Source organism: Peromyscus eremicus, unplaced genomic scaffold (genome assembly GCF_949786415.1).
Source record: "Peromyscus eremicus unplaced genomic scaffold, PerEre_H2_v1 PerEre#2#unplaced_112, whole genome shotgun sequence".
Lineage (NCBI taxonomy): Eukaryota > Metazoa > Chordata > Mammalia > Rodentia > Cricetidae > Peromyscus > Peromyscus eremicus.
Window position 1 is genome coordinate 26662 of NW_026734351.1, and position 72089 is coordinate 98750.

The 72089-nt window shown below is 37.2% G+C and overlaps 1 pseudogene; it reads right to left on the reverse strand.

The window, feature by feature from the left end:
* Nucleotides 1-17665: 17665 nt before the first annotated feature.
* Nucleotides 17666-56053, reverse strand: LOC131901565 (sulfotransferase 2A1-like; annotated as a pseudogene).
* Nucleotides 56054-72089: the final 16036 nt, after the last annotated feature.

Sequence of the window (72089 nt, forward strand, 5' to 3'; positions counted from 1 at the left end):
ATAAATATCTAGTCTTCAACTCCCTCAGAGACCCAAGAAGGAAATAATATTAACTAAGTAAGCAGGAAATGCAAGCAGGCAGCTTCCAAAAAAATGTGAGAAATGACAGAAACTGATGGCTGCCTGGACATTCACTCAAGGTTTCTCAGTTGTGGTATCCATCTTTGGCCCACAGGCCTAGTATTTTGGACAGAGTCATCAATGAAGCAGGATTTTCTAAAGGGCCTTCTATCTTGCCTATGCAAGGTTCAGCAGTCCTGTCTTTTGTGTCCTCCTTGTCCATTCAGACAGTCTACTGTCAGCAGTTGAGGCAAGGGCCCTTTCTTACCAAGTGTCTAACATTTTGCAACAAAGGAAGTAAACTCCATAATGAGTTTCTTCAGTGCCCCTCATCTTCTCTGAAGTAGATTAATGCTGCTAGAAGCAGACATGTCTCATAGACACAAAAAAGATTATATGTTATTAAAACATCATTAATACCATATTCTACAGACCTCTGAGGTGTTTGAGATCACCTGCCTATCTAAAATATATTTTAGTTTGATTTTGAAAATGTACCTAATATAAATACAAGTTCAAGTATAATAAGTGACTAACCACTAACTTGCATTTCTTTATATGCTAATTAGATGGTAATAAATTTCAAGGACTAACACTTTGCATTACATTTTAAATGATTTATATAGGTACAAAGCCTTGAACAAGATTAGAATAGTTTCTACAATATAGTCTTGTAGACAAATTTCTAAATGGTCTTATTAAATAAAAACACGGAGCCAAATATAGGGGTAAAGCCTTAGAGAGATCAGGAAAACAGGAAAAGCTACCAGCCAACCTTACCTCACCAACTCTGTGGCTTCCAAATGAGAGCTACTTTCTGTCAACCCATGCCAATTTATGCCTTGCTTTTCTAATGTCTTAATGGCTCTTAGAGCAACTACCTCATTGCCTTGTCACTGTCTGTACAGACCTCCAGATCTCTATAGCTGGTAATGGGATTAAAGGCATATGTCAAAACACTTGAATCTCTTCCCTAGTATGTCCTTGAAAAAACAGAAACTCTGCCTGCTAAGTGATCAGATTAAGGCCATGTGCTAACTGAATTTGTTTACTTAAATGGCTGGTCTCTCACCCTCATTTCCAGGCAAACTTTGTTTCTAAAAGCACAAATAAAACATCAAAACATTTCAGCAGGAATAAAATGTCCTCACATTTCGCCTTTTTTCATCCAATAAAAATTTTAAAAAAGTAAAAATGTATAATTAATATAAGAAAAACTATATACAATAAGTACAATAACTATATTCAATATATACAAGCAATAAAAACATCAATAATGTCTAGTCCATTTGCATTTGACAGATTTAGAGAAAATATTCATTAATCTATTCTATTTTGGTAAGTCCAAAATGTATCTAATTCACTTTTTATCCTAATTTATATTACCAACAGAATACTATCTTATGATGTCTTTCAAACTTATACACTTAACATATCTTAGTGAGTTTCTTTTCTAAATTTCTTAAGTAGGAAATTTGTAACTACACCTATTTATTGTTTAACTCCCTCGGAGACCAAAGGAGGAAATAATATTACCTAGTAAAACAGGAAGTGCAAACAAGCGACTTCCAAAAAAATGAGAGTTCACAGAAACTGTCAGCTGCCTGGACGGTCATCTGAGGTTTCTCTGAATGTTGATGCATCATCTTCAGCCTATGAGCTTAGGGTATCTGACAGACTCATTTGTGAAGTAGGGTGTATGCAAGGCCTACAGCTTGACATCATATTTGGTGCAAGTGTTCCATGTGCCATATAAACTTGAGTTCTACCAGTGTCCTATCATGATTCAGGAGTTTATGTTTTTGGTTTTGAGCCTAGCCTTTAAGGATTGAGCCATCTCTCAAGCCCAATTTACAATTTTAAATTCTGGAAATTGTTGTTGATTTTGGAATTCGGTTGTTCATTCTTCTCAGCTTGTGGGTGGCTTCTTCTCAGAATCCCATCATTCTCAGCTTATGGGTGGCTTTACCTCCCTTATTAAATGCCAGTCTACCATTGAGGGGATGGATTCCATCACCCTAGTTCCATCACTCCTTCAAGAATAACTGTTTCAGTTACTATTCCACTGCACACCAGAAGCCATCAGGGCACTGTTCAGCTGCCTTCCAATAAAGGGGCACTGTACCTTTTATGGATTGCAAAGCCACTTTGGTAATTGTGCCATATTGTCTGGTCTCAGAGGACATCTGTTGGCAAAGCTGCAACCAAACTTGTCATGGCAAGAATTGGTCATCCTTTGTTTTGTGTACTATTTGTCCATTTTGGACAGCACACTGTCAGCAGTCAATGTGAGGTCACTTTGTTGCCCAGTGGCTAGCTTTCGCCACAAAAAAGTTCACTCCATATGCATTTCCTTCATTGCCCATATCTTCTCTTAAGTAGATTGTCTGTTCCTGGCAGCTAAGTGAAGCCTTTTTCTAGAATAAGTTAGTACTCTGTATGACCATTAACATCATGACAAAATTTAATAAATATGTTATTATATATTAATCTTATAAATTTTGATATAAAATTCATATCTTAAGAAAAGTATAAATAATGTAAACAGAACCAAAAATTGAGATCAGTGGCAATAGAACAGTTCCTTAATTTTTTGGTTTTCTCCTGCCTATTATCAGAAGATGGCTCTTTCTTCTGACATGATACAGAGAATTTGCATTTTTCTTTTAACAACATGCTTGGGTTTAGAGAAGGAGAGAACCATTTTCCAACTTTAAATCCAAGTTAATTTTTAATTGAAATGGGACTACTTAAAGATCATTTGTGTTAAGTGTCTGTAGAGAAGAGTAGAAAAAAATCAGTTAAGGAAGATTTATGAAATTTTATATCTCCTATCTGTCCTATTTCTTCAGATGTCTCTTTTATCCAGTATTCTTCAGATTCCTTAGCCTTCATTCTTCTGATAGACAAAAACAAAAACCTCTCCCCCAGTCTAATTTGGGGATGTTCCCATTTTGGCTAGTTGTATCTGATTAAATGAAAAACATTTGTTACTTGTGTAAGTTAGTTTTCAATTGGATGGTCATACTGGTTGATGAACTATCACCTCTTCTAATTAAGAGGTCTTTCCTGTTCAAATCAATCCTTTATCACTTTTAATGATATCTATAGCTTTTCATCTCCTGTAGAAACAAAAACAAAATATCATCCCCAATGTAAAACATGTCCTGGTTTCCATTCTGGTTTGCACATCTATAAAGTATATAGGCTAATTTAATACTGTATTTTTTCTATTATCTTATGTCTCTCCACAGCTGTTCCTCTATTCTTATTAGCACTGAGAAAATTCAGTGCTAATAGAGCACTATGTAATCTATTTCTGGGGGTTTTTGTTACCTTTTTTCCATTTTTTTAGCATATTCTTTAGAGTTGTATTTGATCTTTCTGTGACAACTTGGCCTGTAGGATTATGTGGTATACCTGTAATATGCTTTATCTTATAATAAGCAAAAAACAGTTTCATTTTAACAGAGACATATGATGGATCATTGTCAGTTTAATTTATTCAGGTATACCCACAATAGCCATCACTTCTAGCAAATGTGTGATTACAGAATTAGCCATTTCAGAACCAAAAGCAGTTGCCCATTGAAATCCTGATTAAGTATCAATGATGTGGTATACATATTCCAACTTTCCAAATTCTGCAGAGTAAAACATCCATTTGCTAGATTTCTTTCCTCTGAGTACACTTTGGGTTAAATCCTGCTGGTAGTGGAGTTTGATTACAAATAGAACAAGTAGAACGTTTTCTTATAATTTCCTTGGCTTGTTGACAGGTTATGGAAAAATCCCTTTTTAAAAACCTTTACTATTATATGATTTTTTTATGAAATTCTGAGGCCACCAGCAAATTTCCTATCAATAATTTGTCAATCTCATCATTACCTTGTGCTAGAGGGCCTGACAGACCTATATGGGATCAGATGTGAGTTACATATGAAGGATGCTTCCTATTCCTGATTATATCTTGTTACTGAATAAATAACAAAGTTAGTTCTGACTCATCAGGTATAAATTTTGCAGTCTCAATATGTAAGACTACCATTTCAGCATACTGAAAGTCAGGAACTATGTTGAGAGGTTCAGAAAAATCCATTAATACTAACAGAGTAGCATAAAATAATGGTTTTTGAACTGAATTATAAGGATTTGAATCACTTTACTTATTTTTTTTATTTTTACCCTGCCTTTCCTGGTATGTTTTCATCTGTATAAAATGTATGGGCTTCAGATATGGGTGTTTCCTGAACAATTTGAGGCAGAATCCAATCAGCTCTCTTTATAAGTTGAATACTATCATTTTTGGGATATTTGCTGTTAATCTCTCCCCAAAATTTACAGCAAGTTCTTTGCCAAGGTTCACTTTCTGCCCAGAATTTGTCATTTTTATCTTTAGTTAAAGGCACTACAATTTCTGTTGTGTCTATTCATGCTAATTGACAAAGTCTGAATTTTCCTTTTTAAATTTAGTAAGAGATCTTTTCTACATAATTTTTTAATTTTTTACTCATTTACTTGGTAGAAATATTCCTTCCAGTGTATTATCTTCCCTCTACACTAAAATTCCTGTAGGATAATGCTTACACTGCAAAATAACCAAGATGCAATCAAGCTTTGGATCCATATGATATACATGTCCTTCCTGTACTATCTATTCTACCAAGACCAATTCTCTCGGCTTTACCAGACAATTCTCTTGGACTATTTAAATTCGTATCACCTTTTAAGGTTTTGAAGAAATTACTCATTTCATCATTTTTTTACCCCAACAATAGTTTGTGGATGGGAAATGTTTCCAAATAAACTTTGAAATTAATTAAGAATCTCTAATAGATCTCTCCTAATTTGCAACTATTCGGGTCTAATTTTTGGAGACCTATGTTATATTCTAAATAGTTAATGTAATCTCCTCTTTGTATCTTTTCAGGAGCAATTTGCAATCCCCAACAAGGCAAAATTTTATTTACTTCTTCAAATATTTGTTCTAAATTATCTGCATTTGTATCAGTTAGTAAAATATTATCTATGTAATGATAAATTATAGATTTGAGAAACTGTGTCTGTATTGCTTCCAATGGCTGTTGTACAAAATACTGGCACAGGGTTTTGCTATTCAACATTCCTTGTGGGATAACCCTCCATTGATATCTCTTAACCAGCTGAAAATTGTTATAAATAGGCACCATGAAGACAAATCTTTCTCTGTCTTTTTTCTTGTAAGGCTATTGTAAAGAAATAGTCTTTTAAATCAATACCTATAATAGGCTATCTTTTAGTTAACAGAGTAAGCAAAGGAATTCCAGATTGTAGAGAGCCCATTGGCTGAATTACTTTGTTAATTGCACTTAGGTCTGTTACCATTCTCCATTTACCAGATTTCTTTTTAATAACAAATATAGGAGACTTCCAAAGGCTGGTTGATTCTTTGATATGCTGGTCATTTAACTGTTCTTGTACCAGCTCTTCTAAAGCCTGCAGTTTCTCTGTTGTTAAAGGCCATTACTAAACCCATACATCTTATCTGTTAACCATTTTAAAGGTAGAACTGTTGGAGTCTTTGAAAGATAAACAGTTGTTGTGTCCTGTACTTGTACAATCTGGATGGCCAGTGATCTCTCTTTGTTTCTTTCAGAAACATGTGTTAGTTTATGGTTTGCTTCTGAGGTTGGAGAAATGCTAATCTGAGTATTCCATTGTTGTAATAGATCATGGCCCCATACATTCATAGCTATATTAGCTACATATGGCTTTAATGTTTTTCTCTGTTCTTCTGGAACTATACATTTGAGCCATCTAGAACTCTGTTTCACTTGAGATAATGTTCCAAACCCTAACAGCTGAACATTATCTCCTGAAGAGGCAAATTTGGATGCCAAAATTCTGGTGCAATTATTGTAACATCCACATCTGTGTCTACCAAATATTCCAAGAGGATGTCATTTTCATATTTTTAATTTTTGTATTTGTTCATTTATAGAATTTTGCCAAAAAATTGCTTTATGGTTTCTCCTGAAATTTCTATTCTCTCTGCTATAGCTGTTTTATCACCCCGAGCAGCCTGGTTTATTCAAATAGGCATTTGGCTATTTAATTGTTCTGAGAAGGGGTTTCTTCTATGTTGACAGGAAAGGTCTCAAATTAATTTGCTGTGGGTACCTGCATGAGACCTCTCTGGGTATTTTCCAAGGGCAGAGGAAAAGGATTACCTTGTCTGTCCCTTGTTAATATACACTCCTTGGTCCAATGTTTACCCTTACCACACCTTCTGCATAATCCAGAGTGGAGGGGCCTTCTGTTGCTGTTGTTTCTTGAATTAACATTCTTTCTAGGAACACCCTGTTTACACTCCCTTTTCAAATGACTTTGTTTCTTAAAACTGAAACATCTGACATTGTTTTTCCTCAAAGCTGTAGAAAGCACCTCTCCTCTCCACATCTCATCATGGTCATGAGACTCAATATTAATTGTTTCCCTGATCCAATACTCCAAGGGTGCTGATCTGGCCTTTACTGGTCTGATTATTCTTTTCCATGCTGCATTCACATTCTCAAAAGCCAAATATTCCATTATTATCTGTCTAGCTTCTGAATTTGGTATTATTCTATTTACTGCTGAAGACAGCCTTTGTAACAAATCCATGAAGGATTCTCTGGGGCCCTGTATAACTTTTGTAAATGATTCATTTTTCTTTCTTGCTTCCTCAATTCTCTCCCATGCATTCATGCCTCCATGCAGCATAAAATTAAGGTTTGGTTATCATATAAATATTGTCTTTGGATATTAGTGTATTTGCCTTCTCCAAGAAGCTCATCCTGGGGAATTTCCACAACTCCAGGCCTATATTTTTGCGGTATTGTTTTGGCTTCCTCTTTGAACCATATTATCCATTGTAATTGAGTCCCAGCTTCTAGGACAGCTGTAACTAATTCTTTCCAGTCCTGAGGGACAATTCTATTACATGTTAACCACAAATTTAACATATGCTGTACAAATGGAGAATGCATACCATATGAGACTATAACTTCTTTACATCTCCTTGAGTCTAATATTTCCACTGGAGTCCTGTTAGCTTGTATATCCCTTGAAGAGGTAATTTCTATAAGGTTACCAGTAGATTAAGCTTGTTTGTTTGAAAACAGGCTGTATCTCTGAAACCATATAATTCAATACTGAAATAATTTCACCTTTATATTCTTCTGTCTGGGTCTAAATTTTTCTATAAGTCATTTAAACAGGTTTTTCTAAAGTCAATTGTAGATGAATTTCTAATCAGTCTTTTAAATAAGAAACATAGAGCTAAATACAGGAGTGAAAGTTTAAGAGATCAGAGAAATATGAATATTCACCAGCTAACCTTAGATCACAATGCTGCTGTAGCTTTCAAAGCCAATCAGCTTCTTCCTGTCTAACGTGTACCTTTATTGCCTTGCAGTTCTTCCTTCTCATTGGCTTTTAACACAGACAACTCACATCCTAATCACTGCCTGTCTGTGCAGACCTCCAAGTCTCTGTAATTGGCAATGGGATTAAAGACATGTTTTACCACTCTTGGCTGTGTCCTTGAACACACAGACTCTGCCTGTCATGTGATCTGATTAAGGGTGCGTGCTACCACTGCCTGACTTTTGTTTATGGCTGGCTATGTTTTCTGATCTCCAGGCAAACTTTATTTATTAACATACAAATAAAATATCACCACTGTCAGTCCTGAGAGTTTCACATTTAAATTCTTCTCTCTGGGTCACAATTTATATGATTCATTTTAACAAGTTTTTCTAAAACTCTTTCTTATATTGGCACTTAAGTTGACCAAATATTTTAATACTATAATAAAGATGATTAAACAAATAATACTCATAATTGATGTTATTATACATCCCATCAACATTAATTATCCTCTCATTTAATTGTTCCATGTTCAGAATGCCTAATGTGTTATCAAACTGAGACCAAATTCCTTCCCTTGTAAAAATGTTTTCCATTTTTAATGTGGGAAAAAATTCTCTTTTAACTAATTTTACCCTTTAAAATATCTTTATTGATTTACCAAATCTGTCTTCCGCATAGAACAGTAGAATTCTGAGGAAATTTCAAAGCAGTTACCAAGTGTTGTGGCAGTACAAGATGGAAATCCAGAGAGAGACAGAGGTGGTGGGAGTCCGCTACCCACAAGTAGAGAGAACACCAAAGAGATTCTGGCCACATGCTTGGGCCTGAGTCATGCAACTAGTACTGGAGCCAGGGGCTCTGTAAGCCCAGAAGTAGTCTGGCTGCATGTAGCTCTGGCCACTTGCAGCTTCAGTTGAGTGCAGTGCCCAGCTCTGGTGGAGCTGGGGCCATGCAAGGCCACAGGCAATTGGATTTTCGTGAATTTCTGCCCCACTGTTGGATGCCAACTATAGATGAGTTTCTAAATGGTCTTATTAAATAAAAAACATGGAACCAAATATAGGGGTGAAAGCCTTAAAGAGATCAGGGAAATAGGAAAAGCCACTAGCCAACCTTACCTCATCAAATCTACAGCTTCCAAATACGAGCTACTTCCTGTCTACCCACACCTTTATATACCTTGCTTTTCTGCCCTCTTATTGGCTCTTAGCTTCCTTGTCACTGTCTGTCTGTACAGATTCAAGGCCTCTATAGTTGGTACTTGGATTAAAGGCTTATGTCACCACACATGGCTCTGCTCTCTAGTATGGGCTTGAAAACTCAGAGATTCTGCCTGCTAAGTGATAAGATTAAGGGCATGTGCTGCCTGACTTGTTGACTTAAAATGGTTGGCCTTTTAACCCTGATCTCCAGAGAAGCTTTAACAAAGCACAAATAACTATCACCACATTTCAGCACAAAGAAAATATCACCATATGGTCTAGCAAAATTAATCTCTAATTTGTATTGATATACAAAATTTGTATACAACATACAAAAATTCAATCTGATGTAAAATATTTAAAACTACTAGTTGATGTTTAAGATATGATTCAGTAACCTATCCTTTTTTCCTATCATTTCTGTGACATTTTTAGAGAAGATTGAGTAATCTACCTCTTTTCTATATCCTCTTTTTTCCTTTCCTAGTAGATTCAACAATCTACTTTTTTATCTTATCATTTCTATATTTTTATAGTAGATTCAATAATCAAATTTCTTAACTTATCATTTCCATATAACACATTTCTCTATCATACCCCTTACTTCTTTTAGAAAGATATAGACTATGACCAGTAACAATTTTTAGCCAACCAATAAACATAAACAAACATCCATAATCTATTTTTGGGAATGTCCACACAGTTTTCCAGGCTACTTCCCTCTTATTGGTAGTGCTAGTAGTCTTAGGGGGAAAGAAATAATATTTAGAATATGGTCAAGTCCTGTTTAGAGTGGTCTGTGAGGCAGTATCATCTCAGCTAACCATCTTGATATTGTCTTGAGCAGTTTGTATTCCCAAGCCATCTTTGTGTGGTGTTATTCAGATTAATGGAATTATCATAGTCTACATGGATTCATCATTGTGTCCCATCATCTGTTTGGAGACTTCAAAGTTGCTGTTAGGTGTGGTCATGTTTAACTGCAGAAAACTGATAGAGCCTCAAACCTAAAATTATGTACAGGCTTGATGAAGCCTTTTTTGCTAGAATTGTCAGCACTCTATATGACCATTAGTATCATGCCAAAATTATTTATATATTTATATATATATATATATACATATATACATATATATATTATAAATTTTGTTATGAAATTTATACCTTAAGAAAACTTTTAAAGAGTCAAAATATAACCAAAGTATCATGAGATTCATAACAATAGAATACTCCCTTAATTTTGGTTTTTCTTCTGTCTCATATAAGATGGATCTTCTGAAATGATACAGCAACTTTGCATTTTCATCTTAACAAACATGCTTGGGTATAGAGAAGGAGAGAGCCATTTTCTAACTCAAAAGTCAGCTTTAATTTTTAATTTAACTATGAGTATATAAAGACCATTTGTGTTAAGTGTCTGTAGAGAATAGAAGAAACAAACATTTAGGAAGATTTATGAAATTTTATCCTGTTAGATATGTGATACACTAATAGGCCAACTTACTCTTTTTCTTGGAATATTTTCTCTGCATGATTTTTCCTTTTACTTTAGATGTCTTATTTGTCCCGTGTTCTTCAGATTCTTTAGCCTTCCTTCTCCTGAAAGAAAAATACAACCGCTTCCCCAATCCTAACTTTGGGGGCTTTCCCTTTTCTAATATTCATCAAATTTGATTTGTTTTCTCTTTAAATTTTTGTTTTGTTTTCTAAAGCTGTAATTTTTTTGTTCTCTTTTCTATAGCTGTTCTACCACTCAGAGCAGTATGTTCTTTTTTTTTTTAAATAGGCATTAGGTTCTTTATTTACTCTAGAAAGGAGTTTTCTCCGTGATTACAAGAAAGGATTTAACAGAATTTGACATGGGGGGCTGTAAAAGGCCCCTCAGGGAGTTTCCCAATGGCAAAGGCAAGGGATTACTTCATGTGTCCATTGTTGATCTACATTCGTTATTCCTGTATGTGCCTTTGCCACAACATAATCTGCATAATCAGCAGTTCTGTTGGGATTATTCCTAAATAAAAGGTTATTTATAGGAATGCCCTCTTTTCAGTCCCTTTCTTTGGTGACCTTGTTAAACTCAATTAAGACATATATAAAAATTTTTCTTTCAAACTTCCAAAAATCAGCTTTTCTTTCTAAGCATCGTCATGGCCATAAGATTCAATATTTATTGTAACTCAGATCCATTCATCAGAGGGTACTTGTCTTGCCTGTAACAGCCTAATTACCTTTTTGTATTGTGCATTAGAATTTTTAAAAGCCAGAGATTCAATTATTATCTGTCTAGCTTCTGAAATTGGTGTCATTGTATTTACTGCTGAAGGCAGTCTTTTCAAGAAATCATTGAGGGTTTCTTTTTGGCCCTGTATAACTTTAGTAAATGATTCATTCTTTTTCTATGTCTTCAGTTCCATCCCAAGCACTCAAGTATGCCATTCCGCATAAAGCCAGAGTGTGGTCTTTATATGAAGATTGTCTTTGTATATAAGCATAATCACCTTCTCCAAGAAGTTTGTCTTCCAAAATTTCTATACCTCTAGCTCTATTTTGTTGTTCAATGGTCTTAGTCTCATCTTTCCACCAGATTCTCCATAGTAATTGAATACCAGCCTCTAAACTGCTAGAACCAAATTTCTCCAGTCTTGGGGGATAATTCTATTACAAGTTGATTATGGGTTGAACATCAGCTTCATGAAAGATGAGTGGATGCCATATGAGATGGTTGCTTCTAAGAATCTCCTGAAATTTAACATTTGCTCATGAGTCAAATCAGTTCTTACAAAGTCTTGAGGATTTCATATCACTTGGTATTTCCTGTAAGGTTTCTGGATAGATTAACATTGGTTGTTTGAAAGACTTAGGCTGTTTCTCTGTTACTGTATAATACAATATTGAGATTGGTTCTTTTTTAAATTCTTCTGTCTGGGTCTGAATATCTCTATGATCTGTTTAAACAAGTTTTCTAAAACTTTTATCTCTGGACTGATATTAACCAACTTTTTAATGATAAAATAGAAATGTTTAAACAAGTAATATTTATCATTGATGTTATGTAAATCCCATCAGCATTAATTATCCTTTCATTTAATTGTTCCATTTTTAGAGCATCAATTGCATTATCAAACAGAGACCAAAATTCCTCCATTGTAAAACGTTTCCCATATTTCATGTAGGAAGAAATCCTTCTATTAACTAATTTCTCCTTAAGAAATCCCAACTGTATCATCAAATCTGCTAACAATGAGATTCAGATGATTGTGTGGCAGCAGCCAGAGGAGTTTACCAAGAGAAAGCCAAAACCCACAAGGAGAGGAAAGAAACAAAATATCCAACCATCTGCATGGGGAAAGGGTTTAGAAGTGGCTAACTCCTGTCATTTTTGGAGTCAAAAAATACCTACGGAATTTGCTGCAGAGAGTCTGCAACAAAAACTTAGCCAGAAAGTATAGAACCCAGCCCAAATGAGGTGAAGACTCTGGCTGTGTGCAGATCAGCCTGAGCAGGGGGGACTGCAAGGCCACACCCAAGTGGCTTTTATGTGAATTCATGTTTCACAAGTTGTATACCAGATGTTACTCAAATTCTACAAGGTCTTTTAATAAAAAATCTGGAGCCAGAAATTAGGGTAAATACAAAAAGTTCGAAGAGACCAAAGAACAAGCGATTTCTTACAGCTAGGACTCCTCAGCCTGAGAAGCTTTCCTCACCTCACAGATTTTAGATCCTCTCTTCTCAATCCCCATACACCTCTTTTGCTATGCCATATTACATCTTGGGGTTAAAGGCATGCTTGATTCCCAAGAAAAGGCATGAGATCTCAAGTCCTGTGGTTGAAAGTGTGTGCCACCACTGTCTGGCTCAATTTTTCTCTGAGACTGAGTCAATCTCATGTAGTCTAGCGTGGCCTTGAGCTTACAGAGGTGCAGACGCATCTCTGCCTCCTGAGAGCCATGTTTAAAGGTGTGTGCCACCAATGCCTGACCACTATGTCTAATCTAGTGGCTGGCTCTTTCATCTGATGTTCAGACAGGCTTTTTTTATGGTACACAATATATCACCACAAGCAGGAGTAGCAAAAGCAAATTTGTTTTTAATGACAAATATTAAGGAGCAATAAAAACAGAAAAACTAGATCATTCAAAAGAAATTGGTATTAATCTTATTATCCAGGAAAGAAAGTTCCCATGTAAGTAGCAACACCAACAACTGTTTAGTCTATTGTAAAACAGTTTACTTTTTCATTATAAAATTCAGTATTCCCCAGGAAGCTTCCTTACACAGGTGTATCTCTTGTTTAGTAGTGCAGTTTCTCAAAGTCCCCTGTGCAACCATTCAACACATTGTTTTCAGTTATTGCCATGGTTCTTTCCTTCCCAGGAAACAATAACTTACCTTGTGATAAAATATGTAATAAAACTTGTAGCTAGAGTTTTTCTGCCTGGCCCACAGTCAGAACAAATCTCTCTCACCTGCCAGTCCCACAGCCACTGAGACCCAACCAAGTAAACACAGAGACTTATATTGGTTACAAACAGCATGGCCATGGCAGGCTTCTTGCTAACTGTTCATATAGCTTAACTTAATCCATTTCCATTAATCTATACCTTGCCAAATGGCTTGTGGCTTACCGGCATCTTCAAATGCTGTTTCTCATCGTGGCGGCTGGCAGTGTCTCTCTGACTCAGCCTTCCACTTCCCAGCTTTATTCTCCTCCTTTTGCCGCCTACACTTCCTGCCTAGCCAATGGCCAACCAGTGTTTTATTTATTGACTAATTAGCAACACATTTGCCATACAGAACATCCCACAGCAAAAACTATTGAGCCAATAATACCTTGAGGACTCAGGACAGTGGCTAGAATTCAAATCAACTCAACAAGAGATAAACTACAGGCCTTAGAACAGGTGTTACAAGAGCAGTTAAATTCCCAGCATACTGAAGAATCAATCAGACCTTGTAATTCTCCTGTATCTGTTATTTTAAAGAAATCTGGTAAGTGGAGAATGGTAACAGATAAAAGAGCTTTTTAAAAGGTAATTCAGCCAGTGGGCTCTCTACAATCTGGGATTCCTTTGTCTTCTCTGTTACCTAAAGGATGACCTCTTATAGTTATTGATTTAAAAAAACTCTTTCTTTTCACTGGGAAAAAGAGACATCTTAAAGAAAAAGACAAACATCCAAGAAATGTTCCAAGAAAAAGAGTAAATTGACCTGTTGGTACATGGTATATCTCATAATTAACAAGATAAAATTTCATAAGTCTTCCTAAAAGTTTGTTTTTGATGATCTCTATGAGCATATAATGAAAATACTCTTTATGCAGTCCCAGTTCAATTAAAAATTACAGCTATTTTTGGAGGTGGAGCATGGCTCTCTCTTTTTCTAAACCCAAGCATGTTTGTTAAAAGAAAATTAAAAATCTCTGTATCAAGTCATAAGAGACTCTAGAAATGGGATAGGGAAAAAATAAGGGACTATTCTATTGCCACTATTTTCATAATTCCTTGCTTTTATTTTAACTCTTTAAAACTTTTCTTTATATATATATATACATATATATATATTATATATATAATATTCATGGTCATAGTGTATTAAATAATCCTAGAAAAAAGGCTTCATTTACCTGCCTGTATATGATTTGGGGTATGAGTCTCTATCAGTTTTCTGCAGAGTACCATGACCATACATAACAGTGATTTTGAAGTCTCCAAAAATGATGAAGGGACCACCCAACAAGGATTTCATCAGGAGGATGATAGTACCACTAAGAGGATAATCACCACCCAAAGATCAGCTTTGGACTACAAACTGCTCAGGACAATTTCAAGTTGCCCAGCTGAAATGATCCAGCCTTAGAGTCTACTTAAACAAGGACTTGAGAAATAATCTTTTATTATTTTAGACAAAAAGGGGAAATGTGGTTATACATTATACACCTGGATAAAACTTATCTGCGGATCAGAGGACAGAGCCAGGCACTAGATTAGAAATAGAGACCAGACAGTGATGGCACACAGCCTTAATCCTCTCACTCAGGAGACAGATCTGTCAGTGTGTCTGTGAGTTCAAGTCCACAATGGGAACAGAGCCAGATGTCAAGGAATACATCTTTAATCCCAACTCTTGAGATCTCATGTCTTTGCTTGGGAAGCATACAAGCCTTTAATCCCAGATGCCAGGGCAGAAAAAGGTTTATAAGGTGTAGATGTAACCAACCATCTATTAAATAAGAAACACAGAGCCGATTCAGAGAAGAAAGCCAAGAGGTCAGAGCTAAGAGCCTTACCCTTCCTGCTTCAGCCAAGAGAGCTCTCTAAAAAAGGGCCTACTTCCTGTCTGTTCATCTTTATATAGACTGTCTGTTCTGCCTTCTTATTGGTTGTAAACCCAAACACATGACTGCTTCATCACTGCCTGTATGTACGACCCTCCAGGTCCTCTATGGTATTGAGATTAAAAGCATGTGTCTTCAATGTTGGCTGTATCCTTGAACACACAGAGATCTACCTAGCTCTGTCTACCAAATGCTGGGATTAAAGGCATGTGCCACCACCGTCATGCACTTGCTATGGCTCTAATAGCTCTGACCCCCAAGCAACTTTATTTATTAGCATACAATTAAAATCACATTTCAGTACAAGTAAAATACCATCACAATAAGGCCTGAGCAAAGAAGAAGTTTCTCTCTTGTGGCTGAGGATTTTGTATAGGTAAGAACATTGTGAGTTTGCTCTGCTTCTCCAATCTTTTAGCTTTTACCTCAATATTTGGCTCTGGGTTTTACTTTTTTATTAATAAGACCATTTAGCAATTTGTGATACACACCTATTAACTGATTTTTCAACAGTGAAATTTTAAGTACAGATTATAAGCAGTAGCAATGATAATATATATAAAATTTTCATCTCGTGTATATTTAAGAAATTCATGTGAGCTTCAAGCATTTACATCTTGGATCCATCTGTCACAACTCATACTCTTGATAAGTACTCCCGTCAATCAACAGCTTAAGCTTCCCTACTTACCTACTGTCAATTCCTAGCATTGGGATCTATCTAACTATCTACCTATTTATCTGTGCATCTAGCTATCTAACTCTGATACTCTTAGGCTTCAGACTATTTGCACACCCTATTACCTATGGATCTGGAGGTTTCAAGCATATACCCAAGAAAAAGATTTTCCACTATGCTCATTAACTCTATCTTTTTTCTCCAGTCTATATCTGTCCCATCAGATTTCTCATTATTTAAAAAATATAAACTGCTCCAAATTAAAATCAGGTACCCTTACACTTGCTGTAAACCATATTAACTTGATGTTTCTGATGGAATTCCAAACTGGCCTGAGCCTCTGGCTTTAACTAGAATTTTCATACTGCTATAAAGCTCTTTGCCTGCCCCAGGTTGTCTCTGTAAACCTAGATAGCAATCAAAACAGATGTCTCCAACCTTAACTCAACTCCTTCCTTCCAATCTTTGATAAGCTCCAAACATCCAAGGTCTTGACAACACCATTGTAATTTCAGCCAAGAAGCAGTTTCAGAACAGATTACATAGGCCTTCATCACCAAAAAACAGTCTGGAATGTCAGGACCAAAAACATCCTTAGGACAAATGGCTAAATTGGTGCCTATTAGCGTACCAAATACATGCTGGCCTCCATGCTCTCATGGCAAATACTGGTACAGAGTTCACACAAGTATTCAGCATCCTGACGCCTCTTTGCTCTTCTCACCCCAGTCCCTATCCTAAACTTACCCAGGTCATAGACTTCTATTCCCCAGCCTCTGATTTATATATAACAGTGTCAATTTGATAATGCCTATTCTTGGCACTCTTTATCTTCTTGGCCACCCTCTCTCATCTTATTCTGTTTTAGTCTTGCTTTCTTGATCCCCACGTAGTGGCCTGGCCTATTCTGCTGGCCATGTTCTGTGTACTACTTTCTCTCTTTGCTCTGGACTCTTCTAGATGCCCCTAGGTATATTCTCCATCATACCTAAAATAAATAACTTCCCTGTAATCATAAAAAAGAAAAAATATTGCATTATTTCTCCATTCCGAACATCTATATTTAAATATAAGTATGTTTATAGGACACTCAAGCAGAGAGGTGCTATGTGGGAGGTGAAAGTGCTAACATGAGTGAATGTACGGCACTTGGCAGTAGAGGGGCAATACTGAGAAAATGGCAATGATGTGCATGTATGAACCAGTTTTATAATGAATCCCATTATTGTATACACCCAGTAAAAATTACTCAAAAAGAAGAAAAAAGCTGAAATACAAATACACAGTTGTGAGAAGAACTGTAAGTTTATGAAGATATTCTACCATACAGTAATTAAATTATGTTTAATGTCTCTATAAATATAATTTATTTACTTTTTGCCCAGATGTAACAGAGGAAAAATTATCTAAAAATTTCTGTAGTATGTTTTATATTTCAGATATTACAAAGGTTCTTTTAAGCTGGAATTCTGTGAAGCAAATTGGACTTAACTGTCAATGTATAGTAGACCAGTCATAATAGGAACAAATATTTGATAACTCAAGACTACAAGATTCAGGGCTGGAGAGATGATTCAGAGGTTAAGATCACTGTACTACCCTCATAGAAAACCTGAATTTACTTTTTAGGACACAAATAAAGGAGTCTACAGCACATGCAGTGGCAACTCCATGGGAACCAATGCATTCTTCTCATCTAAAGGTACTACACACAGAAATATATGTGCACACCCATGTGCACGATGCACACCTACAACATGCACTTGTGCACACACACACACACACACACACACACAGACTCATATAAAATAACCACCACTACGCAATTACTATGACCACTATTACTACTGCTATTATTACTACTAATACATTTTAGAAAAAAACCTACACAATTCAATAATAGGATGTATTCTATGACCATATCCACTCAGTCACCTGTACAAGGACAGGAAAATAAACACCAGTGTCCATATAAGTTTTTAAAATTTTAAGAATTTATTTCCATGGAAACAGCCCTGGAGGAAAACCAGCCATTTTCTCCTGGAATACTTTATCAAAGGTTTCAGCTTGAGCTACTGTAAAGTGATTCTTCCAGTCCCCAGCCACACCTGGAAAATGTGAAGCAGACACAGAGATGGGTTAATGATGATTGTAAATCTGCTCTCATTCCTTTATTCACATGATTTTACCATCTGCGTAAGTAGGAACACACAGTCAATAAAGTAGAACTAACAGTTACTCTATGGAGAACAATTCTTATGCTTTGAAAAGAATGCAAACAGACTTGTACCTCTGTGTAAGTAATGTCAACCATCTCTTATACCAATTTTTCAACTCCACAATATATAACAACATGGACACTGGATCTATATTTTTAATGTCTAGATTATGTTTCCTTCTCACTAGACATGCTTCCATCATACTATCGAGCCCAACAGAGTTTCATATCTCAATTACCCAAACACACTTAAATCGTTCTTTCTTCCTTTTAGGGTTAACTTATAACTGTTCTGCAAACTATGCCAGCAACTTTTAAAACACCTTTTAAAATTAATTCTAATTATGTGTCTGTAGCTGCATATGAATGCACATGCCTGCAGAGGTTGAAGATATCAGATACCATGGAGCTGGATACACACACAGTGGTGAGCTCCATATCAGTCATCTCGATATTTCCATCAGATACAACAGACACAAAATACTGCCTGCTGAGTGCATCCCAGGATGTCTGTTTTCAGTCAGTATGGAGTTTGCTGATGCGTGAAGATGATTTCATTCCCAGTATTTTTTTTAACCATGCCTTGGTTCTCATAACCACATTCTAGGAGGTTTTAGGCTTGGACGTAGAGATCTCCTATAGTCCAAATTATCACATTGTATTATGTGTTCCTTAATCATGAAGTGTTGATGTATTCCACATAGTTACTTCTTTTTCTTCTGTTTCCCTATTTTTGTGATAGTGACCCTCTCTTCCTATCTTCTCTCCATGTAGAATTCTACAGGTCTTCTCCTTGCTGTATTTTATTTCATAGCTGTGACACTTTGATGAATTTCCTCTTTTTCAACATGCTTCAAATATGCATCTAATATATTTGAAAAGTAAAGTATTTCTTAAATTATCAGAAGCTTCATTTATTAATGTGTATCAGACATACAAAAACATTCTCAGTATTAGTGAATGAGTAAGAAAGATAGTGGCCTTGTTACCATTTTGCTGATGAAGAAAAATTAGTCCTTGAGGACTTACCAGCAGTATAGTGATGCATGTAGATTTGTTGGTTTTTTTTGGTTTGTTTGTTTTGGTTTTTGGTTTTTTTTTTTTTTTTGGTTTTTTCGAGACAAGGTTTCTCTGTGTAGCTTTGCGCCTTTCCTGGAACTCAATTGGTAGCCCAGGCTGGCCTCGAACTCACAGGGATCCACCTGGCTCTGCCTCCCGAGTGCTGGGATTAAAGGCGTGTGCCACCACCGCCTGGCTAGAAGTCATGTTTTTTTTCCTTACAAAAATACAATATTTGTGTATCACATAAGTTAACTTTAAATGCCCAGTTGTACACATTAAAGAAAATATAATTATTGATACACAATAGTCAAATAATATACCATTACTTGTGATGACTGTAAGAGTGTCATCTCTTGATACTGGAATCTATCAATGCCCATTGCTACTTTCAGCTTCATTATTATACTCATTAGTGAAACAAGTTGTGTTATTGTATTCCACAGTAATCTTGAATCTCATAAGCCAGACTGGATGCTGAGCTATCAGAATCTCAGCAAATTCACTATGTCTGCAAATGGAATGAATCAATCCAGATGAGAGAATCATGTTTGTGGAGTGTACTCATGAAGTTCTCAGTCCAACCATCTCAAAATCTTGTGTACCTTTCATGCATGTATTTTTCTTCAGTGCTTCTTTCTAAAAACCTCCTGAAACTCTGATGTGTCCAGGGTCAGCAAAACCCTAATGCACAGTGGCTTAACTCCTGTTGGAAAGGAACTTCCTCCTAGTTTCAGAGGCTGCAGGTCTCATAAAATGTTTTTCATACCCTCCTGGCTTTTTTGACCTGTAGATAGTGGGCTTCTATATAGGTCTTCCCTCTGTTTCTCAGATTAATACCTTTTTTGTACACCAGAGAAAATGATTACTGACTCAAGTACTCTGTCTAGTAAATATCTACTGTGAATGAGGGTCAAAACCTTTGTAGTTTGTCAGAAGACATTTCCTCCCATGTGTCTTGATTGTGACAATGTCTTTATCAAAGTTATGTCAACTAAACAGAACAACTCTCCGGTCTGTATTTCATGAAGTATCTAAATATTGAATCATAATGACCAAATTGTTTGTGGAAAATTGTTCACTGGAGCTTTAAACTAAATTAATCCTATCTAGCCTGATAAGTGAGTCTCCCAGGTAAATATTAGCTCTTCAGATTATCTCTCTAGAGGCAAGAAAATGTATCTCTCTGGTGTCCTGAGAAAAACAACTAAAGGACAAAAAAAAGTTGAGAGAACTCCTCTTGTTCAAAGCTAGTATAACATTTAACACAATTTTTCATGCATTATGCTTTCAGGATTCGGTCTACTGGTAAGTAATGAAATAAGTTTTAGAATTAATCTTTGATATGCTCATACTTTTCATATTAAGCAAAGGAATCAATCTAATGTAGGAATTAAGAAGATCAACATTTTCCTCATTCTTCTTATTCTTTTCAAAATGTTTCCCAACATATGCATCTCAGCACCTTCTGCACTGGAGTCATGAATCAGGGTGAGGGGTGCAATGAAGTTTGTCTCCCCTTTCATTGACCTGGTTTCTTGTGAGATTCATGGCTTATAGTGAGTTTAATACAAGGAAAACAATTTCTCAGAATAAAAGTTATCTTTAAATACACAAGAAATGGGTGTCTTATATGATCACTATGATAATTAAAGCACATATGAATTTAGGGCCATATCCTGTTTTTTGAAATAACTACTATATATTTTTCTCCTAAAAATATGATACATGAAAATACTATGTTTTAGAAGAGACTAAACTAAAATCCCAATGTGGTCTCATTCTGGAAAAAACAGACTTGGAAAAGAGGAAAGTACAGTTTTCTTCATGTAATTTTGTTCTAAACTCTATTTCATCTATTCCAGTGCATCTCAGATAAAACTTTTGTTAGTTTCAGTAGTCTGTCTCTATTAAACAAGCCACTTTTTTGTTTTGGCATTTCATTGAAGCCATTTTGTACACATACTCTTTTATCTCTGCCAAATTATTATTTACTTCAGGAAATCCAATAATGGGCTATTTCTTCTCTTACTTGAGGTCTTCAGTTCTTGTACAGAGAACTCTATCTTCATAGAGTCTGGAGCACAGGAGTCTGAGGTTATGGGTCAATGGGGTCAATGCCAGTGGACCCTACCATAGGCCTCAGTCCTTAGTGTACAGATGACCATTTTCTTGAGTTGACATTTTGTGTGCCCAAATCTGAGTGTAATTTCCTCTTGTGAGGATACCAGGAGTACTGAATTAAATGCAATACACTAATGACTTTAACTTACTTATCTCTATCTATACTCCTGATGTCCTTAGAGTCTTATGACCTGATCTTCACACTGTAGGTTGGAGGTTGACTGAAGATTAAGAATGAAGCATGTAAGTAATTAGAAGAGGAAAATTAAACCTGTAACTCTCTACTTTCTGCATTTATATCCAAGTTTTTTAGTCATCCCCAAATACCTCACATCTATCTCATTCCTTCTTCAGCCCTGAGTCCCATCTCATCAATTATTCACTAATTTGGTGTGGTGTATTCTGGCAGTCACTCCTCAACTGCACAGCTATGAAACCATACCAACAATTTGCTCATAGCATAGAGAGGTGGCACAGACATAGAGAAGATGAATATTCCCATTTCAAGGGAGACAATTCAGAAGAAAGACAGTAAATATGATTGTGAAGCAATCCAAATTGAGCTTGGCAAATGTCATCATATTTTAACACTGGAGGATAATTCACTTAGTTCTTATAAGTTCTAATCTTAGCCTGCAATGGATCAACAATCTTGACCTGTTGAACATCTTTTAGAGCAGTGAATGGAAGTGTATTTTGTGGTTATCATCCATTATATATCTTTGGTTCTTTCCATTAAACATTTTCTTAGAGTTTAGGGCTATGATACAGAAAGCCTAAGAAAGACAAACAAAAACATGTCTCTCATTTTCCATTGAGGATATTGAACACAACCCTCTAAAATCCCAAGATCATCTCCCAGAAAAAAAAGCAATCTTTTCAGTGTTTCTGAAGTCCATGTCATCACCACAGAAAGATTCCACTGCAAGGTCTCTGAGAAACTATGAGAGATGAGCAACGACTATTGACATATTCACAACAATTTCTTACAGCTTCATTGGAACAAAAAACTCTTCCACTTATTCTTACATATTTTGGATATAAAGAGTTTCTTCACCTTTTCTCATGAGGGCCAAACCATTAATAATCACATCTTTAATGATGAGACTAAAATTAGACACATTTTTTTCTTTCATGGCTTGGAAGGAGCTGTACTTGAGGACCAGATCTAGCTCATCTGGCTCCAGTTTCTTTCCTAGGAAGTCACAGATCTTCTCTATGGTTCCCCTTGTACTCTAAAAGAAAAATCAAAACAAAAATGAGGGTAATAGAGAACTCTGAGAGAACAGATGCAGAGAAGGTAACTACAGATGGAAGATGGAAAAAGAAACATGAAGAATGAAATGGCATCATAAAATGAGAAAGTATTCAATGGGGTTTAGGAAAGAAACAGGCCTTGTAAAGAGGGAAAGAGTCACACATAACATTTGTATATTTAGTCAGCTTGCAATGTGACTGATCTCTGGCCCTTAAAATACAAAGGCTGCGATTTTTATTATGGGGGACTTAATATTAGATGGGTCCCATATAACTTAGGATGTCCCAAAATTTACGTTGTATTGAATGAAGACCTTAAACTTCTGATCATCTTGTCTCTAACACTTTATTGGTGTATTCACAGGTGTATGCCAACCTACCTACTAAATGCAATCGGATTTTTGTCTTGAGACAGTATGCTATGGAGGGAGTCCTATCTGGTCTGATGCAAATTGCTGTGGAGACCAGACTGACCTCAAAACACAAAGAGGCTTTTCCCCTTAAGTGCAAGCATTAAAGGTATGCACCAAGATACCAAACCTGCCCTCTGTTTAACGATACTTATAGAAATACTTATAGACAGCAGTCAATGTGAGTGAAGGCAATATGCACAAATAATTTGATCGGGGTTCATGATACTTTTTCCTATGGGTAACTGAGCGTAACACAGATTTAAAACACTTTCATAAAAATGTTCTCAATAATTTTTACTTGGGGCTACTGCCAATATGTTATTTTGTTTTGAATTATGATTTCATGCTGTTACTTAGATGGGCATCAAATTCACAACCTTTTTACCTCAGACCGCCCAGACTGGGATTATAACTGTGCACTGCCACAACTGGCTCAATTCTAGGAGTTAGTCATAAGAATGCAAAACTTTGGAATAAGGAAGACTTTGCTTAGAATCCAAGCCCTACAAATTCCTCATAAAGGAATTTTTGGCTCTAAACTTTTATTACATATTTTATCACAGACTCAGTTAATATTTAATGTAAAGGTAAACAACCATGGTAATAACTGAAAACAGTGCATTGAATGGTTGCAAAGGAGACTTAAGGGAAAATGAATAAGCATGCAGCAGAGGTGGGTAATGAAGTTTCCTGGGAAAAATTGAATTTTACAAAGAAAAATTCAAATATTCCTCAAAAGACAAAGTATCTGATGGATGGCTTTGCTTTTTACATGGAAAATTTCTTTCCCTGGAAGATAAAATCAAGAGAGCAAATTATTTTGGAATGATTCAAATTTTCTGTTTTTGTTTATCCTTAATATATTTCATCAAAGATTATTTTTCTGACTCATGCCAGGGAAGTAGGTAGGCTGACCACATGTTTTCTCCTTTTCTTCTGCTCCTCACGTCCCAATTCGAAACTCTCATACCAAGTTCTACCACAGAATATCTGTGGCTACTCCCCCCATCTAGAGTGGATCCCAAAGAGCTTCTCCTCTTATCCTGACTCTTCCAACTCATAGGATTATCCCAATCCCCTACTTCAACTGGCCCTCCTTGGGAACCCACAGATTACTCTGACCAGGGAATTGTAAGCTAACTATAGATTTTTGGCTCACTCTCCATTCCTTTGAGTCCCATCCCCCAGTGTTATCCCTAATTCTGCATCAAAACACCTACATCAGACACCTCCATCTCTAGTGGATCTCAGAGACCCTCCTAAATACCCCTACTATAAATTGTTGATTGGTCCCACACCTCAAGTCAATCAACCATTTCCCAAGAACCCACAGGCAAAACTGGGCATGGAAGTAGTAGACTCAATGCAGAGGTTTATCTCTCCATTTCCTCCTCAAGTCCATTCTCCTAGTTTCACCCTCATCTCTGTGCAGAACACCTGCTATAGTCTCTCCCCAAAATTCCCCAATATAATGTGTATAACATAGGTCTTAGTCTCCAAAGCTCCTTCTACCTACTCATTGCTTTCCCCTCACCTCCAGATCAAGAAGACGCTCCATAAGAACCCACATGTCACTCTGACCAGGAAAGGAAGTAGGCTAACTGTAGATCTTCACCTTTACCTGCATTATCCCAACTCTGATCATTCAGTTTTATTCAAAGCCTTATATCAAAATTGTGCTGTGGCCTATCCTCACTCAGTGCCCCCATTTCCAGGTGATTATCTATGCAGTTCCTGTGGAAAACTGCTTTCTTCCATCCTGGGGTCCTTCTTATTCTCCACTCATAAGTCATCACCTTTTCTAAGTGCTATGGAATATTCCTACACAGTGTGTAAATTATGCTCTGATTGATTTAATAACAAAGTTGACTGACCAATAGCCATGTGGTATAAGGTTAGGAAGTAAACCAAATTATGGAGGAGAAAAAGAAGGGCCAAGAGAGAGTAAGCCACTGAAAAAGTAAGATGTTACAGGCAGGTAAAGCCACAGGACATGTGGCAATACATAGATTAATAAAATGGGTTAATTTAAATGTAAGAGCTGGTTAGTAACAAGCCTGAGCTATTGGATGAGAATTTTGGAATGATCATAAGCTTCTGAGTGGTAATTTGAGAACTGTCGGGTGGGAAAGAAATGTCCATTTACATAGGGCACCCACGATTGGGCACATGTATCCATGTAAAGTGTGAGAGAGCTTAAAAATTGTTTCTAGACATACAAAAATGAAGCCAAGAGCAGCTTCATAGTTCATGCCTCTCATGTGAGCCACTGTACAGAGACACGTCCTCTGGCTGTGACATGTGGGCTTGATCGGCAGCATAGGAAGTTCTCACAGTCTCACACAGGATGAGGTGCAGAGTGGCATTTCTCAGCCACATAGTAGGTGGCAGATTGAGGGTTTATGCTCATAAAGACAGAAAGGTTTAGAAATACACAGTAAGTACAAATTCAGACAAAAATGCCTCTAAGTAGATTACAGTGTGTTTGAAAAATGTGTATAGGCTTGGGAGAAGAAGAGAAATGATAGAAACAGTCATAGATGAAAAATGATTTTAAAAGAATTAAGTAAAATTCTTAAAATTAGAGTAATAAAAATTATGATAAGCCATATATAGATCAGAAAACACTGAGAGTCTAAATTCTATATTATATTCTGTACTGTATTTAGATTTTTTGACTGTTAATGAGTGAAAAACAACTTCTGAAAGACATTTGATTTTGAAAACTATTAAATTAAACCAACCTATATATTTTAAAATTATCTTGACTTCAAAATTAAAGTCAAAAGATATGTTAAATGTGGAAAAGTTGCACTTGTTTCCACAGAAAATAAGAGGCTATGGATTCATCCCAGGTCAAGGAAAATCAGGTTTGTTTGAAGAAAAACCCCTAAAATCCTGAATACAGAAATGAGAAAATAAACCTAAAGTAAATACAAGAAATATGATGTATGTTTTACCTGCTCAAACATAAAACAAAAAAATCTTTTTGGCTAGCCTGTGTACAATGCAAAGTTTATATTTTTTAACTCAGGTATATATGTTGTAGTGGGTAGCCATTCCAGCTTTGTTCTGGAAGTTCCAACCCCCATTGAGACTTTGGCAACTGTCACGCCTACAAGGCGGGGCCAAGGGAGGCGCCTGGGGACCCGAGATCTGGATAGGCGAACGCTCTCTTGGTTCCAGGACCCTGAATGGTTGAGGTGGACAAAGCAGAGCTCCAGAGAACACAGCTGGACTGTGATACACCTTCCCCAGACCCCGCGTCCTACCTATCCCTTAATTTGTAAGTTACGCCATTAAATAAATCTCCTTTTAACTACGTGGAGTGGCCTAAATAATTTCACCAATATCTGGCACTCACGTGGGGCAAATTCCAAAAGCCTGGGTGGCTCCCGCCCTCAGCCTCCTCCCCGGCTAGCTGGTACCTAAACCCGCCTGCAAAGTTCCATATAACCAGGGAATGCCTACACGGTTCCATTCCCGAAAAAGGGAGCAGCTAGTCCGGTCTCAGCCCCCTAGCTTAGCCCCAGACCAGCGAAAGAGGCACTCCCCAGCTTCCTGAGTGCATGCAGGCACCTCAGCTGCGGCTCGGCTCTGCCATCTTGACTCCAGCGAGCTGCAGTCAGCCAAGATCACCAGCAGGCCCTGCTTTGGAGTTGTACCATCGCCACCTGCTGGCTGAAAAGTGCTACTACACCCCCCAAAACCACGAAAGGTAAGTAAAAGTACCTGATAATTTTACACCTTAAAATTGACTAACAAATTTTGAGTAATTCTTGTAATATGGCTGACAACATTACCTCACAAGAATTTGAAAACCTTTTTGCCTGTATGATGAATGACATCTTCCTGGAAATATACGACCATCCTAAGGCATATCTGGCCTGTACCATTTTGGCATTCATTGTAATAATCCACGCAGTGTTCAAACACTTGTTTAAAAACAAGAACAAAGATGAGTCATTATTGGGACTGATACAGGCTTTAAGCGAGAGCAATGAAGGCTTACGGAAAAAGATTCTTTCTCTGGAATCTGCTAACCAGGATTTACAGGCTTTTAAAGATAGCAATGAAGACTTACAGAAAAAGATTCTATCTCTGGAATCTGCTTTAATGGATAGCAATGAGACCTTAGAGAAAAAGATTCTTTCTCTGGAATCTGCTAATCAGGATTTACAAAACAGGCTTGTACCAAAAATTGATCTTATTGATAATAAATGTGAATATTTAATGGACAGAACACTAACTCTCCAGACACTATATAAGGAAGAAAGATTATCACTAATTGATAAGATAAGGTCCATGGAATCATGTGTTTCTGAGGAACATAAAAACTTCTATGATTCCATGAGAAATCTGGAGTCCCTTGCCAGAGAAGAGGTTCACTCCCTAGAACAGACCCTAGGTGCTCGTTTGCAGGCCTTAGAAGAAACTCTCAGTAAACATGACAAGGGACCTAATAAGCAGAAGGGCAAGACCATAGAGGTTGTAACATCTCCAAATGGCTCTCACACAATGGCTTATCCTGTTATCATCGATGAGAAGCCAGCGGATGACACACACCCCGAGCCATATAATACATATACATTACAAGCAATTTCAACAAGGGACTTTAAAAATATAAAGGAAGCAGTAGTTACGTATGGGATACACTCCACATACATAAAACAATTGTTAAATTCGTGGTCTACCTCACATAGAATCATCCCAGATGACTGGCATCAGTTAATTTCAGCTGTTCTAGAATATAGTCAGCAGCTACAATGGAAAAGCTGGTTGAGAGAAGAGGCAAAAAATTTAGAACAACAAGGTAAACTCAGAGGTTTTGTGATCTCCCAAGATCAAATACTTGGTGAGGGATGTTTTGCTGACAGGAATGTACAAGCCATTTATGATGAACGTACAATATCCCTATGCCGTACAGCAGCTCTAAATGCTTGGGAAAAAATTCCAGAACCTGGAAAACCAACTGAGGTATACACAAAGATATTTCAGGGACCGCACGAACCCTTCACTGATTTTTTACAAAGACTGAACACAGCTATAACAAGAGCTGTATCAGATAAAGAATTAAGAAAAGTATTAATTGAGTCCTTGGCGTTCGACAATGCTAATGCAGAATGCAGAAGAATACTTACACCATTAAAGATCAGATCAGCTCCTTTGGAAGAATGGATTCAGTATACTAATGGTGTTGAGTCTCGTAACTACAGTAATGAGGCTTGGATAGGAGAGACAAATCCCAGAGGTGAAAGAAGGCCCCGTGTTACCAAATGTTTTAAATGTGGTACACCAGGTCATATAAGTAAAAACTGTACGTGGGGTACTCCTAGGAGTAATACTCCTTTTAGGAATAGCCTAAACAGGAGACCCCAACCACCTCCCGGATTATGTAGAAGGTGTGGCAAAGGCCGACATTGGACCAGTGAGTGCAGATCAAAAATAGATATACGAGGTAACCCTTTACTGGCTGGAAACGCCTCAGGGGGCCTCTTGCAGGCCCCCAAATCCAATGTAGTACGAACATTCCCAGCCACTGTGGAAGAAATTCCTCTCCAGGACAACTGAATAAACCACTGCCTAATGTAAAAACCGATACTGCAATGGATGATAAAACAGCTCTGATGGGTGGATCACAGTTTACAAAGAACACTATAAAACAAATATTTTGGCAGACTTCCATAAATGATCAAAGACCAAAGCTTAGAATTCGAATTAATGGCCTGGTTATGGAGGGACTGGTAGACACAGGTGCAGATGTGACTTTAATTACACCAAAATCATGGCATCCGAATTGGCCTCTTCAAGAGGTAGATGTCCAACTTTTAGGGATTGGCACCCTATCTCAGATAAAACAGAGTTCGAGATGGGTTGAATGCATAGGGCCAGAAGGACAGAGAGGAAGACTGAAGCCATATGTAGCAAATGTAGCAGTAAATCTTTGGGGCCGAGATCTGTTACAACAGTGGAATACCTAGATTAAAATTCCTACACTTTCAGAAAAAGAATACAGACCAATGCATGTTTCTAGGAATAATTTCATCGCATGCTATAAAAATCAGGCACCAACCATTCAGGCTGTTCACAAACAGAGCACAACTGCTGTTGAACTCTCAGAAGTACCAACTGCCTTACCTTTAAAATGGCTAACTAATAAACCTGTCTGGGTTGGACAATGGCCTTTGACAAAAGAGAAGCTACAAGCTTTAGAACAGCTGGTTCAAGAGCAGTTAAATGCTCAACACATTGAAGAATCTACCAGCCCTTGGAATTCTCCTGTATTTGTTATTAAAAAAAAGTCTGGTAATTGGAGAATGCTGACAGATCTGAGAGCTATTAATAAAGTAATTCAGCCAATGGGCTCCCTACAGACTGGGATGCCCTTGCCCTCTGTGCTACCTAAAGAATGGCCTATAATAGTTATTGACTTAAAAGACTGTTTCTTTACCATACCCTTACAAGAAAATGATAGAGAAAAATTTGCCTTCACAGTACTTAATTATAACAATTCTCAGCCAGTCAAGAGATATCAATGGAAGGTCCTCCCACAGGGAATGTTAAACAGCCCTACTTTGTGCCAATACTTTGTGCAGAAACCATTGGAGATAATTCGTGTAAAGTTTCCACAATCCATAATTTATCACTATATGGATGATATCCTATTAGCTGATCCAAAGTTAGATACATTAGAAAGCATGTTTGAAGAAGTAAAAAAAGTTTTGCCTCACTGGGGACTACAAATTGCTCCTGAAAAAATACAAAGAGGAGATTCTATTAACTACTTAGGATATAAGATAGAGCTACAAAAAATTAGACCCCAAAAGGTACAGCTAAGGAGAGATCGATTGAAGACTCTTAATGATTTTCAAAAGTTATTAGGAAGCATTTCCAACTTACTGGGTATCATGGGAATACCCAAAGATGGACTACAAAATTTGGCTAATACTCTAGAAGGGGACAAAGAATTAAATAGTCCAAGAGAATTATCAGCCGAAGCTGAGAAGGAATTGGCTCTAGTAGAAAAGACAATTCGAGAAGCACATGTGGATCATGTGGATCCAGAACTTAAATGCATTCTTGTCATATTCCCCTCCAGACATTCCCCAACAGGTATTTTGATGCAGAGGGAAGATATTATATTGGAATAGATATTCCTACCACGTAAACCAAATAAGAAATTAAAGACTTATATAGAAAAGATCTCTGATTTGATTCAAAAAGGTAAACTAAGACTTCGCCAGTTGACAGGAATGGACCCAGCAGAAATTGTAGTACCTTTAACTAATGAAGAAATTTCATCACTATGGAAAGATAATGAATACTTGCAGAGAGCCTGCAGTAACTTTTTGGGAGAGATTAACAACCACTATCCCAAAAGCAAGAGAATAGAATTTATAAAGAAAACCGAATGGGTCCTTCCTCACATTGTACGACAAAAGCCAATTTCTGGAGTCCTCACATTCTATACTGATGCAAATAAATCAGGGAAAGCAGGATATAAATCAGGAGACTTAAGTAAAGTGGTACAAAGTCCATACAGCTCTGTACAAAAGGCAGAACTGTATGCCATTCTTATGGTACTGATGGACTTCACAGAACCCCTCAATATAGTCACTGACTCTCAATATGCAGAGAGAGTTGTTTTACATACTGAAACTGCTGAATTTATTCCTGATAATACAGAATTAACTTCATTATTCATACAATTGCAGGAAATCATCAGAAAAAGGGAACATCCTATATATATAACACATATCAGATCCCATACAGGTCTGCCAGGACCTCTAGCACAAGGTAATGATGAGATTGATCAGTTACTAATAGGTAATGTGCTAGAAGCTTCAGAATTTCATAAGAAATACCATGCAAATAGCAAAGGTTTGAAGAAGGATTTCTCCATCACTTGGCAACAGGCTAAGGATATTGTGAAAAAATGTCCTACTTGTTCCATCTATAACCAACTTCCATTACCTGCAGGGAGCAATCCAAAAGGTATACAAAGAAATGAAATTTGGCAGATGGATGTGTTTCATTTTGCAGAATTTGGAAGATTAAAGTATGTACATCATACCATTGACACCTATTCAGGATTTCAATGGGCAACTCCTATGATTTCTGAAAAGGCTGATTCTGTGATTACACACCTATTAGAAGTTATGGCCATCTTGGGGATCCCTGTACAAATTAAGACAGACAATGCTCCAGCATATGTCTCCAATAAAATGAGACAATTCTTTGCTTATTACAATATAAAGCATGTTACAGGTATACCACACAATCCCACAGGCCAAGCAGTCATAGAAAGATCTAATCAAACTTTAAAGGATATGCTAAATAAACAGCAACAGGTAACAATGACTCCTAGAAATAGATTGCATAGTGCTTTATTAACCTTGAATTTTCTCAATGCTGATGAGAAAGGAACAACAGCTGCAGAGAGACATTGGACGACAGACAAAACTCCCGAGCTAAACCAACCAGTTTATTTCAAGGATGTGCTGACCTCAGAATGGAAACCTGGATATGTTCTACGTTGGGGAAGGGGTTTTGCCTTTGTTTCTGCAGGAGAAGAAAAGCTATGGATACCAACAAAATTAATAAAAATTCGATTTGAACAGGAAAAAGCCCTTGATGAGGTGAAGTAAAAGATCATCCACCAATGTGACATCTCTACAAGTTGTAAGAAAAATTTAACAATCAAGGTTGGGGTAGGGTTCTGTTTTTGTTTTTCCAGGATAATGGAAATACCCATCTTCCAAAAATCATAAGGCCTTGGATATCTGGATGTTTACAGCAGAAAGAAAGAATCTATTGGTACCAATCTACACACGGTAAAATCTCACTGTCTAACATCTATATCTCTATCAATATAGAAAAGTTGTGGTTCCAATTCAATTATAAGCCAAGCTGGCTTTGGAGATGGAATTGGCTCACTCCTTCTCTAAACCCAAGCATATTGCTAAAAGAAAAGTTTGAGAGATTCTTCAGTACCATATCAGAAGAGCCCTCTGGTGTGGGACAGAAGGAAACCAATAAAAAGGGACCATTGTCTTCTAGATTCTAATTCTCTCCATGCTTACTCTTGATTTCTCAGAATCCTTTCTTACATGCTATGTCCTCTTTAAATCCAAATCTTCCATTTTGATAACAAATAAGTTTTTCTAATAGCAATCTCAGAAGTCTCCAGAAGGAAGATGGGGCCCCAACAACAACTCTACCCAATCCAGAATGATGCCATGGTAATCATCATCATACTACACTTCTTACCAGAATTTCAGACAATCTTACCCATTACTCTAAGACTTGCTGCAGAACCTACAGTTAGTCTAACTGAAATTTAACTATCTGCACTTTCTCACAGTACCCAACAGAGATAACATCACCCCCTAAACAGCAGGAAGCAATTCTAAGAAAACGACGCCCCTTCTCCCTTAGGTTTCATAATTCTCAGGGTTATGGATGATGGTTATAGGGTTGGGGGTGGAAGGAAATATTAAACTCAGTACTCTTAAAAAAAAGGAAAAGAAGAAATGGAATGGATAGGTATAAGACATTATGGTAGATTATTGTGTATACTAGTAAACAAATTTAGTAAAATAGCAGCCTTAAATAATTTGCACTGTAATTTGCACTGTTATGGATTCTTATATGTTGATACAAATGTAAACTATTTTTATATTCCTGTTTAAGATAATTTGTATATTGATACAAATACAGAACTATACTTGGTATAATGTACATATATTTCTACTCTTATTTGAAATATTTGTATATTGATACAAATGTAAATTTATATCTATCATACTTATGTATGTTCTACTTCTGTTTAGGATATTCGGTATATTGATATATATTTAAGATTATTGTCATATTGTATATCACACTATACACTCCTACCTCTGTTATAACATCTTGTGTATTGTCACAATTTTGAAGTCATCGTTCTTTACCATACACTTGCTTATAGACTGTCTACCTTGTTTATGTGAAGCCTTAGTCCTTAGGTTATTTCAGTAGATAAGACCTATAGATTTATAGTCACCTATGCTTGTCATCTCTATAGTTACGTTAGTTAGGTTATACAGATTTACAGATACATAGGTCAGATGGACAGGTAATCTTCAAACACTTCATAGACCTAGAGAATATGGCATTTAAATAACTTAGAATTCTGTCGATGTGAGACACAATTGCTCCTGGCTGCACCAATTTGATCCCGAGAGAATGTTGGGCTTCTAGACATTTCCATTTGGAAGTTTGTCTTCTTGGCACAAAATGGCCTACTGGGCAAAGAACTGCCCTTGCCTCGACAGCTGACAGTACAAATGCAATGCTATCCTTTCTGGACAAGCGGGACACAAGGAAAGCGACCACTGTACTCTGCCAAGACAGGGTAAGATGGTCTTTCAGAATTCCTGCTTCTGAAAATGGTCTGTCAGATACTTTAGGCCTGTAGCCAATTTGAATGCACCAACAATGCTGAGAAACATTAGGTGACTGTCCAGGCTGCCAGCTGTCTCGGTCTACTCTCGCAAGATTCCCGAAAGTTGCTTGCATCCATCTACCATTTCTCAGGTACCATTATATTCCTTCTCAGGTCTTTGATGGGATTGAAAACTAGCAGTTATAGTTACAACTTAGTAGATAGAACATATTAAGTATTAGATTCAGGTTCTTTAGGATAGGACACCTTTTGGAATGATCTTTGTAACATGCCATTTACCTATGCTCTATACTTCTCTGGATTTTAATATGTGTTTCTTGCTTGATATTGTTTGCATTGGTTGTAGTTCCATCTTATCTAGGTCATTATCCCTCATTATTTCTGGACAATATTTGATAACCATTCCTTTGTATATAGTCTTGTATTAGGTTAGAACTTTCTTATTTAGACAAAAAGGGGGAGATGTAGTGGGTAGCCATTCCAGCTTTGTTCTGGAAGTTCCAACCCCCATTGAGATTTCGGCAACTGTCACGCCTACAAGGCGAGGCCAAGGGAGGCGCATGGGGACCCGAGATCTGGATCGGCGAACGCTCTCTTGGTTCCAGGACCCTGGATGGTGGAGGCGGACAAAGCAGAGCTCCAGAGAACACCGCTGGACTGTGATACACCTTCCCCAGACCCCGCGACCTACCTATCCCTTAATTTGTAAGTTACACCATTAAATAAATCTCCTTTTAACTACGTGGAGTGGCCTAAATAATTTCACCAATAATATGTTACCTTTAAAAGATTACATATTTTCAGAACAAGGTGACAAATCACTAATCAAAATGTTCCAGATGATCCAACAACCAAAATAGCTTTACGATTGCTAGCTTAGATGATCCAGCCTCACAAACACTCCAGCCAAAACTTAACTATTATCTTGATTTCCTAGAGTCCCTGAAAGATTACCAGCACCCACCGATCAGCAGGAAGTAGTCTAGAAAATTACGCCTACGTTACCAAAATATTGGTTATAAATATTTGTTTTCACTTAAGGAGGGTTGGTTCCAAATTGATATTGGTCATAATCAATCTCTTTCTAAAGAAGAAAGGGGATATGATACAGAAATTATGGGAAAAATGTTTGATTATTATGGGATAAAAGTAGATTATGGAATTTCCTTTAATCTCCCTAAACAGTTGTTAATCTCTAAATATTAAACATTGGAATGAATTTTACATTATTTATACCAATTTATAGTTAATCTTATTATAATGTATTATACACTTGTTTAAGGTATTTCTTATGCAACTCAATTATAAACATAATATACAATAAAGAAATACAGATCAATAGTCATTTATAATAGTCAAATTTATAGTCTTGTTAGTTCGATGTTCTAGGTATACAAACATGTATTACAAATAGATAGGTAATCTTCAAAAAGTTCAAAGAACTACAAAATATGGCATTTTAAATATTTTAACAATTTAAGCTTTTCATGAAAGTGAGATGTGTCTGCCCTGGCAGCACCAATAAACTTCAGAATAGATGATGAACATCAAAGAAACTGTATGGAGTTTTTTTTAATGAATAAAGCTAGCAATGTGGGCAAAAAAACTACCATTGACTCAATTGTTGATAGTCACTGAAAAAACTGGAAGAGGAGAATGCAACAAGTGGTGACTGCCAAACTTTGCCAAGACAAGTCGGGAAGTCCTTTAGACTTCTCTGCTTCACAGTAAAGTCTGGCAGATATTCTAGGCCTGTAGGTCAAAGATGAATGTCCCATCATTGCAAAAGAACTTTGGGTGACTGTTATGGTAGCCTGATGTCCCTGTCATTAAGTAATATTTCATGCTTCTGGTGTTTGATGGAGTTGAAAAATAAATAAGTTAATTAGATACAAAACTTCAGACTAAGATTAGTTAGATAATTATTTTACCTACTATTGCCAAATACAAATGGATTTGGGAATGGCTACTGTAATTCTTACTTAATAACTGTTTCCATTGTATAGAGCTTTACTATATTAATGCTAAAACCTTTCTATTAATTTAGACAAAAAAGAGGGAAATGTTGTGGAATATTTCTATACCCTGTGTAAATTATGTTCTGATTGGTTTAATAAAGAAGCGTATTGCCCAATACCCCAGCTGGATAAGGTTAGGTGGAAAAACTAAACTAAGGAGGGGAAGAAGAAGGGCACAGTGGAGAGACACACTGGAGATGCCAAAGGAGCAAGGTGCTGGAGGACAGGTAAAGCCACAGGACCTGTGACAATACAAAGATTAATAAAAATGGGTTAATTTAAATGTAAAAGTTAGAATTCAAACCAAAATCATTCAAAAGAAAAGGAGGAGGATATTTCATATTCATTAAGGGAAAAATCCACCATGATAACATTTCAATTCTTAACATCTATTCTCCAACTGCAACAGCACCCACATTTGTAAAAGACACATGACTAATATATAAACCAAACACCAAATCCCAAAATTAATAGTGAGAGACTTCAACAGATTATTCCTACAAGTGGGCATGCCATCCAGAAATATTTAAACAGATAAATAATGGAATTAATAGACATTATGGCTCAAATTGACTGGAACATATATCTACAGGACATTTCACCCACACACCAAAGGTTAAACTTATATCTCAGTCCCTTGTGGAACCTTTTCCAAAACTGTTCATATACTCTGTCATAAATCAAGTCTCTATAGATTAAAAAAAATTGAAATACCCCACTATATACTATGAGACCACTGTCAGTAAAATTTGCATTTTAAAAACAATATAAACTGTTGAAAGCCTATAAAATCATGAAAACTGAAAAACTCCCAACTGAATTAACAATAGGTCAAGAAAGAAATAAAGATAATAAAGATTTCCTAGAATTCAATGAAAATAAACCCATGACCTACCCTAACTAATGGAACACAATAAAGTATTTAATTATTAAAAGGAAGATTCGTAGCACTAAGACCCTGATTGAGGAAATAAGAGAATTCTTATACCAGAGACTTAAAAGCAAAATTAAAAGTTCTAGAACAATAAGAAGCAGACACAAATAGTAGAACAGACTTCAGGAAATAATCAAATAGAGGACTGAAATAAAAAATTAAAAACAAAGAGATCGCCGGGCAGTGGTGGCGCACACCTTTAATCTCAGCACTCGGGAGGCAGAGTCAGGCGGATCTCTGTGAGTTCGAGGCCAGGCTGGGCTACCAAGTGAGTTCCAGGAAAGGCGCAAAGCTACACAGAGAAGCCCTGTCTTGAAAAAAAACAAAAAAATAAAAATTAAACAAAAATAAAAACAAAGAGATCAATGCAAAGAATCAATGAAACACAGAGTTGGTTCTTTGAAGAAAAACAACAAGATAGACAAACTCATATCCAAACTTACTAAAAGGCAGAGATAGAATATCCAAATTAACAAAATCATAAATGAAAAGAGAGACATAACAATAGACACCTAGGATAGACAAGAAATCATTGGGCCATAAGTCAAAAATGTGTACACCGCAAACTTGGAAAATCTAAAAGAAGGGAACAACATTTGTGTTATATATCACTTACTGAAGTTATATAAAGTTCAAAACAATTTATATAGATGCATAATCCCCAAGGATGTAGAAGCAGTCAATAAAAGTCTTCCAACCAATAGTAGCCCAGGACTTGATTGTACATAATTCTACCAGATGTTCAAAGAAGAGCTAATACCAATACTCTTCAAATTATTCTACCAAATAGAAATAGATGGAATATTGCCAATTTGTATATAAGGCTACAGTTACCCTAATATCTGAACCACACAAAGAATAAACAAAAATAGAATTGTAGACCAATTTCCCTCGTGAACATAGATGAAAAATACTCAATAAAATACTCACAAACTGAATCCAAGAAAACAAAAAGATCATCCACCCTGATTAGGTGGGCTTCATCCCACAGATGCAAGGATGATTCAATATACATTAATTTAATTTAATTTAATCCAGCATGTAGACAAACTGAAAGAAAAGCACCACAGGATTATCCTATTAGATGAAAAACAAAATCCTTTGACAAACAGGAACACCCCTTCGTGATAAATATCTTGGGGAGATCAGGAATATTGGGGCATACCTAAACATACTAAAGGCAATATATTGCGACTAATAGCCAACATCAAATTAAATGGAGAGAAAGTCAAAGCAATTCCACAAAAATTAGGAACACGACAGGGCTTTCCACATCTATTTAGCATAGTACTTGAAGTGTTATCTTGCAGAATATGAAAACTTAAGAAGAATAATGGGAAACAAATTGCAGGTGATACAATAATATACTTAATCTACCCCAATAATTCTACCAAGGAACTCCAAAACTGATAAATATCTTAAGTGAAGTGCTTGGATACAAAATTAACTAAAAAAAATTCAGTATCACTGTCTATATAAATGATAATTGGCGTGAGAAAGAAATCAGGGAAACAACACCCTACACTATAGCCACAAATAAGATAAAGATCTTGGTGTAACTCTAAGAAAGCAAGTTGAAAAACAGCATGAAAACAACCTAAAGACTCTGAAGAAAGAAATTGGAGAAGATATTAAAAGATGGAAATGTCTCCTATGTTCATTGATCATCAGGTTTAACATATTAAACTGGATAGCTTATCAAAAGCAATCTACAGATTCAATGCAATATCCATCAAAATTCCAACACAATTCTTTACAGAAGTTAAAATAATAACAATACTCAACATTGTATGGAAAAATAAAAAAAAACTGGATAGCTAAAACAATCCTGGACAAGAAAGTAACTTCTGGAGATGTCACTGTCCCTGATTTAAAGCTGTACCACAAAGCAATAGTAATAAACCTCACATGTTACTGGCATTAAAAGCAGACAGATTGTTCATTGGAATAAGATCAAGGACCCAGAAGTAAATACATACACCTGTGAACATTTGATTTTTGGCAAAAAAACACAAAATTGTACCATGTAAAAATTAGCATTTTCAACAAATGGCATTGGTAAACCTGGATGTTTGCATGTATAGAAATGTAAATAAATCCATATCTATCATTGTACAAAAATGAAGTCCAAGAGGATCAAAGACCTCAACAAAAATCCAGATACACTTAACCTGATAAAAGAGAAAGTGGGATATAGCCTTGTAGACATTGGAACAAGAGACACATTTCTGAGCAAGACGTTAATTGAGCAGGTACAAAAACTGACAATTAACAAATGGGATCTCATAAAACTGAAAAACTTGTGTAAAGCAAAGGAAACTGTCAATAGGACAAAAGGCAACTCACAGAATTGGGAAAGATTTTAACCTGTTCTACATCTGACATAAGTGTGATACCTAAAATATACAAAGAACACAAGAAACTAGATACCAATAAAATTAATAATCCAATTTAAAAATAAAGTACAGATCTGAACAGAGGATTCTCAATAGGGGAGTATCAAATAGATGAGAAATAGTCAAAGAAATATTCAAACCTTAGCCATCAGGGAAACGCAATTAAAGACAACACTGAGTTTTATCTTACATCTGTCAGAATAGCTAAGACCAAAATTACCATTGACAGATTTATGATGAAGAGCACATGGAACAAGGGGAATGCTCCTCCACTGCTGGTGGGAGTGCAAACTTATACAGCCACTTTGGAAATAAATATGGCAGTTTCTAGGAAATTTGGGAATCAATCTACCTCAAGACTCAGTTATACCATACCACTCCTGGACTTATGCCCAAAGAACACTCAATACCACAAGGACACTTGTTCTATCATGTTTATAGAAGCTTTATTTGTAATAATCAGAAATTGTAAATAACCTCAATAGAAAAATGGATACAGAAAATATGGCATATTTACATAATGGAATACTACTCAGTTGTTAAAAACAATGGCATCATTAAATATGAATCGGTGGAAGTAGAAAAGATAATCCTGAGTAAGGTAATCCAGACCCAGAAATACAAGAATGGTATGTACTCAATCATATGTGACTATTATGTAGAAAGTGAAGGAGAACCAAGCTACAACCCACAGAGCAGAGAAGATAAATAGCTAGGTATGCTCAAGGGGGTATGCATGAGTCTCACTGTGAAGAGGTAAAATGGAGATTGATAGTGGATGGGGGAAGAATATAGAAGGGAGAATGGAGATGGGAACAGGAGGGATCATGTGTGTGAAGGATGGGTTGTGAGAGAACTAAGAGAGACATTGGAATCTGGGAGCATCTCAGGGATGAGATGGAAACCTAGAGCAATGGAAACTTTCATGAATCTATGAGGTTGACCAATTAACACATAATATGGCAATTGTACTGGCCATCTCTTATGGCAAGATGTCCATTGGAAGGACTGGGCCACTAACCCAGCCACAAAGCCTTCTACCTACAATCTGTCCTGCCAACAGTGATTTAGGTAAAGATGTGGCAGAAATTGGGGGCGTGAACAACTAATGACTGGCACAGATGCCAACCCATATCTTGAGAGGGGCTCCCCTCTGAGGGTCAGGATCCAGAGCAGTTTAACCCAGAGTCTTAGGATAGAACCAAATATGAATGGCAAAATGTCAATGAAATGATTCCTAATGATATTCTGCTATTCTCAAAGATTGATGTCTAGTGTAACTGTCATCACAGAGGCTTTACAACAAAGCAACTCATGGAAAAATATGCAGAGAACTACCCTACATGCAAACATTAGGTGGAGCTCACAGTATCCTACAGAAGAGGGTAAGGCTGGATTTTAGGTCCCAGTGATATCAAACACACCAAAAGAAAACCCACAGACTAAACTAACCTGGGCTCATAGGGGCCCACAGAGACTCAACCAACAATAAAGGGCCTGCATGAGACTGATATAGGTGCTGTTCATATATATTACAGTTGTGTTACTTAGTGTTCATGTGACACTCCTAATAATGAGAGCAGAGGATGTCTCTGACAATTTTGCCTCCTTTTGACACCCATTGTTCCTACCAGATTACCAGATCCAGCCTTAATAGAAGAGGAAGAGATTAGTTGCCCTGCTATTCGATGTACCATGGCTGGCTGATATGATTGGGAGGCCCAGCTGTATTGAAGAGTAACAGTGTAAGGGAATGGAATGGGTTGGGGTTAGTGGTGGAAGAAGTAGGAATAGGAGAGTGAGGGAAATTTTGGTTTGGACAAAAAAACCAATAAATAAATAAATAAATAAATAAATAAATAAATAAATAAATAAATAAATAAATAAATAAAGCAAAAATAAATCATGAACATAATTCACTAACCTGAAGAAGGAGATATCCATCAAAGTAAAAAAAAAAACTTACAGAACACAAAATAGACTATAACAGGAAAGAAAGGCCATTTAGCCTATAATAATAATGAAAAAAAAAAAACTAAGCCTAGAGAACACATTACAGGTGGATAGGCAAGGCTTGAAATGGGATGATTAAATGGGGAGCAGGAAAAGAGAAGGACTTGAGGGAGAGAGGGAATATGAGGAGTGACAACTAAAATTAAGGAATATTTGAGCAAATATATGTAAACCTAGTACAATAAAAACTTCTTAAAATATATACATAAGTGATGGCAATATAAATAATATTATCAATTAATGAGAGAGATAGTATTCCAAATGACAATCTCTTGTTACCAAAGGAAGCTTCCATTTCTGGTATTGGGTTACATCTAATTGAGTTCTTGGCCAAAGAGATTCCATGGGAACCCCTAACACAGGCCATTGCCAAGACTATAGGTTGCTCTCCACAGACTGACAGCAAGGACTCATTGCTGAAGACAACATCTTTATCACTCATCGAACATGGAGATGTTGATTACATACAGATTTCAGCTCTGAATTCCATAATCTTTGTTAAAAGAAGGTACTCTGCAAACTGTCAAAAGATAAATGCAAACATGAAGCCAGCCACAAATCCTCTGATCTACAATTGTGTCCTACCTGAGAGATATGCTGGAGTAATGGTGGCACAAAGCTCATAGGAGGAAATAACCAATAATTTATTTTACTTAAGTCCCACTCCATGAGATGGAATCCATACCTGACACTGCTTTGTTGACCAGAGACTAGATACCCTGGGAGCCTAGGGTAAAAGTAACTAATGCTGGTCTAACAATTTAGTGACAAAATGACTCCTAACGATATACTACTATGCTCAGATTTGTGCCTTGTTCAGCCATCATCAGAGAAGCTTTCTCCTGAAGCTGGCAAGAACAAATAAGAGACCCTCAGACAGACATTACACAGAGTGGATGTTTTTGAACAAATCAGTTCTTTTTTTTTTATTTTTCGAGACAAGGTTTCTCTGTGTAGCTTTGCGCCTTTCCTGGAACTCACTTGGTAGCCCAGGCTGGCCTCAAACTCACAGAGATCTGCCTGGCTCTGCCTCCCGAGTGCTGGGATTAAAGGCGTACGCCACCACCGCCCGGCCAAATCAGTTCTTAATGGTATGTTTCCACTAAATCCCTCCCTCTATAGCTCAGAGAACTCCTCAGAAGAAGAAGAAAGTGTAAGAGTCAGAGAGGAGGGAGGACATGAAGAAAACAAGACCCTCCACATCAGCATGAGAAAAGCACGTATGAAGCTACATTCTGAAGCATGCTGCACTGTGCTCCATGTCTGCACCAGTTCTCTGCTCTATATTAGAGTTTGCACTTTCATAATTTTATGGGCTTTCCAAGTGTTCAAACATATGGGTCTGTGATTTTTGTGCCATTTTTTGTGATGCTTTTGTTCTGTTGATTTTTCTTGTCCAACTCTAAGGTGATAGTATTCTTTCATCATATTGTATTTTATTTTGTTATCCTTTTATAAAGGAATGAATGAATGAATGAATGATATTCTAGCCACTAAGATAAAAGTTAACACCTTAACTGTCATTTGTACCTGCTGGGAGAGGGAATGTCAGGTTTCTCCACTACAATGCCCCTGTATATATCTAGTACTCCAGGGCAGTCTTCATGTTCAGGAGTAATTGACCTACATACAATAGACTCCACAGTTTTGTGTGTGTTTTGGGGATGCTTTCATTTGGTTACAGCTGGTGTTTTTATTTTTCCTTTTTTTATTATTAGAAATTTTCTATTCATTTTACATACCAACCACAGATCCCCTTTCTTTCCTTCCTCTGACTCCCTAGCCTCCCCTCACTAACCCCCATTCCCACCTCCTCCAAGGCAAGGTCTCCCATGCGGTGTCAGCAGTGTCTAATACACACAGTTGAGGCAGGTCCAAGCCCCTGCTCCTGCACCAAGGCTGTGAAAGTTGTCCCACCATAGGCAGTGAGCTCTAAAAAGGTTGCTCATACACAAGAGATGGATCCTAATCACACTGTCAGGGTCCCATTAAGCAACAAACTACACAAATGTCTGTCTATAAAAAGGGCCTAGAACAGTCTCATGGTGCTTTTCTCTTTTGGTATTGTTTTCATTTGGGGACTTTTTTTTTGACAAAGAATTTAAATTTGGGTGGGTGAGGAAAGGGAAATAATTCTGAAGGAATTGTGGGAGGGAAAGAATATGATCAAAATATATTTAAATTGCCCAGCATGGTGGCACACACCTTTAATCCCAGCACTCGAGAGGCAGAGGCAGGTGTATCTATGTGAGTTTAAGGTCAGCCTGGTCTACAAGGTGAGTTCCAGGGCAGTCCAGAAAAACCAAATATATGTGTGTGTGTGTGTGTGTGTGTGTGTGTGTGTGTGTAAAAATTTACAAATTGTTTTAAACAATAAAAAATATAATAGGGAAATCAATACAAAAAAGTTACAACTACCAGCTGCCTTCGTTGTCACCAGAGTCTACTTCTATAAGGTAAAGAGTGGCTGTAAGATTCCTTCTCCTCCTTAACTAAATTTTTGAAGAATTCTAAGGTGGAAAAGTTTATTTTTCTGACAAACTGTTTGCTCAGTGCATTTTTTTTTGCTCAGTAAAAATTACAATTGATATTTTTATCTGTGATATGTAAATGTGTAAATGATGGTTACTTTTCACCTATAACTTCCAAACTATTTAAATTTTTGGGTTGTTGATCAAATGAGAATACTGTTTTGCTTATATGTTTGGTTTCATTATTATGTGCCCATCATTAGAAGCCGGATTTTTTAATTAAATGAACATAAAATACACAAATGAACTTCAAAATTAGTTTCCTTAATGGTCTTTTGAAACAATGTCTCTTGTAGCCAAGGTCTCTCACACACCAGACAACCAAGGATTACCTAGAGTTCTATCTTGCAATGCATGGTTTAGAGTTATGTGACACTCTTCCAAGATATGTAATTTTTTATTTTTTAAAATAAGAGATATTTGAGACACATACATATTATTAAGGATATTCATAACCTTCAGCAGTTCATTTCAGTGAAATGAAACCTGCAAAATCATATAAGGTTAGGGGCTATCTGAGTATTAAGATATATTTCATTACTTAATGTTAATACATTTTAGATATTATCTTCTAAAACTTTTGAAATTTCTAGTGTGTTCTAGCTAACCATGTGGAACCCTCTGTACTGCTGAGCACAGGACACCAACCTCCCTGACAGATTGCATGCCTTTGCCCTCTTGTTTTCACCAAAGGGAGATGGCATTCATTTGAACACACCAGTGAAATGATACTGTTTACCCCTTCCCCATTGACCACTGGGTTATTAGCTGTATCGAATGTAGTGTATAGACAGAACTGGAAAACCAGTAGAACAAGTTTGAGCTACCACACCCAACTTCAGGGTCAAGTAGGGTGGACAAGGAGGCTGAGAGGAAATGCCAGATGCAGGCTAATAAAAGACATAGGGTGTAATCTCATATTTAGTGACTTTTCATGAGCCTACCACTGATAGAATAGGTACAATGGGAATCCTGAGGAGTGTGGGATGCTGTATGGGGTGAAATGCTAATGGATTGTGTGATTGCTGTAAGAATGACAGTTACCTTTTTCATGTCTTCATAGCTCAGTACCAGGAAGTTGTCCCTTTCTCTCATAGACAGCCAGGCACAGGTGTGCTCAAACCATGATCCATATGGCACTGTGTGAATGGAGTAGAGAAATATTGATTACAAATAATCAAACTGAGGTCTGCCTGATATTCTTCTCTTCTCTGCAAATGAGAGGCAGCTTTACAAAAAAATCCAGTATTTACATAATTCAGTGTGATATTTTGCCTGTGGCCATGTCATAGAATCAGCAGCTGGCAACTGAAGTGTAGGTGGTTAGTTTACCAGGAAGCAAAGCTCAGATGAGTGAGTCTTAGATAGGCAAGACCTTGATGGCTTTGGCCCCAGAATGTCTCTTGCCATTGATGCTGTGCTGTTACATGTTTACCATTGATATTTTCCTCTGTTTTTTCATGGTATGAATGGGTGTGGGGAAATACCCACTGCCCTTAATTTATTATGACTATCCAGTGGAAATATCCCATTCTCCTGGGCATTTCTATCAGTGGATTATTATAAAGATGATTTCCTCCTAAGCTATTCTATTTAAAGCAAAGATTTTATACAAAATAATAGTATAAGGTTAAATGGAATTTTGATTATTGAGGGTTTTTAATATAGTAACTGATTGTGATAGAGGTTAGCTTAGTAGAAAAACTAATAAAGTCAAAAGCAAGATATGGTGTTTCCCTACCCCTGACAAATCAGGGGCTGCAGAGGATAAAAAATAAGAACAAGGAAATGTCACACAGCTAGTTTTTCTTGAGGATTCATATAGACTGTGGCTTAGGTTAATGATTAAATAAAATAATTCTTTTGTAGAATATTATTTTAAGGTGTGTTACCTTTGCTTAGGTTGCATTTGTTTAACTCTGTGAAGTTGTGTTATGGTACCTGTCTAAACACCTGATGGTCTAATAAAGATCTGAAGGCCAATAGTGAGGCAGGAGAAAGAACAGAAGGGGCTGGCAGGCAGAGAATATATAGAAGAATACTGGGAGTAAAAAAGACCAAGAAATGAGAAAGAAGAAGGGGAACATCAGGGGTCAGCCACTCAGATACATAGCCAGTCCCAGTAGGAGTAAGAGTAAGATTTATAGGTGTAAGAGAATAAGAAAATCCCAGAGGCAAAAGGTAAATGGAATAATTTAAGTTAAGAAATTCTGGCAAGAAACAAGTCAAATTTAGGTTGGATATTTACAAGTAAGCAAAAGCCTCCTTATGTGATTTATTTTGGAGCTGGGTATTAGACCACCTAAAAGAGTGAAAAATAAACAGCATAGTTGTGTCCCAGAAGTTAAGCTAGCTCAAATTCTTTTAATCTTAATGTTGAGATATGTGTTCATTGACTTAAGTGAGCATCATAGCTAAAACAAAGCTTCCAATATGACTTACAGATAGGATGAGATATTTTTATTAATAACTTTGAGATGAAAAACCTGAAGAAACCATATAAAGTCTAGAAGAGCACATAGTTGTGTGAGGGACTCATTGAGGTCAAGAAACAAGAACAAAGCAGCTTGGTTATTATTAGCAGATGGATCATTCTTGTTAGGATAGATTGGTAATTAAAGATGAAGATTAATACCCTAATTCTTTAAATCCTGATAATTCAAAGATGGTGATTAATTAATGCCCATTTCTGCCACCTTCTTCCTAATACAAACAAAGCTATTGATGAATAAAGATACACTCTGAGTATTTAATAGACAGAAGACTGATTGTTTTTCATATATAATAATTTTGGTTTGTGATTCTTTCAAGATTCTTTATAAGATTACCATTTGAGATAAGTAATGAAATGACTGACCCTTCCTTTGTAACCACAAAATCCAGCTTGCCAGTAAAAGACTGGCTGAGAAATATATCTTACTTGCTTTTATTCTGTTAATCTATACCAAGTTGCTGGATATGAATGTATGAGAGTTCTTGGGATAATTTGTTTTTCATCTAAAACATGTAATATGTAGGATGTTTAATCATTTAAGGGAAATTGGAAATCATGATTTCTAACTGTATTCATTGTAATCATTCACTTGAAAAATAGAATGAAATCACATTGCAATTTTTATATTGCCTGAGAAATTTTGTTGATATATAATCAGTAAGAGAAAAATAAAGAAGAACAGAAAACGATGGAGAAATACAAATGTTTGTGTATGTTTCCTCCTTTTTTGCTGTCCCAAGAGAGTTAAATTTAGTCCTCTCTCTGTCCCCAGCAAATTTAGTTTTACTCCCTCAGACAGAAAATTCAAGTTAAGTGATTAGTTTGCTGACACCATAACTTCCCATTCATTCCTTGAGTTCCTGAAGGCTGGTCTTCATGGCAATGATAACATTTGTCACACACACACACACACACACACACACACACACACACACACACACACAGAGAGAGAGAGAGAGAGAGAGAGTAAATAAGTAGATAAAATTTTGTTCATTAGTAAACTCATCACCTTACAGATTTATTTCTGATGCCATGAGGAGACATCCGAAAGGCAAGCAGCAGTGACAAAGGCATGAGTTGGTAAAATGTGATCAAAACAATACAGGAAGCCAGAGGGTTCTGAGCATGTCCAGGTTGGGACTTTTTATTACCATCATGTCTGGCAAGCTATATTAACCCCTTCTGAGGGAGATCTCTTCCCACTAACAACCACCTCTAAGGTTCTACATCTTGTGGATAGTGACTCTTTAAGACCAGAGACTCTAAAACACAGACAGCTAGAGACGTTCAAGTCATAGCCTTCCACATTCAACCCAATGCTTCATTTACATTCCTAGTACTACTGTGATGTGTTTTCAATAGTCAGAATGTCCTAAGTGTTCCTGGTCTAGTTATGTTGTCTCTTCATGTCTCACCCTCCATTGAGGGCTTGCATTGTTCCCCATTATCTGAAGAAACAACTGAATCAAGTCAGGAGAGAAGGTAAGACTTAAGCCAGTGTCAGAGCAGTAGGATACATGAATTCAATGAATCTAAATTTTACTGAAACCTGGTGGTGGTAAAGGATCTACAGAGAAAGTGTAGAGATAAAGTGAATTGCATAATATATGAGACAATTAAGTCCCTCAAAGAGACTAAAAGCTGGGCTCAGGTGATGGCTCAATGGAAATCAATTGCCTTGTATGTCACAAGACCTGTGCTCATTACATGAGTTGGCTGTTTGAAACCTGGGGCCTATGCCCGGTTGCTTGGCTTGGCCTGGGAGGAGGGGACTGGACCTGCCTGGACTGAGTCTACCATGTTGATCTCAGTCCTCAGGGGAAGCTTTGCTCTGGAGGAGGTGGGAATGGGGGGTGGGCTGGGGGGAAGGTGAGGGGGGCGGGAGGGGAGAACAAGAGAATCTGTAGCTGATATGTAGAACTGAATTGTATTGCAAACTAAAAATAAAAAAAAACAAATTTAAAATAGTTTAATTGGCAATAATAAAAATATCTGTAACATCAAAAAAAGTCCCATATAATGTTTGAATACTTGGTTCGCAGATGGTGTATATTTTGGGAAGATCAGCAAGTATGAACTTGCTGGAGGAAATATGTCTCTGGGGTAGGATTTAAGGTTTCAAGGACTAGGACTGTTTCAAGTGCTCTCCTTCTGCCTCCTGTTTGTGGGTTGAGGTGTGAGGTCTTAGGTGTTACCCCCATGCCATGCCTGTCTCCTGGTGCCATGCTTCCTATAATGGTGATGATAGACTCTTATCACTCTGGAACCATAAGCTCCAAACAAAGCATGCCTTCAATAAGTTGCTTTGTTCATGGTGTTTTATCACAGCAATAGAAAAGTAATGAATACACCAAGGATGCAAAGTCCTCATTACTGAAAACCTCAATACACTGAAGACAGAAACTGATGCAGATGTTAGGAGATGGAAAATGTTCCCATGGTCACAGACTAGAAAAATTCATGTTATAAAATGCCCATCCTAGCAAAAGCAATGAACAGACTCAATATAATACCAATCAAGATTTTAGTATTATCCACAGAAATAAAAATAAATAACCTTCAAATTGATACAGAATGGTTGAATGCTCACTCCTAAGTGCAACATTACAGAACTGCCTCTAATGCTCAGGGATCATTGCAGGGTTGCTCTGATTGGTTGGTAAATAAAACACTGATTGGCCAATAGGCAGGAGGAAGTATAGGCGGGACAAAGAGGAGAATAAAGCTGGGAAGTGGAAGGCTGAGTCAGAGACATGCCAGCTGCCACGATGACAAACAGCATGTGAAGATGCCGGTAAGCTACGAGCCACGTGACAAGGTATAGATTTATAGAAATGGATTAATTTAAGCTGTAAAAACAGTTAGCAAGAAGCCTGGTACGGCCATAGAGTTTGTAAGCAATATAAGTCTCTGTGTTTACTTGGTTGGGTCTGAGCGGCTGTGGGACTGGCAGATGAGAGAGATTTGTTCTGACTGTGGGCCAGGCAGGAAAACTCTAGCTACAGCCACCACCACGAGAAACATACTGTAAGATACTGGAAAGCCATGAGCCACGTGGCAATTTATAGATAAATAGAAATGGGTTAATTTAAGATACTAGAACTACATAACAAGAAGCCTGCCATGGCCATACAGATTATAAGTAAAAAAAGCTTCTGAGTGATTATTTTATTAGTGGGCTGTGGGACTGCAGGGGCTTGGTGGAACCTGGAGGGAAACTTCCCAGCTACAGTTCTGTACAGTTTTTTGTTTGTTTGTTTTCTTTTTTGAATATTTGTCTGCTCTTTGTATCAAGATGATACTTCAAACAATACTTTGATAAAAAGTCTTAATTTCCTTCTTTCATGTAACAGTTCAAGAAGTTTGCTCTACTCTGAAGGTCTGGAAAAATCATCTAACCTGTACATTGCAGAAGGGGGAGCAGAAAGGATGTTGAAGCTGGAAAAGAGAAAGAGAAGGGCTGGAAAATGCTGACGTGTAGGCATGACAGAGCAAGTGTAGTTATGATCTAAAAGGAACTGAAGTTGCTGCAAAGATTCTGCATTAGACTAGGCCAAAAATGACTCATTGTGGACTGAGGAAGATACTCAAGGGACACTAAACTCCATAATGAAATTATGAATACTGAATGATTCTGGGTGGTAGGAAGACACTGTCTTCAGTTGTGTCCCCAGTGAGGTGCCAACTAGGTTTCCATTGGCAGTTCAAAACCCACATTCCCACACAAGATAATAATCGTGGTTACATTGGATGGGTCATCAATAAAGAGACATGAAAGTTATAAAGGAGAACTGTAGGGAATGGGGGTTACTAAAGGTGAGAGGGAGATAACAGAGGGAAAAGGGTTTCAATAAGCAGAATATAAGTTACACATCTTTGAAATTTCTAAAGAACAAATTCAATAATAAATTCATACAAAAGTACAAACAATTCCAGATAATCAAAGCAACCTTGAAAAAAGATAGGACCTTATTTTAAGTTCTACTACAGAGACAGAGCAATGAAAACAGAATAGCACTAAAACAAAACAAACATGTGGATTAACTGAATAAAAACCAAGACATAAGTTCACACAACTGGAGACACTGTATTTTTGACAAAATATTGAAAACATGCATTGGGCCAGGCAGCAGTGGTGCACGCCTTTAATCCCAGCACTCAGGAGGCAAAGCCAGGTGGATCTCTGTGAGTTCAAGGCCAGTTCTGGTCTACAGAGTGAGACCCAGGACAGGCACCAAAACTACACAGAGAAACCCTGCCTTGAAAAATAAAAAAAAAAATTCATTGGAAGAAAAAATGGGATCTTAGGTACATGGTATTTTGGAAACTGGATAGTTATGTGTAGAAGAATGAATATAGATCTTAATTCTTTATCACACATACACAATACACAAATACACACACGCATTCACCGCAATCATAAATGTACCAAGGCCCTCAACAGAATACACAAAACTTTAAAACTGCTTGAGGAAAATACAGGAAGTGCACTTTGAGAGGTAATCACAGGTAAGGACTTTCTAAATGCTACTCATCTCATTCAGAAAATAAGGCCAATACTCAACAAGTGGGATCCCATGAAATTAAAAGATTTCTATCGACCAAAGGCAATCATTAATCATGTGAAGATTCAGCTAATAAAATACAAGAAAGCTTTCTGAGTTATATGCTCCCAGACAATGTGTATCTAGTATCTACAAAGAAATAACAATGATAAAATATTCAATATGAAGAAAAAAACTGGAGCAAAAACTTGTGCTATGGAACCAAAAAGTATACCATAAAAGAAAGACAGTGCTTCATATGTATTTTTAAAGTGTTCATCATCATTAGCTATCAAGGAAATACAAACAGAAACTAAAAACTATCTAGGACTCCATCTCATCTGTCAGATTGGCCACTGTTATTAAAAAATATATATGCCACAGTTGTAACATAGAGAAAACCTGTCTCAAAAACAACAACAAAGACAAAAAATGGAAAAAAAAACAAGTAAATGTTTGAAGTGTATGTTGATAACATTTAAGAAGAAAAGAAAGCCGGGCCGTGGTGGCGCACGCCTTTAATCCCAGCACTCGGGAGGCAGAGCCAGGCGGATCTCTGTGAGTTCGAGGCCAGCCTGGGCTACCAAGTGAGTTCCAGGAAAAGGCACAAAGCTACACAGAGAAACCCTGTCTCGAAAAACCAAAAAAAAAAAAAAAAACCAAAAAAAAAAAAAAAAAAAAAAAGAAGAAAAGAAAATTTAAAAATAAAGGAATGAGAAAGGAGTAGATGCAGATAGTGGACAAGACTGTTGAAAGAGAATATAGGCTAATGTTCTTCTAGTTCTATATTTCTCATGGATTTTTGGGTTTTGTGGTCATATATTGAGTGAAATATAAACAATATTGAAAGTACAACATTTAATATGAAGTTTCCCTGCTTCTCTTTTGGATACCAATTCTAAATGTATACAAGAGTCTCAATAATTTTGGTGAATCCTGTTTTTATTTATGTGCAAATTGTTTTATAATAAAATTTAGTTTTTAATTTTTTTTTAATTTTCAGAAAAATTGTGGGGAATTAAAAGCACTGGTATGAGTGTAAACTATACAGCCATCATTTAAATGACTATGGTATGCATTCAAATGCTTTAAACAGAAATTCCATATGACCCAGCTATCAAATCTTAGGTATATATTCAAACTAGGTAGGTATATACTACTACAGACTTAGATATATACAACTAATAGGTACTTGAACATTTGTGTTTGTTGCAGCTCTGTTCACAATAGCTACAGAACAGGTTTAGCCTAGATGTTCATCAATTGAAAATAGATGATATTATGATATATAGACACAATGAAATTTCGTTGAGCTCTAAAGATGAAATTAGGAAATTCTCAGTAAAATAGTTGCAACTGGAAAATATACTTAATGAGGTAACACAAGCACAGATAGACAAACACTGCATCTTTTCTCTCATACTTGGATCCTAGACAAATTCTTAGCATGTTTACCTTGATGTGTAAATAAAGGAGAGGAAGGCAGAAAAGAACCATTAGAAGAATAGCAAGAAAAAAGAGACCTTAAGGAGAGAGAAGTACCAGGACACATATGGTATCAGTATGAATGAGGGAATATGAGACTGATTGTGTTTATACAAAGATGGGGTGGGTAAATTGGGATAGAATTAACAAAAACCAAGAATATATGAAAATGCCATATAGAAACTCATTAGTTTTTAAGCTCATTTAAAAATATATTAAAGAGTTTAAATCAAGGCAGCTTTCATGAACAGATACTACTGCTCCCAGAAGCTATTGGTTTAAAAATGGAAACTCTACTGCAATTATTGGGATACCTCCCTAGGAGTTGTTGCCTAAAATGGGCCTGAGGTTGCAAATAATCTAGGCAATTGTCACTGTTGTCAGTTGCCCACAAAAACTAGTTGGTAAGACCCTATTTCTAAAGGCAACCTTATAGTCATGTCACAGAACATAAGGAAAACAAACTGAGAATGAACTGAAATATGTCTTTCTCCTGAACAGTCCTCATTTTTACTGAAGGTTTTATGTAGGCTACTTTTGGGAGATTCTTGTCAATAATATTACTCAGCTATGGACACTGATATCTATACTTCAACCATCCATACAACATATGCCCCCTGATGTAAATAATGGCAATTGTGGTATCAGAGTAATGAATCATTTTCTGATTGAGAAAAACTCACATCTCATACAGTCAACATGGTTAACTCTCCACGCTGGAGAGGGAATAGGTCCTGGTGATGTTGCTGTCACTGCTGTTCTGCTCACCACAAGCTATAACATCTTCATTAGTACTGGAAAAACTAGATACTCCAAATATTGCCAGGATGGTATATCACTAGTCAAGCCATAGCTGTGCCATTAGGCAGTGGCTTGTGAGAACAGGAAGACTTAACAATTAGATTTATAATGATAATGATCCTTGGATCAAGAGTTTGGTAGAGTGTAGAGCAATAAGCTGGAGTCAAGAGAAAATTACAAAATATACTAAAGGCTAGAGATATAACCAAGATATATAACAAAAATGGCATTGGAAGTTGAACCCCAGCAATAAATAAACAGAACACGGTAGTGGGTGCTTATAGTCTTATAACTCATTAGGTAGATGGAGGCAGAACAGACCTTCAAGGCAATCCTTATCTGTATAGAGAATTTAAGACAGGCCAGCCTAAGCTATATCACACCTTGTCTTCACAAATGTATCTCAGCCTCCCTCAACCCCTATATTTAAACAGGACACTCACCATTTCCTTTGAGGAACCATTCAAAGTAAGTTTCTAGTGACTCTGGCATCTTAATAAGGTTTGACTTATCCCAGAAAAAATAACCAGACACAAGAACATCTCTAGGATTTCTGAAAACATAGATCACCTTAAATAGAAAAACATGCAAATGAAGGTCAATATAGTATAAACCACCTTATATATGACACAGTTTATATAAAATGTTAATTGAATATCAATGAGGTTTCTAAAAGCATTTGTTATTTTTATTTGAATGAAATATAAACAGAAGTGCAAAATATCTATATTTATAAAAATCTTTTATAATTTTATTTGATTTACAAAAATGTAACAGCAAAATGACTACAGTCATTAATATTGAAAAAAAACAGCAACAACAAAAAGCCAAGATTGATTCAATACTTATAAAGATCAATATCTTACTGTGAGAAAGACTATCCATCCACTGTGAAAGAATATCTCATATACAAAGAGTAATGGATACTGTGCTAAAGCTATGTGAAAAACGACAAACTAATTGGTTTCTATAACTGTAAATATGAAGAAAATTCTAAAAAGAATCATGATGCAGAGTTTAATGCTAATGTTTCATTGCACAATGGTGAATACAAAGACACGTGAGCCCCTAAAAAAGTGCTGAGATGGAGAGAAATAGGCTTCCCTTGGGAAAAGCATAGCAATTGGTTATGCAATATCGATTTCTTAGCCCTGAAAACTTACATACAGGTAACATTGTGCATACTGAGAAGATTGTACCAAGATATGTAGGAATATGTAGATAAATACACAGATGTAATAAAAAAGAGAATATAAATTTGAAACACAGAAAAGAGTGGTATAGTAGTGAGCCTGGAGAGAGGAAGAGAAAGGAGGAATAATGTATGTAATTATAGTATAATCTCAAAAATAGAAGAAATAAATTAAAAAAAATAATTTTAAGGAAATGAAATTAATATTTTGTATCAATGCTCATTTTGACATTATAGTATAATTCATCTTTTAGACCTTAATTTCTCCAAACACAAGTCTCCCAAATCCATATAAGACACACACATATAGTTTAATGGTCACAACTTCATTGTGATAGTTTCAAAAGAGATTATTTTCTATGTTTGTCTTTATGGTTTAACCATAAATACTTATAGGTTCTAAGGTGGAGGGACTTCCAAAAAACTTTCTTATTAACAATAAACTGTGGTAGGTCAGAACCTGTATGTCTCTGGTTCCTTCTGGAGATCTTCTTTCACTGATGTCAGTGATTCCTGTGGCTATTGATCTCAGTGGACAGCTAGACATAGCAAGACACAGTGGATACAGAGAAGCCATGATTGTTGAACAATCTCTCAGATTACAACATTAGTGCCTGGTGAGGCTGTTTCCCCTATAAACAAGTCTGCTTGGGTGATTCACCCATTTGACATGGGCTATATGAAGAATCAAGATTAGCTAATTGACTTTTATCACAACAAAACAGTAATATCCACTGTACACTAGAATTTGAACTCAACTTGACCTGTATGTGTAGTCCCTGAATGCCCTACTGTAATAATACATTTTTTTCATACATATGCCCAGGATCACTGAGAGATGGTTGATATCCCAGTACTCTGATACAGTCTGTGAAGGGGACATATTAGCAGCACCTAGTGTGTGAGAATCCCAGCTTTCCTCACCAAATCTACGCAGAGTGCATTTCAGGCAGATCTCCAAGGCCCATCATGGCACAGTAAGTTAAATGTGCATTTGGCCAAAGTATTCTCAACCACTGGACACTGACCTTGGCCTTGGATCTGAAGAAAGATTTGGGGAAAAGATGAATAGGGAGGTGGGAGCTCATGAGGCATGGTCCTTCCTTATTGATTAACACTGCATATCCATTTTGAGTCTCTATCCAGGGTGAGCGTTCCCAGACGGGCACAGATTGGATCCATTTGGGATTCCCCTTGGTCTGAATCAAGCAAACAATCTCAATCAGCCAGTTAGTTCCTGAACAAGAAGGAAAAGTTATTGTCATTCATTTCAAGAGCACCTGTGAAAAGCTTTAAATAGAAAATACAACCATATAATTTACACTGCAGCTGTTTTCAATCACAAAGGCATGTGGTATTCACAATATTCACATGGTATACATACAAAATATATTCTTCCAGCACACTCAAAATGCTTCAACTAACGAAACTGAGAATCTTTACTCAGTAAACTCTACCTGCCTACTGAACATCCCCTCCTTTCCTAAAACATCAACATTCTACATTCTGGTTCAGTAAATTCAACTATCCCAGATATTTGTCAGGGATTCAGTCATGGAATCTGTCCTTGAGATGGGGATCCTTTCATTTAATACAATGTCATTAAGATGCATCCATCCCGCAGTGTATATATGAGTACTGCTTCCCTTTTGTAAATAAATTCCTTTATGTCTATTCATCATACACACTTGTATTTGTGAGTATATGCTCGTTTGTCAGTGGGTGTTTCTCTAGCTTTATTCTCTGGGCTATTATTTGAATCCTCTTCCTGCAGTTTACTGCCCTTGGATTTTCCATGTTATTGCCCTTTGATGTTAGCAACCTAATACTTAACCAATGGTTACTGCTTCTGCCATCTACCAATACCCCTCCCCCAGATGACCATGATGCCTTTCTTGGTTACCTGAGTTTTGAGAATCTTTCCTCTACCTGGAGAAGGCCCATGGTAATTCTTCTAGCTGACATTGTCCCCTCCTCCACATATTCTTACATTCATGCCTTTTTCTCTTGATGCTATTTCATCTGTTTATCCTCATCATTATCTCTCTTCTACTCTCTTCCTCACAGAGACAAACCAATGCCAGAATCCGCTTTAGGAAATACTGTCATTGTTCAGTAGTAGTGCTTGAGCTGCTCCTCTGACTATACCGGTTAGGTTAGAGATCTTCCTCTGAGTAGAAATGCTCTCAGATACAGCTCTCCATGACCACAAATCATTGAACACATGAGATATATAAAGCATTCCATTCACCACCATAATGAATGATTATTAAAGCCCTAACCTTCCACAGACAGTTCAGAATCATTCTCAATGATGTTTCTTACCTGACTTTGGGTAAGTCAGTATGACTGTGTCTTCATCTCTGATCACAAACTTATCACAACTTTCTTCAATTATTTTTTTTTATACCCTATAGCAGGGAAAGGTATTCCTTCAAACCAAATGTAGTCTGACATCCCAAAGAACTATTTCTTGGTGCTATGATAATTCCAGTCTTGGCCACCTGTTCAGCTTAAAGCAAATGCTGACAGGTAAAATTTATAGTGCAGGCAAAAAAATCATTAGCATCCCAAAGTTTGTTCTGAAATGAGCTGCTGATATGAAGAAATATAGATAGATTGCAGAAACCAGTCAAAGGTTGCTGTATTAAGCAACTGTGAACTTATTCAGAGATTGTTTTGGAGAACTGTGAGCCTTAGGTCATGACCCCAAACCAGAAACTCAAAAATAAGTACTTAGACATAGAAATAGGGCTTAATTTAAAATAATTTCTAATAGACTCATGTGGTGGTATTGTGTTCCCTGAAATATTGTGCACCCTAATAAACTTATCTGGGGTCAGAGACAAAACAGCCATAATATTAAACATAGAGGATAGGCAGTTGTAGCACATGCCTTTAATCCCAGCAGTTGGGAAGCAAAGCTAGGCAGAAATCCATGTGTTCAAGGATACAGCCAAGCATGGTGACTCAAGCCTTTAATCCCAGAAAGCCAGTCTTTAATCCCAGGGAGTGATGGTAGAAGGCAGAAAGGTATATAAGGCGTGAAGACCAGGCACTAGAAGCATTTGGCCTGCTTAAGCATTTGGCCTGGTTAAGCATTCAGGCTTTTGAGAAGCAGTTCAGCTGAGACCCATTCTGGATGAGGACTCAGAGACCTCCAGTCTGAGGAAACAAGACCAGCTGAGGATCCGGCAAGGTGAGGTAGCTGTGGCTTGTTCTAGTTCTCTGATCTTCCGGTTCACCCCAATACCTGGCTCAGGTTTGATTTTCTTAATAAGAACTTTTAAGATTCCTGCTACAGACTCAGCTTTCAGAATGATTTCAAATGGGCAAAAAATTTAGAGACCATAAAAAAAGGTTGTCCTGAAAAAAATGTCCTGTACAATTATTTTTAAAAGTAGGGATTGTTTTTGATAAACTCATAGTGCCTTCACTGCACCATGTGATCCTCACCCTCGCTTTTCTCCTCCATTGCCTTCCCCCTTTTCCTATATTCATGATTCCTTCTTTAATTTTCACTGCTATGTTTACATGATCACACGTTTATATAACCTACAAAGTCCATTTAGTTCTTTTTGTATGTGAATATATCCTCAGATGAGCACTTGGGATTCAACACCAATATGGGATTTCCCCTCCTGAGGCAGCTGACTCTGTTTCCCTCTTTCAGCAGTCATTGACCTGCTGTATTCCTTCATCTAAGGATAAGATGATGTCAAAACTTCCCCTGTCCTTATTAGGGTAACAACTGGTGCCATTATGAGGGTTCATTTGGGTAAATATACTGTTGAGAGTTCATAGGTGTATTTTTTTCTATCATGTCTATAGGATATATGCTATCAACATATCTTCAGGTTCTGGTGGGCATTCTGTCCCCTATTCTGTATTTTTCCCAATCCTTAGATAGAAGGGATTCATTGTAAGTAAGTTGTGCAACTCTGTGAGTTTGTTCCTGGGCTTTGGCACCAAAATGTGACTTTTGCAACTCTGGGGGGAAGGCATCCTGACTATTTGGGGAGTCAGGTGACACCTTGAGCTTCTAGGACAGCTCTGACAGTTGGAGCTGCAATGAGAAAGCTCAGCCCTGGAGGGTGAAGTATCCTGGATACCTAAAGTGCTAGGACAGCTCAACCCTGCAGATATTCCAGATATCTTGAGCTTCTTAAGACAGCTCAGCAGTGGAGGGAAAGGTTTCTCAGATACCTTGAGCTGCTAGGACTGCTCTGTTGGCTGGAGCTGCAATGAAACAGGTCAGCCCTGGAAAGGAAGGTATTCTGACTGCTTGGATGAGTCAGGCCTGGAGCTTCTAGCTCAGCAGGGAAGGGTATCAAGAGTCAGGCTAGACATAGTGTGGTGGGGGAAGTTCTCCCCACAGGATTTAGCAATCCAGCTCCTCTTCTGCAGAGCCACTACAGCTGAGCTTTTCTCAGCCTCCACTTAATGGGTGTTCCTAGCAGAGCTCCACTTCCCCATCCTAAAATGTTGCTTTTTTTGCTTCACTCCGCGAAAAGTGAAACCTCTGCTGAAATGTAGCAATTTCCTTCAGCTCCAGTGAAAAGTTCTTAACTTTTTCAGCTCCCGTTTGCTCAGTACCCTGAGAGTAGTCTCAGCAAGATTCCTCTGTTCATCTCCCCCTTGCTCAGCTCCCTGAAGGATGTCTTAGCAAGGTTCTCTTCAGCCCTGCCTTGCTCATCCCCCTGAGAGTAGACTCAGCAGGGTTCTTCTCTTCAGCTCCCCCTTGCTCAGCCCCCTGAGGGATGTCATAGCAAGGTTTATTCTGTGCAGTGTCCTACATAATCCATGCATGCGTGGTGTGACCATGTGATCTATGTGCATGTGTGGAGTAGCCATGTGGGCCCATGTGTACACACAGGGGGTAGTCCTTAAATGGCAGATCATGTGTCCCCTCCTCCTCCCTTCTCATGTTTTCTTTTAGCAAGCCTGAACACATCTATCCCTTTCTCTTTGTCTTAATAAAACTTTTGTTAGTGAGTTTTGTTGCATTCCATGAATTTTCCTTGCAGAGTAAGAGTGAAACCAACACCAAGAGCCTTTATAAGACCAATAGTTTCTCCCTTAGTCACAGAATCAGCTAGCTTGAATTGGACCAAGAGCAGCTCCCTGATATAGAGATCTGCCAGCTCCAACTAGACCAAGAACTAAGTAAGATTGGTCCCAGAGGGGCCCCTGAGAAATAGACACAGCAAGCAGAGTGGACCAAGAGCAGCTCACTCAGACACAGACCACTTTTGCACTTATAAGAGGAAGAGAAGTGTAGACATCAGTGCAAAAATACAACAACATAAAAAACAATGTGATATCACTGGAAGAACCTAGGCCTACTACAACAGCAAACCCTGAACATCACAATGTAGAAGAAGCAGAAGGCCTTTAAAGCAGAAATAAAAAATTCCCATAAAGAAACTGAGGAAAATACAAGCAAAAAAATGGGAAAAATTGAGAAAAAGACAAACAAAAAATGGAAGAAATCAATAAATCTCTTAAATAAAGGCAGGAAAAACCAATTAAACATGTGAAGGAAACAGTTCAAGACCTGGAAATTGAAATAGAAACAATGAAGAAGACACAAACAGAGAGAATGCCAGAAACAGAAAATCTGAGTAAATCAACATGAAACACAGATACAAGCACAACCAACAGAATACAAGAGATGGAAGAAAGACTCTCTGGTACAGAGGATACAATAGAGAAAATAGATTCATCAGTCAAAGAAAGCACCAAAGCCAAAAGAGACATAACACAAAATGTCCAGGAAATATGGGACACAATGAAAAGGCCAAACCTAAGAACAATAGGGATGGAAGAAGGAGAAGAATACCTACTCAAAGACAAAGAAAATATACACAACAAAATCGTGGAATAAAACTTCCCCAAATTAGAGAAGGAAATACCTATAAAGATACAAGAAGCTTATAGAACACCAAATAGACTAGACCCCCCAAAAAAGTCCCTTTACACATAATAATTAAACCACTAAACATACAGAATAAAGAAAATATATTAGAGATGCAAAGGAAAAAGACCAAGTAACATTTAGTGACAGACCCATCAGAATAACACCCAATTTCTCAATGGAGACTTTGAAAGCCAAAAGGACCTGCACAGATGTAATGCAGACACTAAGAGACCATGGATGCCAGCCTAGACTAATATACCTAGCTAAACTTTCAATCACCATGGACAGAATGAACAAGACATTGCAAGACAAAACCAGATTTAAACAATAACTATCCACACATCTGGCCCTAGAAAAAGCACTAGAAGGAAAATTTCAACCTAAGGAAGTCAGATACATCCATGAAAACACAGGCAATAGATAACCCCACAGCAATAAATCCCAAAGAAGAGAAATACACACACTCTACCACCAAAAGGTAACATGAATTAACAACCAATGGGCATTAATATCACTTAATATCAATGGACTTAATTCACCTATAAAAAGACACAGGCTAACAGAATGTAAATGAAATCAGGACCCATCCTTCTGCAGCATACAAGAAACACACGTCATCTTCAAAGACAGACACTACCTCAGAGTAAAAGACTAGGAAAGGATTTTCTAATCAAATGGATTTAAGAAGCAAGCTAGTGTAGGTATCTTAATATCTAAGAAAATAGACTTCAAACTAAAACCACTCAAAAGAGATTGAGAAGGAAATTACATACTCATCATAGGAAAAATCCACCAAGATGAAGTTTCAATTCTGAACATTTTTGCTCCAAATTCAAGGGAACCCATATATTCAAAAGAAACATTACTAAAGCTCAAATCACGTATCAAACCCCACACATTAATAGTGGGAGATTTCAACACCCTACTCTCATCACTGGACAGATCTTCGAGGTTGATATTTAACATAGAAATAAGGGACCCAAATGATGTTATGATTCAAATGGACTTAATTGATATCTACAGAACATTCCACTCTAACAAAAATGAATATACCTTCTTATCAACATGCCATGGAATTTTCTACAATTGATCGCATACTCAGTCACAAAGCAAATTTCAACAGATACAAAAAAATTGGAATAACCTTCTGTATTCTGTCAGACCACCATGGCTAAAAGTAACATTTAAATAACAACAAAAATTACAGAAAGCCTACACTCTCATGGAAAGTGAATAATGCTCAATTGAATCACCAATGGGTCAAGGAAGAAATAAAGAAAGAAATTGAAGACTTCCTAGAGATCAATGAAAGTGAATGTAATACATACCCAAACTTACAGGACACTAAGAAAACAGTGCTAAAAGGAAAATTCATAACACTAAATGCTCACATAAAGAAGTTGGAGAAATCTCACACTAGTGACTTAATAGCATACCTAAAAGCTCTAGAACAAAAAGAAGCAGAGTCATCCAGGAGGAATAGATGCCAGGAAATAATCAAATAAAAAGCTGAAATCAATAAATAGAAACAAAGGGAATAATACAAAGAATAAATGAAACAAACAGTTGGTTCTTAGCGAAAATCAACAAGTTAGACAAGCCCGTATCCAAATTAACCGAAAGACAGAGAGAGAGCGTCCAAATTAACAAAATCAGAAATGAAAAGGGAGACATAACAACAGACATCAAGGATATCCAGAGAATCATCAGATCATAATTCAACCCCTGTACTCCACAAAATTGGAAAATCTAAAAGAAATGGACAATTTTCTGAATAGGTACCATATAGCAAAGTTAAATCAAGACCAGATAAACTATTTAAATAGACCAATAATTCCTAAGGTTATAGAAACAGTCATTAAAAGTCTCCCAACCAAAAAAAAAAAACCAGGACCCGATGGTTTCAATGCAGAATTCTACAAAATTTTCAAAGAAGAGTTAATACAAATACTCTTCAAATTTTTGCACCCAATAGAAACAGAAAGAATGTTACCAAACTCCTTTTATTAGGCTACAGTTACTCTGATTCCCAAGCCAAACAAAGATGCAGCAAAAAGAGAATTACAGAACAATTTCCCTCATGAACATTGATGCAAAAATACTCAATAAAATATTCACAAACTGACTCCAACAACATATCAAAAGAATTTATCCACCATAATCAAGTAGGCTTCATCCCAGAAATGGAAGGATGGTTCAACATACGAAAGTCTGTTAATGTAATACACCATATAAACAAACTTAAAGAAAAAAATCACATATGATCATTTCATTAGATGCTGAAAAGGCCTTTGCCAAAATCCAATACCACTTCATGATAAAGTTCTTGGAGAAATCAGTAATATAAGGAATATACCTAAACATAATAAGGGTAATTTACAGCAAACCACCACCATTAAATTAAATGGAGAGAAACTCAAAGTGATTCCACTAAAATCAGGAACAAGACAAGGTTGTTTACTGTCCCCATATTTACTCAATATAGTACTTGGAGTTCTACCTAGAGCAATAAGACAACAAAAGGAGATCAAGTGGATACCAATTTGAAAGGAAGGATTCAAACATTCAGTATTTGAAGATGATATGATAGTGTATATAAGTGACCCCAAAACCTCTAAGAGGGAACTCCTACAGATGGTGAACACCTTCAGTATTGTGGTAGGATACAAGATTAACCTTAAAAAAAAGTAACCCTTCTATATACAAATGATAAATAGGATGAGAAAGAAATCAGAGTAACATCACTCTTTATAATAGCCACAGATAATATAAAATACTTCAGGTTAACGCTGACTAAGCAAGTGAAAGATCTGTATGACAATAACTTTAAGTCTCTGAAGAAAGAAATTGAAGAAGATATCAGAAAATATAAAGATCTCTCACACTCATAGATAGGTAGGATTAACATAGTCTTATGTAAGTCTTGGCAGTCTTACCAAAAATAATCTACACATTCAATGAAATCCTCATCAAATCCCAACACAATTTTGCACAGACCTGGAAAGAACAATACTCAACTTCATATGGAAAAACAAAAAACTCAGGATAGCCAAAATAATCCTGTACAATAAAACAACATCTGGAGGAATCACCACCCCTGACATCAAGCTCTACTATAGAGCTTGAGAAATACAAACAGCTTTGTATGTGGACCAATGGAATAAAATTGGAGACCCTGACATTAACCCACACACCTATTAACACATGAATTTTGGCAAAAAAGCCAAAACTGTACAATTGACAAAAGAAAACATCTTCAACAAATGGTGCTGGCATAAGTGGTTGTCAACATGTAGAATATTGTAAATAGATCCATATCTGTTGCCATGCACAAAACTCAAGTACCAGTTAATCAAATATCTCAATATAAAAGCAGTTACACTGAACCTGATAGAAAAGAAAGTAGGAAATAGTCTTGAATACATTGGCACAGGATACCATTTCCTAAATATAACACCACTAGCACAAACACTGAGAGCAACAACTAATAAATGGGACCTTTTGAAACTGAGAAGCTTCTGTAAGGCAAAAACAGTATAAATAAGACTAAATGACAGCCTACAGAATGGGAAAAGATTTTCACCAACCCCATATCTGACAGAGAACTGATCTCCAAAATGTATAAAGAACTCAGGAAACTAGACATCAAAATAACTTACAATCCAATTTAAAAAGGGGGGTATAAAGCTAAACAGAGAATTCTCAAAGGAAGAATTTCAAATGGCTGAAAGACATTTAAGGAATTGCTCAACATCCTAAGTAATCAGGGAAATTTAAATCAAAATGACTCTGAGATACCATCTTACACCTGTCAGAATGGCTAGGATCAGAAGCACTGCAGAGAATTTACATTGGAGAGGGTATGGAGCAAGGGGAACACTCCTCCACTGTTGTTGGGAATGCAAACATGTACAGCATTTTGGAAATCAGTGTGGTGGTTTCTCAGAAAATTTGGCAATCAATCTACCTCAAGACTCAATGATACCACTCTTTGGCATATACCCTAGGAATTCTCAATCATATCACAGGGCACATGCTCAACTATGTTCGTAGCAGCATTTTTCATAGACGCCAGAAACCAGAAAAACCTAGATGCCCCTCAATTGAAGAATAGATAAATAAAATGTGATACATATACACAATAGGGTACTACTCAGCAGAGAAAAACAATGACATATGAGGTTTGCAAGCAAATGGATGGAACTAGAAAATATCATACTGAGTGAGGTAACCCAGACTCAGGAAGACAAACATGGTATGTACCCACTCATAAGTGGATACTAGATGTAAAACAAAGCATAATCAGACAACAACCCACAACTCCAGAGAAGCCAGCTAACAAGGAAGACCCAAAGAGAGACACATGGATAGCCCTTGGAAGGGGACATAGATGAAATTTCCATGAGTAAACTGGGGATGAGGGGTGGAGAATGGAGAATAGGGAATAGGGGATGAGGACATAAGGGAATGAGATGGTTGAGCTGGAACAGGAATGGATTTGGAAAGCAAGTAAATAGATACCATGACAGAGGGAGATATCATGGGGACGGAGAAACTTGGTGCTAGGGAAGTTTTCAGGAATCCCCAAGGATGACCCCTACTTGGACTATTAGAAATAGTGGAGAGGGTGCCTGAACTGAACTGGCTTACCCCAGTGATCAGAATGGTGAATACCCTAACTGTCATCACAGAGCTTTTTCTCCAATGACTGATGGAAGCAGCTGCAGAGATCCACCACCGACCACCAGACAGAGCTCCAGAAGTCCAGTCAAAAAGAGAGAAGAAGGATTATATGAGAAAGTGCATCAGAATCGTGATGGGAAAACCTGCAGAGATGACCAAACCAAACTAGTGGGAACTCATAAAAGTTGGATCAATGGCTGTGGAGCCTTCATGAAACAGGATCTGCTTGGGGGCCCCCTGACTTTAGGATTAGAATCCTTCCCTGGTGCATGAGCAGGCTTTTTGGAGCCTACTACCTATGATGGGACACCTCGTGTAACCTTGAGACCAGGGGAGAAGGGCTTGGACTTGCCTCTACTGGATGTGCCTCCCCATGGGAGGCTCTTGCCTCTTGTAGGGAGTAGGTTGGGAGGGGCAGGCTGGGAGGGTAGGAGGAGGGAAGAGTGGGATCTTTGATTGGTGTGTAAAATGTTTGAAAAAATTCTTAACAGAACTTGTGATCCTCCTGCCTCTGCCTCCTTTAGCAAATCCTACCGGCATGTGCTACCACAACCGGAAAGAAAAATAGTATAGCATGGTAAAAATCACCTTGGCCATGGTGTCTGTTCAAAGCAGTAACACAATAAAAGGATATTTTTATAATAAAAAGTCTTCCAAAGAAGAAAAACATGGCAAGTAAGTATTATCACAGAATTCTAACTTCAAAGAAATCTACATTCTAAGAAGAGCTAATACCAACAAATCCACAAATTATTAAATAAAATAAAAAGAGAAGGAACATTGCTGAATTCGTTTTATGAGGCCACAGTCATCCTGATACCCAAACCACACAAAGATATAACAAATAAAGACAGTTACAGATTAAATTCCCTCATGAACATTGAGACAAAAATACTCAATAAAATACTCACAAAAGGTATCCAAGAACATATTAAAGAGACCATCTACCATGATCAGATGGGTTTTATGCAAGAGATGCATGGAGAGGTCAACATACAAAAATCTGTCCATGTAAACCAACATATAAACAAACTGAAAGAAAAAAAGCACATGGTCATCTCATATGTTGCTGAAAATGCCTTTGAAAAAATACAAGACTTTTTCATGATTAAAGGCTTGAAAACATCAGTGATACAAAGATCATACTTCAAAATAATAAAGGCAATTTACAGCAAGACTAAAGCCAACATCAATTCAAACAGAATCTCAAAGCAGTTGCACTAAAACCAGGAAAACGAGAAGCCTATCCACTCTTTCCATATCTAGTCAATATTGTCCTAAAAGTTTTAGCTAGATCAAGAAAGAGCTAGAGAAGGTCAAGGGGATACAAACTGGATATGAAGTCACAATATCATTAATTTCAGGTAATATGATAGTATACATAAGTGACCCCAAAAATTCTACCGGAAAATTCTGTACAATAAAAGAACTGGAGGTATCAACGTCCCAGGTTTCAAGCTGTACTGCAGAGCTATAGTAATGAAAACCTCATGGAATTGGCATAAAAACACACAGATGGATCAATGTAATTGAATCATAGACTCAGACATAAATCCACTCATCAGATTTTTTTTTATTTTATAAAAGTCAGAAATACACAATGAGAAAAATAAAGCATCTTCAACAAATGCTGTTGGTGTTACTGGACGTTGGCCTGTAGACAAATGCAAATGGTGTAGATCCATATCTATCACCCTGCTCAAAACTCAAATCCAAGCAATTCAAAGATCACAACATACAACCAGAAACAATGAACATTATAGAAGAGAATGTGGGGAATAGCCTTGAACTCATTGGCACAGGAGACAACTTCCTGAACAGAACACCAAGAGCAGAAGCACTAAGATTAGCAATTAAAAATCGGCACCTCATGAAATTGACAAGCTTCTGTAAGGCAAAGGATACCATCAATAGTAAAAAACAACAGCATACTGAATGGGAACAGATTTGCACCAACTCCGCATCTGACAGAAGGCTAATATCCAAAATATAAAAGAATTTAAGAAACTGGACATCAACAAACTAAATAATCTGAATTTAAAAATTAGGTACACATCTGAATTCCCAGCAGAGGAATCTCAAATGGCTGAGAAGGACATAAAGAAATGTTTGGTACCCTTTGCCATCATGAAAATAAAAGTCCAAATGACTCAATGATTGCATTATATACCCCTCATAAAGGCTAAGGTCAAAAACACAAGTGATAGCTGGGTGGCGGTAGCAAGTGTCTTTAGTCCCAGCACTGGGGAGGCAGAGGCAGGTAAATCTCTGTGAGTTCAATGCCAGCCTGGTCTCCAGAGCAATCTTTGGGACATCCAAGTTTATAGAGAAACTCTCTAGAAAAATAAATACATTTTAAATTAAAAATAAACCTAAAGTGATAGCTCTCTCAGGCAAGTATGTGAAGAAAGGGGAACACTCTTTCATTGTTGGCGGACACTTGCTCATCTATGTTCATGGCAGCTTTATTTATAATAATAAAAAAGTAGAAACAGCCTAGATGTCCCTCAACCAAAGCAGAGATAGAGGGATCAAAGACATGGGCCTCTTACAGACAATGCTGATATGAACATAGCTGAACAAGTGCTCTTGTGGTGTGGTTGAGCATTTCTTGGGTATATGCCCAAGAGTGGTCTAGCTGGATCTTGGGGGAGATGGATTCCAAATTTTCTAAGAAAGTGCCATATTGATTTCCAAAGTGGTTGTACAAGCTTGCATTCCCACCAGCAGTGGAGGAGAGTTCCCCTAGCTCCACATCCTCTCCAGCATAAGGTGTCTTCAGTGTTTTTGATCTTAGCCATTCTGACAGGAGTAAGGTGGTATCTCAGAGTTGTTTTGTAGCCAGAACATGGAAACAACCTAGACGCCCTTCAACTGAAGAATGGATAAACAAAATGTGGTACATATACACAATGGAATACTACTCAGCAGAGAAAAACAATGACATCATGAGGTTTGCAGACAAATGGATGGATCTAAAAAAAATCATCCTGAGTGAGGTAACCCAGACTCAGAAAGACAAACATGGTATGTACTCACTCATAGCAGGATACTAGATGTGGAACAAGGATGACTGGACTGCTACTCACATCACCAGGGAGGCTACCTGGAAAACAGGACCCTAAGAAAGACACAGGGACCGCCCAATGACAGAGAAATGGAATGAGATCTACATGAACAGCCTGGACATGAGTGGGGGTAGTGAAGGGCGAGGGTTGAGGGAAAGAGAGCTTGGGGGAGCGGGATATCCCAGCTGGATCAACAACAGAGAGGGAGAACAAGGAATAGGAGACCATGGTAAATGAAGACCACATGAGAATAGGAAAAAGCAAAGTGCTAGAGAGGCCCACAGAAATCCACAAAGATACCCCCACAACAGACTGCTGGCAATGGTCGAGAGACAGCCCGAACTGACCTACTCTGGTGATGGGATGGCCAAACACCCTAATTGTCGTGCTAGAAACCTCATCCAACTACTGAGGGGTCTGGATGCAGAGATCCATGACTAGGCCCTGGGTGGATCTCTGGGAGTCCAATTAGCGAGAATGAGGAGGGTTTATATGAGCTAGAATTGTTGAGACCAAGGTTGGATAAAGCACAGAGACAAATAGCCAAACGAACGGAAACACATGAAATATGAACCAATGGCTGAGGGGTCACCAACTGGATCAGGCCCTCTGAGTGGGTGAGACAGTTGATTGGCCTGATCTGTTTGGGAGGCATCCAGGCAGTGGTACCGGGTCCTGTGCTCATTGCATGAGTCAGCTGTTTGAAACCTGGGGCCTATGCAGGATCGCTTGGCTCGGCCTGGGAGGAGGGGACTGGACCTACATAGACTGAGTCTACCAGGTTGATCTCAGTCTGCGGGGAAGGCTTTGCCCTGGAGGAGATGGGAATGGGGGGCGGGATGAGGGGAAGGTGAGGGGGGCGGGAGGGGGGAGAACAAGGGAATCCGTGGCTGATATGTAGAACTGAATTGTATTGCAAAATAAAAATTAAAAAAAAATAAAATAAAATAAAAAAAAAGGAAACTGACGAGAAAAAAAAAAGACATGGGCCTCATAAACAAATAACCAGGTCTCATAATTGCTCACAGAGACTAAAACAACTTTTCTATATGTTTTTAACTTTTTATATTTGGTGTCCAAAAAAGTCCATTCTAAAATACTATCCTCTGTTTGCATAATAAGTCCAGTAGGGAAATGGGTAGAAGGTAAAATAACTAAAATACATTCACGTTTGGGAATTAATTGATTCAGATATGCCTCTTGTAATCATTTTCCTTTTGGGACAGTTCTCTATCTGCTTCAGCAGTTAGATCTCTCAGACTATTTAAATATGAATTCATGAAAAATCTTAAAAAAATTACCTAATTCTTGACTAGCCAATTCAATATTGAGTCATACCCAACTAATATTTCCCAATGATATTTGAAAATCATTATGAGTTTGCAATTGATGTCTTCTGATCTGAACCTTTGGGGTTGAATATTTTGGTTGTATGCCTCCTGACTTGATTCTGTTAGTTCTTCAGATAATGGCAAACAATCCAAGAGTGCAATGGAGGCTGAAACATGTACAGAAAGCCTTAGATTAGAAACAGTGAAGACACTGTGACTGTTGAGAACACATCACCATAGTCCTAGGAATGTAAATGAAACTTTGGGGTGAAGCTTTTGGGCTGTGCCTGGAAGGTCTCTCTCTAGTTGTCTGTGTTTTGGGAGGCTAGGGTGTTAATGAATCACTATTGAGAAGTGGTGAAAGCCTAGAGGTTGATGAATTACTATTGAGAAGAGGTGGAAGCTTAGAGGTAGATCCCTCAGAAAGAGTTAAGATAGTTCTTTATACATGACAGTAATATAAAGTCCAAGTCTGGCCATGCCAAGAACCCTCTGGCTTACTGTATTGGTATGATTGCTTTTTCCAGCCCACTAAGAGTATGTCTCCATATAGTATCAGGGGTAAAGGTGTGAGGTGATTAGTTTACTAAAGAATTTGATATAATCAGCTCACTATCTGGGTGTATGTGTCCAATGTCACATTGTATATTTTAAATACTAGTTTGATTTTTCTTAGTAAAGCTGTCTGCATTTCCGGAAAAGTGAAGAATATCAAGCAGACCTCACTTTCATTCTTTATAATCAACACTTTCCTCTTCCCTTCATACAGTGGTATATGGATCATGGTTTGAGTACACACATGCCTGGCTATGCATTTGAGAAAGCAACAACTTCCTGCTCCTGAGCTACAGAGACATGGAACAGGTATGTTTAACTCTTACAGCAATCACAAAGCCTCTCACAAACTCACCCCATGCAGCACCTCACATTCCTAGGTATTCCCATGTCAGTGTTAGGCTAATGAAGAGTCAATAAAAGTGAGATTATGTCCAATGTCCTTTATTGCCCTGCATCTGGCATTTTCTCTCTAGCCTCCTTGTCCATCATCCATATCTTCTTTACCCTACTCCACTCTGGGGTAGGGTGGGGTAGCTCACACTTGTAGTGTAGGTTTTTTAATTGTCTATGCAACACATTCAATACACCTAGTAACCCAGTGGTCAGTGGGGAATGGGTAACACAGTGTCACTCCACTGTTGTTCCCAAATATAAGTCATTCTCCTATGGATGGCAAGAAGAGGAACAAAGGCAGGAAATCCATCTGAGAATCCTGGGAGAGCACAAGTGCTGAAGCCACATGAAAAACATGAGTGAAACTCACATCTGACTAGGCATGTACAGGATGCAGTCAATCAGGGAGGACTGTGTCCTGTGCTCTGCAGTAGAGAGGATTCTGCATGGTGGGCTAGAATACACTGGAGATTTCAAAACTCTTAGTAGAGAAAAATCTAAAATTTGGAACATATAGTAATGCCATATTTGTAAATAGACTGATAGGCCACACCCTTATCAGATCATTGCAGCTTTCATTTCATTGAAATGCCCCACAGAAGATTATCAATATGATTAAGTACTGTGCATATTTCTCAAATATCTCTTATTTTAAAAATTTAAAAAAAAATCTTGGCAAAGTGTCACATGACTCTAAAACCAGCACTGGGAGAGAGAGTTAGATTCAGAATTTCTAGGTTATCATTGTTTGTATGGTGGGTTTGAGGTCAACCTTGGCTAAAAGAGACATTGATTTACAAGATCATTAACTAACATATTTTTAAGTTCATTTGTGTATTTTTTCATATAGTTAAAAAATTCTCCCTCTACTGATGGACACATAATAATGACACTAAGCATATAAGCAGAAAAATATTCACATTTGATCAGCAACTCAAAAGTTTAAGTAGTTTGGAAGTTATCAGTAAAAAATAACCATCACTTATATATCACAGATAAAAAATATTAATTGTACTTTTCACTGAACAAGAAAAAAAAAGTGTGTACTCTGTCAGAGAAAACACTTGCCCATCCTTAGAAGAGTTGAAAAAATTTAGTTAAAGAGGAGAAGAAACAGTCTTACCTGTGTACCTTTTATATTACACTCTGGTGATGATGAAGGTTACTGACAGCTGTAACTTCTTTGTGTTCATTTTCATTTCCCCTATTAACTTTTTATTATTTAAAACAATTTTAAATTTAAATACATTTTGATCATATTCTCTCTCTCTCACTATTTCTTCCAAATTTTCCCCTCCTCCTTATCCACACAACCTTAAATTCTTTCTGAAAAGACAAACAAAATCCAAATAAAACAAAAATCCCCCTGTAAGAAAACAAAATAAAACAATACCAAAAAGAGAACAATAAAAACACTGAACTGCAACAAAATGAAACACACACACACACACACACACACACACACACACACACGTGCACGCACACACACACACGCACACACCACCACCAACAACAAAGACAACAACAACAACAAAACAGTTATAGAGCCTATTATGTTTGTCAACTACGCTTTCACAGGAGGAGTTTGCTGGAGTGTTTGATATCTCTAGTTTCACTTCATTGGAGAAAATGGAATTTTCCCTTTCCCAGCAGGTATAAATGACATTCCAGTTGTTAACCTTTACTCTAGTTGCTCAATTTCCATTCATTAATTTTTAAAAAATGTTGCAAGGGGCAAGCCTCAGCAGTTTCGAGGGTCTCAAAGGGCAGGGATGTCTGGCAGGCACAAAAAAAGACTGGGACACAAGAGTTGGTGCAAGCTGACGAGTCTTGTCAGATCTGAAGATGTGCATTTTCTCTGCCTTCTCCTGATCTGACTCAACCCCAGTCTTTTATTGTAATAATACAAGGAAATAGGGGATTAGAAAATTCAACAAGTGATTGGGTTCTTCACAATAGTTTCAAAAATGCTTTTTTAAATCAACAAAGTTTACCCTGTACCCCTTGATTACACATAGAAATTCCCAGGAAGAAATCCAAAGCGTGTCAGCTTGTTCTTTTGCAGGTTAATAATTATCAGAACATCTGAGGTTATCACCCCAGAGGCCATCTACTTGCGGTTTCTTATAAAGCACAGAAGTACAAGCAATGGTTTAAAGTACCAAACTGTCAGTCTAAGTCCTTCATCTCTGTAAATCATCAAGTTGTCTTTTAACAAGTTCTGGACAACTCTTGTCTTCTATCCTATCTATATGTCACTCCATCTACAGTTTTCTGCCACCAACCTTCTGAGTTTTTCCCGTGACCTTCATAACAGCTTTAACTCCTGCCATTGTCATAATCTCAATATCGTTTCTAATTTCATTGAAGCCACTTCAGGAGAGAGAAATAAAAATCATAAAGAGTAGGAGGGTTATAAAAACAAGTAACAGTTGGATGGATGAGAGCATGACATGCATACACCATAAAGTCTGCCCTCAGGACACAGGGGTTGTTTTCTCCCTGGCCCACAGGCTTAGTAGGATATCAGGTGGGGCAGC